We start from the raw sequence: 60948 nt of genomic DNA, 5'->3' as shown, positions 1-60948 counted from the left end.
CATGTTGGAAAATTTGCCTATTTTTCAAGGCTTATCTCATGAGGATCTTAACATGCATATCACTGAATTTTTTTTATGGGATGCAAGAACATTTTGGTTAATGGATTTTCAGCCGAATCAATCAACATCATCTTTTTCGTTAAATTCTAAAGGAAAAGGCGAAGACATGGTTTTTCACACTTCCATTTGGTGACATTACTTCCTGGGAGCAGGTGAATGAAAAATTCTTAAGCAAGCTTTATCCGGCTTCCAAGACTCTTGCTATGAAGAGAGAAATTTTGTCATTTGCTCAGAAACCACATGAAGAGTTTCATAAGGCATGGGAGTGGTACAAGGAGTTATTCACAAAGTGTCCCCACATCGACACTGATGGAGACATACGAATGAATCTATTCTTTAATAGACTGAATTCAACTACCAAGAGTGATGTTAATGCATCATCTGGAGCGGCGTTTATATCCAAATAGGCTAGGGAACAATTTGACTTATTTGAGAATATGGCAGCTGAATCTCAATAATGGACAACTAAATTAACACTAAAGGGGTATTTTTGAGATGTTCATGGGATCTCCAAAGTGTCTGTATAGGTGGAGAAATTGGAAAAGAAATTTGACGAAAAAATTGAACATGATTTTCCAACAAATTACTACACTTATACAGCAGCCACCACATGCGACAATAACTTGTATAATCTGCAGCATGCCTACACATGATCTATTGGGTTGCATGCATAAGGATGTTTATCCGAGTTAGTGAAGGAAATGAATAATTATCAGCGACTGCAGAATGACCCATTCTCAAATTTCTATAACCAAGGATGGATAGATTGCCCAAATTTCAAGTGGGTTGGGAATAAGCAGGCAAAGCCATACCCTCAACAGCTAGTATAAAAACATGCCGCACTAGCCAAAGCTGCATGGGAGATTGGACTTAAAAAATTGGTTGAATCTATGAGGTGGTAAATTGATCACAATAAATAAGAAATGCAGAATACACACGCGTCCATAAAGAATTTAAAGAAATAGGTTGGGCAGTTGGTTAACTAGATGATTGAGAGGGAAAAAGGAAAATTTCATAGTTAAATTATCCTTAATTCTAGAGGGTTTGACAAATGTAGTGCAGTCAGGGCACTAGGTGATGAGAAAGGTATTGATGAGAGGAAAAAAATGAAGAAAAAACAGCATATAGCTTAAGAGCAACAGCTAAACAGACCCCAGCTAAACGTATTGTTGCTCTTGAACATGTTTACGTGTCCTTGATGTCATATCCTGAGCGTTTGAAGCATAAAGCTAAAGATTAGAAATTGAGGGATTTCATGCAGACATTAGCTAGAGTTCAGATAAATCTTCCATTGTTCGATGCAATAAAAGAACATGCCATCTTATGCAAATTCTTTAAAGGATATGTGCACTAACAAGAAAATGCTTGTGGATTTTAAGAAAGTGGTTCTCACTGAGCAATGCTGTGCAATTTTATTGTATAAATTGCCACTAAAGAAAAAGGATATGGGGAGTTTTACTATTTCTTGCACTTTTGGAAATTCTAATTTTAAACGTGCTTTAATTGATCTAGGTGCTAGCTTTAATTTATGCCGTATTTTGCTTTTCAAAGGCTAGGACAAGGAGAGCTCAAACCTACATCGATTATTCTTTGATTAGCAAATCATTCTGTCATTTATCCTAGATACATCATTGAAGATCTCATTATCAAAGTTGATAATATCTATCTTCCAATGAATTTTATGGTGTTGGACATTGACAAGGACATGGAGACTCCTATCATTTTGGGATGACCTTTCATGGCAATTACTTTCTTTAATTGATGTGGAAGCTGGGACCTTGACTTTTAGAGTTCAGAACTAGTTTGTGGTTTTCAGTTTATTTGAAGCAACCAAAAGGCTGGTCAATCAACAAGACTATATGAGAGTTGATGTTTTAGATGAGATTATTCATACTGATGCTGTGTCTCGTTTTTCCCTTGATCCACTGCTGAACATGTTACAAGGGTTCAAGACTAAAGAAACCAGAGATGAAGAAGCCTTGGAGTACGTGACTGCCATGGATAGCTTGCCAATTCAATTGTTTATATGGAGACATATTTATGAGAGTTTGGCGGCGTCTAAATAGCCATTGCAAATTGGAGCTGAAGCCACTACCTGAGCACTTGAAATATGCATATTTGGGAACTAAAACAACGTTACCAATAATCATAGCTTCAAAATTGTTGCGAATCTTGAGAAAGCACCAAGATGCAATAAGATGGACCATTGCCGACATCAAAGGAATTAGCCCAACTATTTGCATGCACCGAATCTTGTTGAAGGAGGGTGTCAATCTCACTATTGATACTCAACATCGATTAAAGCTGATAATGAAAAAGGTGGCATGGAATGAAGTTATGAAACTTTTGGATGGTGGTATTATCTATCCTGTATTTAATAGCAAGTGGGTTAGTCATACTCAGGTGGTGCCTAGGCGTACTGGTATATAATTGTGAAAAATGACAACAACGAACTTGTGCCTACATGTTTGGCAATTGGGTGGCGTATGTGAGTTGATTACAGAAAGCCCAACGCATGTACCAAAGCAGATCACTTTCCATTGATTTGGCTGGTGGTGCTTTCTACTCTTTCTTATATGGTTATTCAAGGTATAATCAGATTCCAATTGCACCTGAGGATTAAGAGAAGACAACCCTTACATGCCCCTTTGGTAAGCTTACATATAAGAGGATGCCATTTAGGTTATGTAATGCACTAATAACTTTCCAACGCTGCATGATGAACATATTTTTGGGCTTGGTCAAGCGAATTGTCGAGGTATTTATGGATGATTTTAGACTGTTTTTTAGAAGAACATGGATAGCGATGATGAAACTTGTGACCATGTTTGTAGTAAAATATCTTTTAGTTTCTTAGCGTAGCATTAGAAGCGCGGTGACACACCCCGACCGAGATCAGGGCGTGCTGGCCGTCACGTGGAGGTGACGTAGCCATGTGCACAGTGAGAAAGCTAATAAAGTAATAATATAAAAGTATGAATAAATAAAAACTAGCATACAAACGATAAAAGTAATGAGTGCTAGCGTAAGTGAGACGCTAAGTTCAGAGCAGTAAGTTTACAGTAGTCCAAATTAAAATAATACGACAATAGTGCACCCGAAGGTGACCCTACATTGGTGAGTGTCTGTCAGAAATGCCGGGAAGCCCTCTGGGAAACCACTGAACCAGCTAAGCAACTAGAACCTGGAGGGGCGCAAAACAAAAGCGTGAGTGGGCAAAAATAAAGCTTTTCAAAACCATTTCAAAATAAGTTCTAACCCCTCGCCGTAAAACCTGTATACTTCCTAGAAAATAAACATATGCACGTATATATAGATATGCCAATCATGCTCCATAATATGCCATGACGGAACCTCAGAATAAAATGCAAGTGCTCAGGTATAATCACATCAAAGTATATATAGTCTGGCAGCCGGAGTCACCTAAAGTGACTTGTACGGCTATATCTAGAGCTCAAATCTCAATCACTATATCTGAACCTGCCCACGAGTCGGAACCACCTATAGTGGTCTGTACGACAGGCCTGGGTGTAATACATATAAACGCTCTAGTGCTACGATCACGTGAAGGCTGTGCGAATAATCGTGGGTCACCTACGAGTCGGAACCACCTAAATTGGTCTGTACGATAGGACTGTGCACCTAACTTGGATCCAAGCTGAGCGTATGGTGCGGGAGGTGAACAACACGTGAAGGACTGTGCCCTACTCTGGGCGGGAGCACTAACACCGGGGGTGCAGGTTATGAGCTCTCTAAGCATCTCTAATCACTATTGAATGCAAATATGAAATAACGCTTACCTGGCACTTACTTGTGCATCCACAGCACCAATTATGCATACGTATATATATACGATTAATAAAGCCACTAATGATGCATAAAGAACGATAATATAACACATGGCATATAACTAATAACATTTATATCAATTTCTGGGAAAACAATAGTATATAGGTATATACGGAAAACCAAAAGCCCACTCACTGGTATGTGGAAGGGTCATAGCCCCCCTGCCTCGAGTGACCACGCTCGTCCTCGGGATACGTTTCACCTATATGCGAAAATACTATAAAAACGTTAATTTTAAAGCACATAACCTTCCTTTCGTAATAACTTCCCATACATTGCTCAAAATGGACAATTGAATATACCAACGTGCTCTACACAACCTCAGGATCACACCCATATTTTTAGAAAATTTTTCCACCGCCGCACGCGCCCCCACGCGCCGGCCACGCGCAGGCACGTGCCTGGCACGCTGACGGCGTCAACTGACGCCGTTAGGAATATTCCGTCAGTTTTGACAGATTCCGTTAACGGCGTCAGGAATATTCCGTCAGAATTGACGGAATATTCCGTCACCTTCTCCCACGAGCCTCCGGCACCGTCGCCGGCGTCGGAAAATCGGGAAATTTTCAAACTTCGATTTCTCTTTCGTTTTTCAACCATTTTTCGTGATTTTTGCACCAAAACGAAGCCTAAGACTAGGAGAACCTAAATATACAACTTTTAAGGCCTAAAAACCATGGAATCTCACCTGTCCAAACCACCCAACTCCGGCCAACTTCTAAACCAACGATCCCGACGTCCAAACTCTTCAAACGAGCTACACCGAGACTCCTTGGAACCTCACCAAGCTATCTACAAGCTTCAAATTCCCTAAAACGTGAGAAATCACGTGTGCATGAACAGTACCCCAAATCGGCCATTGTGAAATCGACGTGAAAACGTTGAAGTTCTTACCTGAAAATGGTATGGTTGGACTCGTACGAGCCTCACGAGCATGGATATGGGTTTAGTTTCTTCGATCTGTAAAGGTTTGAATGGTTTTGGGTGTGTGCCGTACGTTTATGGTGAATGGGAAGGGAGAGAGAGACACGGGACAGAGAGCAGGGAAAGGGACAGAGGGATAGGGAGGTGTGGGAGTGTGTGTGTGGCCCAAAGACATGCCAACACAACACAAAAATAACCAAAACACGAAAAGAAAACGCACTAGGGGCAATTTCGTCTTTTCATGCGTACATCTTTGATAATTTCGGGACGGGCTGTCACACGCGGTGATAACGTGTTGTGACCTATTTTAGTGGAAGAAAAGAGAAAGTATGGCAAGAGAGAAATTTTGTGTGTTTTATGCCTAGCGCCTTTAGTTATAATAATAAATTGGACATGATTTCTTGCTTTGTAGATAATACAATTATAAAAAAATAAAATATTCTAGTATCTAATTATAATATTATTATGAGAAAAAGAGACATTCATCGAACAGATATCGGTTTCCTTCCTTCCCGTCAGCCGTCGTAGAGGCGCAGAGAAAACAAAACGTTCCCTGACTGAAGCCGCTGAACTGCTCAACTCAAGGTCCGTCGCGAGATCTCTCCGTTTGGATCCAATCGGTGACGGAAGTCGTGTCGCCAAGACAGACGATCCAGATCGCGATTCCTCTCCGTTTGGGATCGTGCGATCCGGAATGCAGCCCCGCCCTGATCCATTAGCCGATAATATGCAGAATTTGAATCTTAATCGGCCGCCTTCCATGCCTAATTCTGCCCCTCCTAGACCATCCCCTTTCGGCCAACCGCCGCCTTTTCCTTCATCAGCCCCTCCTGCTGCTGCACCACCTCCTTTTTCACGGCCCGGCCCTCCCCCGGCTGCATTTGCAAGACCTACAGCACCAGCACCGCGATCGGGGGCCCCGCAACCAACATTATCCCCTGCCACCACCCCAGTAAGACCCTCCGGGCCGCCCGTTGGCCAGCCTTCATCTTTTCCGTCTCGACCGCCTCCTGGGTCGTTTCCTCCTGTGGGTGGGGTAGCTCCTGCTTCTGCGCCAACGCCAATTGGTCCAGTTTCGACGCCAGCGCCGGCATATCCTCGGCCAGGTCCTCAGAGCATGCCGCCTGCGACTGCACCAGGTAGAATGATGAGTAATGGGCCGCCAATGTTTGGTTCTGGGGCTATGCCGGGTGGGCCTCGTTTCCCTCCGAGTGGGAATGCACCTCAACCACCTGTTGGGCATCCACCAGCAATGGCACGGGCGCCACCAACGGGTCCTCCACGAACTCCAACCATGCACTCTGTGCTGGGTGGTCCAGCAGTTAGTGGCCCACCAGGTCCTACTGTTCAGCAGCCACCACCATTTTCAGCAGCACCGCCATTTTCAGCAGCACCGCCATTTCCAGCAGCACCGCCATTTCCAGCAGCACCTCAACCAATGCGGCCACCACCTCCAGGTTCTCCCTATGGCTCACAGACGTGGCAAGTTCAACAAGGACAGGTGAGTGATTTATATTACTGATAGAATTGGACACTTACTGTATAAAGCGAAGGTATATTGCATACCAAAAAAGCGCCAAGGCGTAGTGGCAATTATTATCTATTTTATGAGTAGTGATTGAAGGTTGAAACTTGTTTCCGTGCAAGAACAACATAAACCAATATAAGTTAACTGAAACTAGATAGATGTCTTTCCTCCTTCAGTACACATGATATATATTATCGCGTTGTAGCCGACCAAAGAAAAAAAGTGAACTTGCTAATAAGTGTGAGCAAATCAACACACACTAACCACTGTGGACGCTTATCTTCATTATCCTCCGCTTGGCCCTTGATTTAAGTAAAAGCACTCTTTCTAGTGGATGGTTTCAAGTTTTTTGTTGACAGCTTGTATATAACAAAAGTACAATCACAATCCTTTTAAAATGATTAGTTATTTTCCTGTATTGTTATTTCTAAAACATTTTGATTTAGTATGTTCAAGCATGGTGTTGTAATGTATAACCTTGTGTACTATTGTTTTCTTCTCTTTTGTTTTTCATTTAATTTATTAGGAAAATGCAATTATCAATTTCTTTTCTTTACACCAATGCTTATGCAAATATGGTGGAACTTAGCGTTTTGATGGAGGAAAAAAGGATGAATCCATGAATTCGTTTCTTCTTATTTTAATTTGATTTCTGAAATTTTCTGAATGTCGGTAGGTGCCTCCACCTTCACATTTTCCGGGTTCTGCTCAACCACCTAGAATGTTTGGAATGCCACCCCCACCATTACCAAATCAGTCCATGACTACTATCTCACCTCCTGGTCAAACTGGTACTCCTTTGGCTGGGTCATCCAAGATTGATCCCACTCAAATTCCTCGGCCTATACCAAGTTCGTCAGTGCTCATTCATGAAACTCGTCAGGGCAATCAGGCAAATCCACCTCCGGTATTTATATATCCATAAACTTAAAAGAGTTTGATTACAATATTTGCTTTAGCTGTGTATCCTTAATACGTTTTTACTTCTGTACTCTCTTCTCTTTCTGGGTATGTAATTTCACTTTATTTTCGTTGCACATATTTATGCTGCAAAGTATGTTTAAGCATGGTGAAAAAACTGGATATTGTTTATCCCTTGCGTTCTTCTGATTTCTTTATTATTTTGAAGCCTGCTACAACTGATTATATTGTCAGAGACACTGGGAATTGCAGTCCACGATACATGAGGTGCACCATCAATCAGGTTTGGGTTTAACTTTCATGAATTGGCTATTTGTTATTGTGTTTGTTTCTACTTTAATAAAAGTTTAGTAATGTTATTATGTTTTTGTCAATTTACCAGATACCATGCACTGGTGATCTTTTAACAACATCAGGGATGCTGTTAGCTTTGTTGGTTGAACCTTTTGCCCTTCCTCATCCAAATGAGGAACCAATCCAAGTACTTAATGATGTCTCTTTTCCATATATATATATATATATTTTTTTTTTTTTTTTGAGAAAGATATTATTTGGATGCAAACTAGGAAATAAAGCAACATAGAGCAACAGAAGTGGTCAAAAGAACCACTGGGAATAGAGAAGAAAATGAAACCATAAAAGCTTAAAAAATATTGTCACTCCCAAGCAGAAGTAGCACTGCACCTGCCGGTCTAGCCCAATATTAGTAAAAACAAGTATGTGTAAACTCTGGTCAACTCTAGCCTATATAATCGTCAAATTCCTTAACAACTCAATCCCACTCCAACAAATCTTCAAATACCCTATTTTCTTTACATCAGACCACCCGAGCACAGTAAGAACGATGCAGCCCCACACAATCTAGCCTTTTTTCCCTTGAAAAACAATCATATAGCTCTCGCATGGAAAGAGAAGCTGGCCTTGGAATAACCCAGATTAGATCAGCCTTCTTATACAGCTTGAACCAAAGACCCATCATCACAGGGCAGTTGAGGAAGGTGTGATCCACCAGCTCATAATTTTCCTTGCACAAAATGCACCAATGAGGGGATAAACAGATGATTGATCTCCTTTGAACCATATCATTAGCATTCATCTTAACCTGAGCTACTAGCCAGGACAGCAACTTCACCTCAGAGGAAGCTCTGGACTTCCAAATCAGACAATAGACAACTTAGTTGTTTCTTCTAACAATATGATAATTTATCAATCACTTTGTGAATCATGAATTCATTTCTGTTCTAATAAGAAACAGATTATGAGAATAGAATTAGTAAGATTCAATATCATTCTATGGAAATGAACAATTAGTCCACCAACAAAACAAAAAAGAGAAAAAAAGCTGTCGTATCCTTCTAATCACTGTCAATTACACAGAAAATGCAGCTCCCTTGTCTACAATGGAGAGTGAAATGGAATTTCCGTACATATTGAGACCCACCATTCCGTACAATTGAGACCCACGAAGAAACCCAAAATACTCTTCTCACAATAAATCTGCCTTGTTTCCCAATTTACTTTTGTAAATTCTAGTATTTCTTTCTACCTGAAAAAAAAGGGAGAATATTATTGCTCATAATCCACAAAGATGCCCAAAACACTCTTCTCACAATAAATCTGTCTTGTCTCCCAATTTACTTTTGTAAATTCTAGTATTTCTTTCTACCTGAAAAAGAGGATGAGCTAATGCACAAACCTTCCACAATTCTTTTTCCTCCACTAAAAGCACAATGTTCTCTATAATTATAAATGACCAAAACTTTGATCAATTAAACAATCAGAATTTTCATCGAGCTATAATTGTAGTAATGAATTTTTTTGTTTTAGGTTGTGGATTTTGGTGAAAGTGGTCCTGTTCGATGCTCTCGTTGCAAGGGCTACATAAATCCTTTTATGAAGTTCATTGACCAGGGCAGGAAATTCATCTGTAATCTTTGTGGTGAGGAAGATTTCTCTCTGTTTGGTGTTGTGTGTGATCTTTTCTTTCAGTTCATTTGGGATCTCAAAACTTTTTCAAAGCAATGCTTTTGTTTGTTTTTCTTCTTCAAAGTGGTCCTGTTATTTTTTCATGTTTTGTTTTTCTATTTCATCTTTTCAAGTTTCTGAATATTTTAGTAGGGCTGAGAGTATGTAATATACCATTCCTCTCTTGAAGGTCTCTACTGTGGTCTGTGGATTAAGGTGTAATCTATCTGCACAGTGTCTATTTATGCAAAAGCAGTGTTCCTACAATCTATGCTATTTCTTCTGCAGGATTTACCGATGAGACTCCCCGTGACTACCACTGCAATCTTGGTCCAGATGGTAGACGTAGAGATGCTGATGAGAGGCCCGAGCTATGTAGAGGAACAGTTGAATTTGTTGCTTCAAAAGAATACATGGTTAGTTGATTATGAGATCTGCAATTATAACTTCAGTAAGATCACCATGTTTGGAAATACCTCCTTTATTTTCTATTTTAACAAAAGCATGCAAGACCTTCCTGGCATGGTTGGCACTTGTTAATAATGGTTGTGTATATTTCCAACACATTCATGGACTTTTTGAAGTCCAAAAAAAATCCACTCTTTCACCCTCTCTCTCACACGTGCACGCACTGTTTTTCATCATTTATACAGGGTTTTGTTCATAACAGAAGTTTATCTCTATTGACTCCTCGTTGACAGTATCAGCTGTTTAAAATGTCTCTTTAACCCCAATAGAAGAGCTTGTTCCCATTTTTATTTTGGTAATGGATTTTAAACGACTGAACTAATTTTGCATTATTGACTAGAGTTCCCGACTAGAGTTGCGGTTCTTTAATTATTTGGCTTTGTAACACAGGTCCGTGATCCCATGCCAGCTGTGTACTTCTTCCTCATTGATGTATCCATGAATGCCATTCAAACTGGTGCAACTGCTGCAGCTTGCAGTGCAATCAGTCAAGTTATTGCTGATCTTCCGGTGAGTTATTTTGTCTATATGTATAATGTTCCTGTTTTACTTTCCTTACAGCATGTGGTTGTGCTGTGTTATTTAAATGATTTTTTTTTCTTTTTGAAAGAAGCGATACATGCAGTGAAGTTCATTGTATTTATGTCTAAGCATTATGAATAACAAATGCGAAGAAAGAGATGCATCGGGACGATATAAAATTTTCCTGATTTTGTGTGTCATACACGGATGATGTTTTAGATACGATCCATGATGCCAAACCCGACATCTAGGATTAAGGCTGAATTGAGCAAATACATTGAGGAGTCTGGTGGAAAACATGAATCATTTCTAACTTTAGAATGGGAAAACTTAAACTTTTCCTGCCTATTTGCTCTGCTCTCATTGTTCACCAGCTGCAATCACATAGTGCTTGTAACTTGTGAGAAGGTTTGCAGGATTTGCTGTTCTTGAACTTTCATGATTAAATCTAATAACTGGTTCTTGTTTTCTCCTAATCTCTTTGGAAATTCTGAAAGGATAAGACTAAACCTGTGTGGTAAAGTCATACAAGAGTTCACTGTGAGCACTGCATTTAAGTATCTCATGTCTGTTTTTGTTAGAAGCTCCAAAGAGATATCCTCCCTGTTAGCTTTTGTTGGCCTTGAGTTTGGAATCATATTGTTTCTTTGTTTACTTAAATAGCATTTTGATTGACAGGCTGTTGGACTAATAAGCAAAAATATGAGTTTACCTCAATAGCTATTTACTAATATGTTCCTAATATTGACGAGAATTCATGTGACCAACCAATCTCATTAGACTATGGAAAAGACAAAGGATATAATGGTGATGATTAAATATTAGCTAGAGTTCATTTGCGTCCTCATTTACTTGCACATTTTCATTCTTTATGACCTCAGTCCTGTTTTGACAAGATGTACGTATCTGTGTGCATGCATGCATGTTTTTATATTTTTATGGGAATGATTGTGTGCAAGTGAAATTGTGAATGCATGCTAGTTGCTCAATTCATTTTCCCAAGGCCTGCAGTAATTGGTTATACTTTCAATGAAACAATATTAGCCAGAATTTTGGATGAGTCGGGCGTTGATGTATTTATTATTGCAGGAAGGTCATCGGACAATGGTGGGAATTGCAACATTTGACTCAACGATCCATTTTTACAATTTGAAACGTGCATTGCAGCAGGTCAATATAATTTTTATTTCTCTTTTTGTTTTGGTAATGCATTTATTTTTTACATATATAAAATCAGTTATTAAAGCTGAAGAGCATAGAATGAACTCTGATACATATGCAGTCTACTGTGAAATCTACAAATTATTTGCATAAAAATCTGCGTGCTTCTTACTTCTGTGTATAAAATTAAATGTGACTTTTGATGCCTTTGTTTTCAACATGTTGCCTTTGTGATGAGTAAATGATTTTGTAACTTGGAATGTCCACATATGCTATGTACTATAGGTGATACTTGGAAATACTATGTACTATAGGTGATTCTTGGAAATAGAAATTTATACCAAAGAGGTGGAGGACCTTGATGTTGGTTTTATTCTTTTAGACAGGTTGGGTGAAAAGAGATTGTTGCATTCATGAGTAGACTATAGGAAATGATCCAAACGGTGTTTTTTTTCAATGAATGAATTTGATTATTTTGGGGATATATGTGTGTGTATATTCCTTCTTTGTTGAGTGAATATTATGCTTAATGCCAGTGTCATCTCAGAGTGCCGATATTTATAGGTGATAATAGTGAAAGAACCAGGATGTGTACAAAGTTACGAACTAATAGATTTTTAATCAAAGTGAACCATGCATCAACAGAAGCACATACTATAAAACCAAAGATTTGGTAGGATGAAAGGTGCTCAAGGAGCAAATTGAAACGTGGTGAAATTATAGGTAGTGAAATCAGAGTGGAAGAAGAGTGATGAGAAAACTATAGATTTGCCTTTCTTTACAATAAATGATGTGTTACTTTACACCTTTCATATTCTGCAGAGTTAGAATTCTTTCTATTAGAATCAGTTTTCCTTATACCTAGAGAAAGTTGATGACAAGTTCTAGGTATACAGATCTGGGAACATGCCCTTTAAAATTCCAGTGAGTAGATGAAACGGTGGGATAATTTTTGCTACTAGTAGCAGTTTCAATCATCACTCTAATTTTTCCATTTATGATTTGTAGCCAAATTGTTTTCCTTTTTTATTTTTATTTTTCTAACCATCTGAGTTTAATTGTATGAAATTATTTTCCTTTTGTTTTACAAGATTTGGCTAAATAACCATTAATTTTTATGGCCCTGGCTTCTATTTTTTCCCAAACAATTATTTTTAAAAGGTCTCACACTGTGGTCCAATATATGTTTGCAGCCTTTGATGCTTATTGTTCCTGATGTGCAAGATGTTTACACTCCTCTGGAGACTGATGTAGTTGTCCAGCTTTCTGAGGTCAGCAGCTGTTATTTTTTCTCTTTTGTGAAATGTATTGAGTAGTTGTGCAGTCTTTGAACTGCTGATTTAACAACAATCAGCCATATGTCAGTCTGGCATCTTAATTATTAAATTTCTACATGCCTCTTATTAAATTTAGATTTTCTTTTGTTGTGGATTCTTAGTGCCGCCAACATTTGGAGCAATTGTTGGAAAGTATTCCAACCATGTTTCAAAGCAGTAAAATTGCTGAATCAGCCTTTGGTGCAGCAATCAAGGTATGTTGTATCGTGTGACACTGTTGTGTGTACTGAACTTTTATGGTGGTTGCGGTTTGCTATTTCATTTTTAAATACAGAACTTCAGGTGCAAATGGATATGAAGTCATGAAACATGCGATGAATAGATGTGCTATGCATAATATGCTTGATGTTGATACTATGAAGCTCTATACCAACTACTATGAGTGGATTGTACATGTCAATTTTGTTCATCTAGTTCTTTGTAGGTTTCCTTGTCTGAAGCTGAGTATAATGAGAAAGGCAAGAAGATATTTGATGCTTTAATAGTTGAATATCCCAAGGCAAAGAATATACTTGTAAGAATTAATATGATGGGCTAAAATATTCCAGATAATTAATTTATACTCATTCTTTTGCATGCAAAGTCTAAGAGATTTTTGGAATAATATTTATTAAATACAAGTAATCAAATAACCTTTTGGTGTAGATGCTTCCGTGACCTAGCTGACTGGATCAAAGTTTTGTTCTTGCCAAATACTGATCAACTTTCTTATTGTTCCTCATTTTGTGGTGAACATGCCAATCTATAAGTGATAATGCATGTCGAGCTTTGAGGAGAGATTAATGGAGCTGGTGTCATATGTGGTATCCTGACTGGTTTGGCTATCAATTGCTTTACTTCCTGTCTAAACACCCTTAGATAGATATCAGTCAAAACTTAGATTGGAGTCTTTGGATTTCAATAGTTGTCAGACCAACACGCACAGTGAACCCATTATTTGAGCTGTTAAACCTGCCATTAGTGTTAAAAATGACAATTCTCTTTTCTGCTGGTCGTTGAACACTAGACCTAAGACATTAATCTGCCGTGCTGCATTCATCTTGATGGTCTAGTCGAGCAACAGAATAATTAATACTCTATGATTTGCACATATTTTTTTTATATACATATTGATGTTTAAATTCATTGCTTCACTGTTCATTTTTGTTTTCTTCCTTGCCTAGGCTGCTTTCTTGGCAATTAAGAGTACTGGGGGGAAACTTTTGGTGTTTCAGTCAGGCAAGCTCATATTCATATATCTACTTATGGTGCATCCTTTGTGGTTTCCTTTTCCTTTATAAACACGTTCATATATTATTGCAAGCAAAGAATGAAAAACAACATGCTTGAGGCTGCAGTTGCTTCATATCATAGACAAAACAAGGGACTGAGATCTGTTAAAGGATCTTAAGAGACAGTGGAGAATCGCATAAACATTAGTAGTTTCGCAAGAGAAATTTTGGAAAATGCATATTTGTTTCGTGTAGTTTCAGTCACTATTATTACCTTGTTCTTATTTTGTAAAGATAAACAACCTATCTAGTCAGGAATCAGAAAATTAATCCAGAACATATATTTCAAAGTTGTTGATGTTCCTAGTGATCATGTAAGCTTTTTCTTTGGGATAACTTGTTCATTTCATGCTATCAGTCAACTTGAATTCCAGCTAAATGACAAAGATATTTACTAGTATCATTATTTATCCTGTATACCTTTTTTTGGTTGGCATCCTGTATATCTTTTATAGACCTTTTTTGTGTGTGTGTGAAATCTACTACAGAACTTGTATGCATGTCCATTTTCGCATTTGCATCTGCTTTTTCTTTTACAGGATATACCTGATTTATTGGCATCTGAGTGTAGTAATGTTTATGTTGTCTGCAGTGTTGGCATCAACTGGAATTGGAGCGCTCTCTGCTAGAGAAGCTGAAGGAAGAGCTAATATATCTTCAGCTGATAAGGTACAAATACCCTCTAGATTTGTTATTGTACGCCATTTGGGTGGTTTAGATCAGTGGTCCTGTGACCCAGTTACTATTAAGAAAAAAGCTCATTACATCCTTGAGGTCACAAAATGAAATTATTAAGGAATTGAACTCATGGTTATGAAAAGCCCAATAACCAAATGCCTATTTCCTTATGAATGTCCGTGCTGGTATTTTCTTTTAGGACAAAGTTATTTCTTTAGTGAAATCTGAAATGCTCATTTACAGCTATAAGGCAAAGCCCACTCTACAGAAAGGACAAAGAAAACCACAATTCTTGCTCCATTATCTCTCATTCGAAATATATGTTACATTAATCTGAATAGGAAAAGATAATTCATAGTTATGTATCTCAAAAGATGAGAAAATACTAAATGATTATTACAAAAATTATTTTTGTAATTCATGTTGACATATTAAATCAGGAAGCCCTCATGTATAGGTCTTACTTTCATTGGATTTTGTTCCCGCCTATAAGATCTTGCTTTTCGAGTACAGATATTCAATGAATATGAAATACAGCTTTTCTCGAATTTTTGAACCCCAAGATTTGGAAAATTAGGTGGACATGCAGATGCACTTGGATAATTATTACAAATGAAATTGACATATGAGGTCTTTGTATACTTTGTTAAAGATGATTTGCATAATGCTATGTGGCCATAACTATCATCCATTGAATTATACTCTCTGTTGAGCAGTCGATTCTTTTAATTGTCTTGGTAGTCTTGGTATTATGTTTTGTTTGTTTAAACTTTAACTGCATTTCAGGAGCCCCATAAATTACTCCAACCAGCTGACAAAACTTTAAAGACAATGGCAATTGAATTTGCTGAATATCAGGTAAGTCTTTTACTAATTATTTCCCCTTAATGGTCAGTTAATATATTGATGACACTTCTATACTGACTGAGATTATTAGTGGTAATTAACAAGTTGTTAAGCATAATTTATTTGGGTGATTATTTTTTTTATTTTTATTTTTGCAAAAAATGTTCCAGGTTTGTGTCGACTTATTTATCACTACCCAGTCATACATAGACATTGCTTCTATCTCTGTCATCCCAAGAACAACTGGAGGGCAGGTACTAATGAATTTGCTTCTATCACTTCCCATACATATGGCATGAAATTTCGACTTCTTGTCATTTTGGTTGAGGGTTTTCTCTTATGAAATTTTGTCATTTTTTCTTATTTCTAATCTACATATCCACCATCTAAAATAAATCTGTGTTGTCAGATTTGAGAAGCATCTGCCACTTGTAACTATAGATCATTTACACATGGTAGTCTAACTATTTGGGTTATCATTTCAGGTTTACTATTATTATCCCTTCTCAGCTCTCTCTGATCCTGCAAAGCTCTACAACGATCTTAGATGGAATGTCACAAGGCCTCAAGGTTTTGAGGCGGTGATGCGTGTAAGATGCAGCCAGGTAAGTTTCATTGAACGGCCTCATTCTCCTGTTTTAGCTGATGACTGGTTATCGTTGTCTCAATAGATTATTCTAGCAGGATAAGTTTGTTTTCATCATTTTCAGGGTATCCAAGTTCAAGAGTACCATGGAAGCTTTTGCAAACGTATTCCTACAGATGTTGACCTACCTGGGGTTTGTACATATTCTACAAAATCCCTTACTACCAACACGTCAGACTGTTTTTTTCTTACTTATCATATATTTTCCATGGAAGTTAAAATCCCCCAACCCCTGGTTGTGTTGACCGACAATGGTAGTAAAATCAAGATTTTTTCAATCTGAAAGAAAATTAGTCTTGATGCTCAATCATAGCTCCTTTGTCTAGTTTTCAGTTTTCTGGTTTTCTGGTTTTCATTTTCCTCGGCCTCTCTCTACATATCTCCTGTCTTTTCCTTTTTCATTATGCCTTGAAAAGAGTGACAGTGGCTCTTATATGAATCATGACCAATCCCTTCTGTCATGCAGATTGACTGTGACAAAACTATTATGGTGACCTTAAAACATGATGATAAATTACAGGATGGCTCAGAATGTGGTTTCCAGGTAAATTTTAATTTTTCTGCTTTCCCCTACCAAATGCACTAGCTGTGAATATATCTTTTGATCTTTTTCTTGAATCTTTACTACTAATCTGATGACGACACCTATCTCTGCAGCTGCATGTTTCATTGTTTAGTCATATATATATATATATATATATATATATTTTATATGCTTCATTATAAATTAATTATAGTATTTTTGTTATCCAGTGTGCCGTTTTATACACAACTGTGTATGGCCAACGGAGAATTCGAGTTGCAACTTTATCTCTGCCATGCACAAGTATGCTAAGTAATCTGTTCCGTGCTGCTGATTTGGACGCTCAGTTTACATGTTTCATGAAGCAAGGTATTAAATTATATGCTGTTCTTCTTTGTTGCTTTCTTTCTTTATGGTCATTTTCCCTGTTGTAATTATTGTTTTCTCAATTAAGCCCAGGCACTTAAATTTGGCAATTTTATTATGAAAACATTGTCTTTAACTTATCTTTAATTATTCACATCTGGTAGTTTGAAATGCAGATGTATAATTCTCATTCTTTGCGTTCCTTTTCACTTTCTGCATCCTGCCAACATATTATTTATTACGATTGCAGTTTGTTAGTACATTCTGTCTAATTGAATTTGGATGAATTCTGACAATAAGTCCTGTTTAAATATTGTGTATAGCGGCAAACGAAATCCCTTCAAGTCCCCTCTTGCGTGTACGGGAACAAGTGACAAATCTGTGCATCAGTAGTCTGCTTTCATATCGTAAATTTTGTGCTACTGTATCATCTTCTGGACAGCTTATTCTTCCGGAGGCACTGAAGCTCCTGCCTCTATACACCCTTGGTATATTATTTCTGCTTATTTAATAATAGATATGATAAAGGCTCTGTTCTGATTGATAAAATCCCAAGGGAAAGGCATGCCTCTTCCATTGTGGAAATATATTGCACAGAATCATCACTTAGGTTCTTAGAGATTTTGTACATATATTGATACATTTGATGCTCGTGTTTGTTTTTCAGCATTAATCAAAAGTACGGGGCTACGAACTGATGGAAAAATAGATGAGCGGTCCTTCTGGATCAATCATGTTTCTTCCCTTTCTGTTCCTTTGGCAGTTCCATTGGTGTACCCCAGAATGGTGGCTGTTCATGACTTAGAATCAAAAAAGGTGCGTCATTTAGCTTCTTGTTCAACTCTTTGCGGTTTGCATTTCATAATCAATGGTAGCTTCCATCAATGAACAGGAGGGTGATGAGTCTCTAATTCCTCCGGTGATTCCGCTTTCTAGCGAACATGTGAGTGACGAGGGAATTTATCTTCTCGAGAATGGCGAGGACTGTTTAATATATATTGGGAACTTGGTAGATTCTAGAATTTTGCAACAACTGTTTCGAATCGCCTCTGCTGATGAACTTCCTACTCAGGTAGCCTTATCATTTATCTTTTTGGTTTCTTATCTTCTGCCTGACATAATTGTAAATTACAATTGCCAACTTTTTTCTCTTGGGACCTGTTTTGGTTCACTAGAATGAGAGGGCTGGATGCTTATTTCACCTTTTTTTAACGAAGCTTAATTCATTATTCATCACTATTTATTGTCTTCATATTTAAAATGTAAATGGTATATGATCTTTGAGATTTTGATAAACGAGGGTGCATGAGTTGACTTCATTATCTTGGACTCTTTCGCGCAGTTTGTGCTACAGTGGTATGATAATCCATTATCGAAGAAGCTGAATGATGTGGTAAATGAAATACGGCGCCAGAGATGTTCCTACCTTCGGTACGACTGATTATTTTTCGTTAGTGATTCCTTGTTTGTGATGAAGAAATAAGTTGCAGCGTTTGAATTCAGGTTTTGATGTTTTCATCTAAAATACTAATGATTTCTAATTTGTCTTATTTTTGTGCAGCTTAAAATTATGCAAGAAAGGAGATCCATCAGGTAATGAACGAGACAACTACTATCCCTACAACTTGTCTCTTACAAAGTAGATGGTTTATATATTATTTATAGTTTTTCATTAGGTATTGAATTATCTTTCCCCGCAGGAACATTGTTTTTCTCATATATGGTCGAAGACCAGAGTCCGAATGGCCCCTCCTATGTTGAGTTTCTGGTACACGTCCATCGGCAAATACAGATAAAAATGGCATCATAACTGCTTACGCTTCTTTGGTTTGAATTACGAGTTTTGAGCCAGCTTCTTGATAGAGTACACATGGATTCAACGGATAGAAGAAAAATTAGACGCTTGCTATGCACACATACTCGGGGATCATCCCGCAAGGTATGTATCCGTGAAGAGCAAGCAGAGCTGAGTTTTGCTATGATAGGTCCGTAGGAAGACACTACTGTTAATAAATACAAAGCGTATTTCTGTATTTAAGTTGCCCCGACTCGAATTCTTTTTTCGACATCTCCCTTTTCCATTTATTTATGTAGTATGAAAATAATCCTTGTAAGGTTTATGGTGGGAGAAAGAAAAATGTACAAACAGGATGGTTGTTCTACAGAATGTTTGAACTACTTTTTATTGTTTTTATATTTTATTTTTTGGAACAAAGATTCTACTTTTGTAGTCGAAGTGGTTACCTTTTTTGTTATAAGTCGTCCAAAAGCTAGTTACTTTCCATTTGTAACATGGTTGATCACTTTCCATTGTGGAATAACACTACAAGTTTTGAGGATTTTGTAAATTCTAAGCAAATGTATGCCAGTCGTTAGTAAAAAGAAAAAAATGAAAAAGAAAACCAATTCGAGTCTATAGGTAATTAAAACTAAACAAGATCCATATATAAATTCAAAGAGTGTCTGTCTTTCCGTCTAGATAACATACCTCGTGTTTAAAACTCAAATCCTCTTACTAGCATAGGTTTGAAAAGCACTTGTGCTTGCATCTTTATTGGTAACATTTTTTTCTAGGGCCCCTGTAAAAAGTATTTGATAAGTACTTTTTTCAAAAAAAAAAAAAAAAAAAAAAAACGATATTATTTACACGAAGAGCAACTCCACCTCTAAAAAGTGCACTGGCATCTAGCCCATTTAATCTACTCAATGAACAGTGATTGACCTCAATGAATAGTAATTGGCCAAATGCATCTCCACCTCTAAAAAATGCATTGGCACAAGTCTAAACATGAGCTGACATAAATGCATCTCCACCCTTACAAAATGCACTGGCACTCGGCCCATTTAAAATATTATTATTATTTTTTAATAAAATAATAAAAAATTAGTTTTAATTTCGGATATGATTTTTAACCAATCTTGTCACGCTAAGTGTTACTATCCGAAAGTACTATTTTGTGGATAGATTTCCGATAAGATTTTCAACCAATCCCGACAGGCCACGTGTCACTATCTGTTACAATAATTTAGCCAAGATTTCGATCAGATTTTCAACCAATCCCGACACTCTATGTGTCACTATTTGTTTACAATAATTTAGCCAAGATTTTCAACCAATCGCGTAGTACCACATGACATTGTACAGAACCTCATCCTTTTTTTTTTTGTCCATATAAACCATACGTCTATCCTCATTTATACACCAAACTCAATTCTTATTTTTTAGCTCAAAATCCTTCATCTTTTTTAGCTAGGAATGTGAACTTAGCCTAACAAAACATTATTATTATTAGAAAATTTTTATTAACACTCTAAAATCTTCATTTTACACTTTAAATTTTTTATATTTAAAAAAAAAAAGAAACAAGGTACAAAATTAAAATTTTAAAGTTCTAGTAACACTTTCTTATTATTATTATTATTATTATTATTATTATTATTATTATTATTATTATTTTGGTGGGTCAATTATCATTAGTTGTATTATTATTTTTTTTTTCGTCAAATCATAGTATTAGAAACTTTGCAAACTTGCTCTCGGTACGCGCCATCGCCATCTTCTTCCGTAATATTAGGGTTCACAGAGAGGGGGAAAACAACTGCAATCAGTCTATTAGGGTTCGGGTTTTGGAGCTATAACCAGAACTTTCGTACCCATTTGCCTCAATTTCATCACCATGTCTTTCCTTGAAGAATTCAACGCCAGTAATCTCTCTCTCTCTCTCTCTCTCTCTCTCTCTCTCATTTTACTGTCTCAACATAACTCTCTTTGAATTTCAGCTTCAATTTGATTTTATGCAATTGAGAACCAATCAATTATATTACTTTGTCAGATAATGATTTTCTGTATCAATTAAGTGAATTGGGCTTCGATTTTTGTGTGAGATAAAATGGTTTATTTTTGTTTAATTTCAAGGTTTTAATCTTTTGTGGGAAACAAAAACTTGGTTTGGAGGTTGAAGAAAATTTTCAGAAACCCAAATTAACGAAAACAAACCAACACATCAAATTAACGTGAAGAACAGTCTTAAACCGCACTCTTCCTCTATCTAAACATACAGCATCATGAAATTTCTTCCGAAAGTCTTGGAATCCGGAGGCAGTAATGAATCGAATAACACGACTGTTATCCAAGGAACTTCAAATCTCTGGTTCTCTTATACAATTCAAAGTAATGCTTTCACTGCACATCTTCATAAAATGTCTCATTCGTTGTTTTCCAAACCCTCTGAAATCTATGCTGAAAATATGAGTGAGTGCAAATTATCCGTACGGATAGGAGAGAAACTTTTCATAGATATATCTCCCTCATTTTCTGTTTTCACTTTCACAGATTTGGAATCTCTGCCTAATATTTTGGCTAAGAATTATTCGGTGATGCGCACTCTAGATCGAAGTTTACAAGGTATGCTCTGGCTTACTTTCTGGTTGATGATAACTTCTAAAAGAATTGTCTCCCGAATTTTTCATATTTTACTTTTATTGGTGTATTCTTTTCATTAATATAGAATATGGAAGCCTGTCAAAGTAAAATGCTTTGTGGGGGTTGTCAAGTAAAATGCTGTTTCTTTTATTGGTGCACTCAATTCGGCTCTCATCTGCTTTGTGGGGGTTGTCAAGTAAAATGCTGTTTCTTATGTATATGAACAGATAACCAGAGACAAAATGAACAACGCTGCGAACAAGAAATTGAGGACATAAAGCGTGAAATTAAGTCTGGGAATATTACACCTGATACTTCCCTTATTAGATTCTCAGATGAGGCTCTTGATGAGCAGAAGCACAGCGTTGGGATTGCAGACGAAAAGGTTCTTTTGGCTGTACGGGCATATGATCTGGTACATGGAGCTGCATCTTGCCCTATACATACTGCACTTGGTTGTTTTTCCAGGTTTTAGAGTTTTTTTTTTTTTTTTTTTTTTTTTAATATTTCGCTGAATATTTATTTGAAATTCTGTAATACTGTTCAGGTGGATACACACATACAACAACTTGATCAGTACTTGAAAAATTTTGAGGAAGAGCTGCGTGGTACTCTACTGTTATTATTTTTCCACCTTGTCGAGTCTTTGAATTTTGCAGTTTATACTATACGGTTCGTCTTTTATTTTACAGTTAAGATTGCCATATGAGGACATAATTATTTCTTCCTTAGGCATGTATTTTCCCTAATTTTGTTTGGTGAATTGGTTTATGGCAGAAAGAGATAGTGCTGCCGCGAGCGCCTTGCCTGCACCAAATCCGGATAGTGGTGCAAAATCTGGAAAGAGTAGTGAAGGTGGTAGAGGAGGGCGCAAGAAGTATCTACCTATTCTTAACATTTCATTTATTATATTCTTTTGAGTTGATTTTCTGATTTCATGCTTCTACCTTCCTCTTGGCTAAAATTAAGCACTTCTAGAAAGCATCCATGTTTGAGTTATAGATGCTCGACACTAGAGCTCTTTTTACTGTTAACTGCGGGGTTTTGAAACTACTTTCCTGCCTTCATGTTTTGGGAATGTTTCGTTGGCATGAAATGTGAAGTATATATGTTCTCATTGTGTTCTCTCTGGAACCTAGTGATGCTTTTTTTTTTTTCTTCCAGAACAAGACTAGCAACAGCCGCGGCAGCAGCAGCAACTGCATCTGTCAATCCTACTGCTATGGATTTAGATATACCAGTGGATCCAAATGAACCCACGTACTGTTTATGCAACCAAGTTAGCTACGGGGAGATGGTTGCATGCGAGAACCCCAATGTATGCAATTTTCCCCTTTTCTATATTTCTCTTGTTTAAAAGTCTTTTTCAACTTTATTACCTAATTTTAGTTTTTTCCACCAACAGTGCAAGATAGAGTGGTTCCATTTTGGGTGTGTTGGTCTGAAGGACAAACCAAGAGGAAAGTGGTATTGTACAGATTGTGCTGCATTGAAACCTCGCCGGAAAGGCAAATGATGATGCCGAGTACTTGTTACAGGAACCTTGTTGTAGTCAGTGCCCAGTGGTACTAATTGTTTTGATTTGAAATTACTGGTCTTGGAAACCATTTCTAATCACTCTCTAGTTTAGGAAGTCATAGTAATTATGGACCAATAAGAATAGAGTTTTTATTTACAGTATTGATAATTAATGATAGGAACTTCTTTCTGACTCCATAGTTTTAGGAGTACATAGAAGAATCCCTATCTTAAGAAGTACTAAAAAATTTTCTTAAGAAGTACTAAAAAATTTTGTCCGTGCGTTGTGCGAAATTGGAAATCGTATGAAAGAGTCATAAAAGATTGCTTCTCATTTTCTTTCTTTCCTTACTGAGGATCGTCCATGGATTTTCCCGAACACCCAAGATTTTCTTTCAGAAATTGAAATGACATGCCCCAGCCAACGTTCATGGTTATTTTTAAGGCGAGCGATCCCAACCGCCAAACATTCATGACCAGATGGAATATAAGCTTGCAATGGTAAATTTACATACTGGAACATCCAGAATAGCACCTTTCCTACAATAAGGGCCAGCCACAAGAGGATAGGATATTGTTTATCTGAAACCCAATTCATCAAAACATAGAAGGTTGATTCCATTCCAATGGAAATCATAATACCAGAACACACCTCCGCCCGCCACTACTGGCAACCAACCATTTGAGCACTGACTTGGTTTGATGCTCGACATGAATCGCTTTCAGCCAACTCCATTCCATTTGCCGGCACTGGTTGTCCCTGTTCTGGTAATTTAATTCACTAATTCTTTCTTTCGTTTTTTATTGTTGATAAAATTGGGGTTGTATTGATGGTTAATCCTTGTTTTAATCTTCAAAAGCGTTAATCTTTTGTTTCTTAAATTGGAAACAAAATTGATTCTTGCAGATGAGTGCCAAAGTAATTGCAGATCCCACCTTTCTCCTATCTCTCATGGCTTTGTATTTGGCCGTAAGCATTGATCCAAGGGCCATAGTGAAAATGGTGGGATAAATGCTTACGGCCAAATATAGAGCCATAAGAGATAGGAGAAAGGTGGGATCTACTATGACTCTGGCACTCATATGCAATAATCAATTTAAAGAAACAAAAGATTAAAACTTTTGAAGATTAAAACTAGGATTAACCATCAATACAACCCCAATTTTATCAGCAATAAAAAAACGAAAGAAAGAATTGGTGAATTAAATTACCTGAGCAGGGACGATTGGTGCCGGCAAATGGAATGGAGTTGGCTGAAAGCGATTCATGTCGGGCACCAAACCAAGGCAGTGCTCAAATGGTAGTGGTGGATAGAGTTGTGTTATGGAATTTTGATTTCCATTGGAATGGAATCAACATTCTATGTTTTGATGAATTGGGTTGCTGATAAACAATATCCTATCCTCTTGTGGCTGGCCCTTATTATAGGAAAGGTACTATTCTGGATGTCCTAGTACGGAAATTTACCATTGCACGCTTATATTCTGTTTGTAGTGTTCATGAATGTTTGCCTGGGATCGCTTGCCTTAAAAATAACCCTGAAAGTTGGCTGGGGAATGTGGCATTTCAATTTCTGAAAGAAAATCTTGGTGTTTTGAAAGGAAATGAAATTATGCACCCAAGAATTGACTGAAAAGTGGCAATGGGAAGAAAACCAAGCAACAAAAAGAAGCAACTCCTTTATGGTAAACAACGGGGTTCGATTAGCTAATGATAATGTAACGTAACAGTTAACTTGTAGAGAGCTGAAAACTACCTTTTGCCATATATTTGGTGTGACACTGTGAGGTTTTGAATGTTGACACTGTCCAGTGCTCAGCAAGAATGGTGTGCCATGCCACGTATCCCTCCTATACCGGGAAAGAAGGCTAATAAGTACTATTCACATAAATAATACTAGTATCTGGGCACACACAAAGTGTGAGAAATTATTTTATTTTTGTTTTTGAAATAGGAAGAGAGTGATAGAGAATGTTGGAGTTAGAAGTTTATTTATTTATTTATTTATTTATTTTTATAATTAGAGATATGTTAGGATTACATGTAGGTGAGGCTTTGAAAAAGAAACAACAAAAATTGATTGTGTGACATTACATTTCTACCTCATATTTCTTATTCACGTTCTGTTTTAATTAGAAGGTTAAACTCGTAATTTCATAGGATGTTGGTTGACAATGAGTATTTTATTAATTAGTAGAGATAAATATTTTTCTCTTTTTATTTGAGCGATATTCAACCTAAATACGGGTAGGAGGGTAGCACACTGCTTTACCTAAAAACGAGTATATTGCTCTAGTGAAATCAGATATGTGAATGTCTAAGTTTGCACATAGTGAGATTCTATCGTGTAAACGATCTGTATCATCTGATATGTCATATGATGGGAGAAATAGTCATAAGATGTACAAACAGTTAGACCCAAGATTTTTTTGGATTATGGTTTATCGAAATTCAAAAGGGGTCACTAGAAGAAAGCTCTGTCATATTAATTTGCTAGATAGGACATAGTCACATAGCCGCTGATCCCGTAAACCCCCTTGTTAATGTCCTTTTATGTGATGTCAAGACGCTTTCTCCAAACATTATAGAACAACCCTTAAACGAGGCCTGATAATTTCTGACACGATCTGATAATTCAACACGACACGATACGAAATTAACAAGTGTTTAAGTTGAGACAATATCGAATCGGGTTGTTATCGGGTACCTGTTAAGATAACAGGTTGGTTCGGGTATACACGTGGATAACACAATACAACGATAAACAAAATATTAATTTTATAATTTTATAACCCTAAAAAAATACTATAATAATTATATATATTAATTTAACAATTTTATATATCATTGAACTTGATGGGATACGAATTCTACGAAACTAATTTCAACGATCAACCGTCAAACTTGTTTGTATATGCTTCTATATCGCATCAACAAAAAATCGCAAAAAACAAACATTCAGAGATCAAGTAACAGGACAAAACTTTTCGACGGTTATTAACGAAAAACACGATTTAATGGTTATTTTAACTCCAATTTTGATGATTTTTTTACAGCTACACTCCTTGACCCTATATGAATACAATGAATGAATTCGATCTTCAATTTAAAATATTTACACTAGTGGATACCACAAAATCTTATGTTATGATGGTCGATGAAAATTGAGGATTTTGTAAAAGGAGTACCATGCAAGCTTTGAGTTTCATTGGCAAGGTTTAAACTTTTAAGAAAGGTTTCACAACCTTGAAAACAAAAACTCTTTCATTTTGCATATCCTTGCACATTTAATATTTTTTAATAGACTAGTAATGTATGGATGTTTGTTTATTAAGCTCTTATTTTCGAGCGTAGATGTAGTACTTAAACGAAAAATATGTTTTAATGTTTTGAAGTAATATTTATGTGGCAATGTGTGGTATGTGCAAATTTAAGGAAAAAAAAATATTTTTCATAACCGGTGTGACACGACACGATCTGTTAAGATAACAGGTGTTACACGAAAATGACACGAACACGACAAACATGATCCGTTTGCCAGACCTACTTACACGAATGAATCTGCACAGAATTCAACATATAATATAATTTTGGCATTTCACAGGACAGTTTGGTTCAGTTTTTTTAATTTTGTTGTGCCTTTTTGTCTGCTTGCTTTTTGACTTGGAATCCGGAGGCAGTAATGGATCGAATAAAACGACCGTTATCCAAGTGTCACGGGCCATATGTTACAAACAAAGAAAACGCCCAAGACATCATATATCTAAGCCCATAAAGCCTTGTCTTCATGGAAGCTTCTGGAACATCCCGGAAAAATCAATGGCGGAGCGTTCAAGATAATCTAGGGCATTCCGGAACAATCCACACAAGTGTACAAATTCAAGCCTCACCTAGGACAATCTAGATTAGGCAAGTTGTATCTAGAACTATACTAGATATTTTTGGATGTAAGTAGGGAATTCTAGAACCCTCCATTGAGGAGGTTACTTAGGCCTATAAATAGGAGGCAAGGCCATTTGGCCAAGGCATCCAAGAATTGTAAGCAATTGTAAAGTTCTCCTAAGTTTCAATACAAAGCTTCCTTTCTCCCATCTTCTAAGTGATTTTAGCATTCTCCAAGCTAACTTAGCTTTCTTTGTGATTCAATCCGGGGAAGCGAGGCTTCGAAGGCTTACTTAGCTTGTTCATCGAGGTATTCAAGTCTAAGTGCCGCACGGGCGGAAGGCTTAAAGAGTCATCCCGTGACAGCTGGTATCAAAGCCTAGTTCGTGAATCACTTGAAGGAAAGTAGGATATGGCAAGTGGAGAGATGGTGTCCGGAGTCTCCGATCTAAGGGAGCGTACTGCCGAGGTCCAAGACGTTGCCAAGAGCAAGCCAAAGTTAAAGGACTTGCAAGCATCGATGGAGACCATGGAGGAGCGACTCGAGAAGGTGGAACGAACCATACTCGAGTTCGATACTCGACTTGATGAGGACGTTGTCGACAAGGAGGAAATCCAAACCATGGTGGACAATGGTAAGGATGAACTGCGTGGCTTGGTGGAAGGGCTATGAGATGAGCTCCTTGGCGCCCTCAACACCATGGCAGACAAGATGCGGAGGGAAGTCCAGGTTCACCTTGACAACATAGAGGCAAGGGTTGTGGCGCTTCAAGAAGAGATAAAAGACACAAGGGAACTTAAGGGAGATGTGGCATTTTGTAAAGAAGCAGTCGTGAAGCAATTCGTGCAAGGGCCGAGGGAAATCAAGGCGTTGGACTCCAAGGTAATCGACTCCTTTAAACCCAAATCCTATAATGGGAAAAGGGAAGCAAAGGAGCTCGACACATTCGTGTGGAACGTGGAGCGATACTTCAAGTACCTGAAGCTTGAAGATGACGAGTCCAAAATCTCAACGGCAACCATGTTCTTAGCTGATAATGCCCTTATGTGGTGGCGTCGTCGGAGCATGGAGATTGAGCAAGGTACGTTCTCCCTCACCACTTGGGATGAATTTAAGAAAGATCTTATGTTGCACTTCTATCCCCAAAATGCCAAGTACGAAGCCAAGGAGAAACTAAGGTGGCTCAAGCAAACGGGGAGCGTCAAAGACTATGTCAACACCTTCGTGAGTTTGTTATTCGAGGTGCCCAACATGTTAGAGGAAGACAAGCTCATGTACTTCATGAGTGGACTGCAAAATTGGGCAAAACTCGAACTGCAAAGGAGACATGTGCAAACATTGTCTGATGCCATTACCGCCGCCAAATCCTTGATTGAGTTTAAATCAAGCCACCAAGGTGATTCCAAGTCCACGGGGAAGAGGGGTAACCATGAGAAAAGTGGGGGAGAACATAAGCCGAAGGATAAGGCTGAGACAAGCAAACCGAAGGAGAAGAAAGCCGATAAGCATGACAAAAGCAAGGGTAAGTCTTGGCAACCCACTTGTCACTTATGCGACGGCCCTCACATGATGCGAGATTGCCCACAAAAGAAGGCCCTTAAGGCCATGGCTTTCAAGGAGGACAAGGCCGAGGAGAGTAACGATGCAAGGATGGGATGCATCCGTCTATTGAATGTCATCCAAACAACCCTCCCACAACCTAAGGCTCAAGTTGAGGGAGGATCATTGTTCGTCGACGTCAAGACTGGTGACAAGACAACGCGTGTGTTGGTGGACACGGGAGCAACCCACAACTTCATGACGTCGGAGGAAGCCACAAGGCTTGGCCTCCGAGTCACAAAGGAGCCCGGTAGCGTGAAGACGGTAAATTTCGCTGCCACCCCCATTGTCGGAATTGCGCGCAATGTACAAGTAGACATTGGCGTATGGAAGGGAAAGATCGACTTCACCATAGTCAAGATGGACGACTATGGCGTAGTCATTGGGTTAGAGTTCATGGACAAGGTACGAGCCTTTCCTATTCCCTTCTACAATATTTTCTGTATCTTGGACGACGGAAGACAACCTTGCCTGGTGCCATTGGAGAGGCAAGCCAAGAAGTGTACCCAGCACTTTGCGGACGTGATGCCTAAGGAATTGCCAAAGAAGTTGACACCAAGGAGAGAGGTTGACCATGCGATTGAGTTGGAGCCTGGTGCTAAGCCTCCCTCCAAATCACCTTATAGGATGTCGCCACCCGAGTTGGAGGAATTGAGGAAGCAACTCAACGAGCTACTTGATGCTGGCTACATCCAACCCTCCAAATCCCCATATGGTGCACCCATCTTGTTCCAACGCAAGAAAGAAGGTAGCCTAAGGTTGTGCATCGACTATAGAGCATTGAACAAGATTACCATCAAGAACAAGTACCCACTTTCGTTGATCGCCGACTTATTCGATCAACTTGGTAAAGCAAGATACTTCACAAAGTTAGATCTTCGATCGGGATACTACCAAGTGAGGATAGCCCCTGGAGACGAATCGAAGACGGCGATGGTGACCAGATATGGATTGTTCGAGTATAAAGTCATGCCATTTGGTCTGACCAATGCCCCTGCAACATTCTGCACATTGATGAACAAGGTATTCCATCCTTATCTTGACAAGTTTGCCGTGGTTTACATTGATGATATCGTTATCTATAGCAAGACATTGGAGGAGCACGTTAAGCACTTGCGCATAGTGTTCAAGACCCTTCGGGAGCATGAACTCTATGTCAAGAAGGAGAAATGCTCCTTTGCCACAAAAGAAGTAGAATTTCTTGGCCACAAGATAAAGGAGGGGAAACTTATGATGGAAAAGGGCAAGATCAAGGCCATTCAAGAGTGGGAACCGCCGACCAAGGTACCAACACTACGATCCTTTCTGAGGCTAGCCAACTACTATCGGAGATTCATTAAAGGGTATTCAGCCATAGCGGCACCCTTAACAGACCTTCTTAAGAAGAACAAGGCATGGGAATGGACGGACCGGTGTCAAGAGGCCTTTGAGAGGTTGAAGAAGGCCCTAATGGAGGAGCCTGTACTAAGGTTGCCCGACCTTAGTAAGCCATTCGAGTTGCACACCGATGCTTCCGACTTTGCCATAGGAGGAGTGTTGATGCAAGAGGAACATCCGATAGCCTATGAAAGTCGCAAGCTAAACAATGCCGAGAAGAGGTACACGACCCATGAAAAGGAGATGACCGCCATCGTCCATTGCCTTAGAGTTTGGAGGCATTACTTGCTTGGTACTCTATTCATCATCAAGACAGACAACGTTGCCACTAGCTACTTTCAAACCCAACAAAAGCTCACACCTAAGCAAGCAAGGTGGCAAGAGTTCTTAGCGGAGTTTGATTACAAGCTAGAGTACAAGCAAGGAAAGGAGAACGTGGTGGTCGATGCTCTAAGTAGACGAGTAGAGTTAATGGCTACGGTACTCAAGCCGCAAAGCCATCTCTTGGGCTGGGTCCGAGAAGGTTTATCACATGACGTCCAAGCCAAGAACATTGTGGAGTTTGTCAAGGATGGGAAGACAAGAAGGTTTTGGCTTGAGGACGGCTTGCTATACACCAAGGGCAAGCGGATCTACGTCCCAAAGTGGGGAAGCTTAAGGAAAGAAATCCTGAAGAAGTGCCATGACTCAATGTGGGCAGGACATCCTGGCACTCACCGCACGTTGGCTTTGGTGAGCGATGCTTATTATTGGCCATAAATGCGGGATGATGTAGATTCATACGTGAAGACTTGTCTTGTGTGCCAACAAGACAAAGTGGAACAAAGGCAACCGGGAGGACTGTTGGAACCACTTCCCACCCCATCAAGACCATGGGAGTGTTTAACCATGGATTTCATCACACATTTGCCCAAGTCTGATGGATGTGGATCTATCTTCATCGTGGTCGATAGATTCACCAAGTATGCCACTTTCATACCCGCACCTGTGGAGTGCACAGCCGAAGTAGCTGCACGCTTGTTTCTAAAGCACGTGGTGAAGTATTGGGGTGTTCCGAGGAGCATAGTCAGTGATCGAGATGCTCGCTTCACGGGTAGATTTTGGAAGGAGCTCTTCAAGCTACTTGGCTCAAAATTAGACTTTTCCACCGCTTTTCATCCCCAAACTGATGGACAAACGGAGCGGGTTAATGCATTGTTAGAGACTTATTTGCGGCACTATGTTAGTGCCAATCAACGAGATTGGGCTAAGCTACTTGATGTTGCCCAATTCTCTTATAACTTGCAACGTTCGGAGTCGACGGGGAAAAGTCCGTTCGAGTTGGCTATAGGGCAACAACCCTTGACCCCGAACACGGTCGTGACTGGCTACACAGGGAATAGTCCAGCCGCTTTCAAAACCGCTAAGGAGTGGCAATTAGCCCACGAACTTGCTCGAGCTCATTTGGAGAAGGCTTCAAAGAAGATGAAGAAATGGGCGGATCGTAAGCGAAGGAATGTGGAGTTCCAAACCGGCGACCAAGTCTTTGTGAAGCTTAATGCGTCTCAGCACAAGAGTACTCGTGGCTTGCACAAGAGCTTGTTGCGGAAATATGAGGGACCGTTCCCTATCATCAAGAAGGTTGGCAAAGCCGCTTATGTCGTGGAACTCCCACCCCGTCTCAAGTTTCACCCGGTGTTCCATGTGAGCAACTTGAAGCCTTATCATGCAGACAATGAGGAACCAAGCCGAGGTGAGTCTCATCGAGCACCCCTTTTGATGACAGAGGCATTTGACAAAGAAGTGGAGAGCATCGAAGCCAAGCGTGTCGTGGTACGACCAAGACAACCAAAGCATGTGGAGTACTTTGTCAAATGGAAGGGGCTACCATACTCCGAAGCAACATGGGAGAAGGAGACGTCCTTATGGCAATATAAGGACCTGATTAATACATTCGAGAGGCAAGAGTCGACGAGGACGTCGACGGCTTAAGTGGGGGAGGATGTCACGGGCCATATGTTACAAACAAAGAAAACGCCCAAGACATCATATATCTAAGCCCATAAAGCCTTGTCTTCATGGAAGCTTCTGGAACATCCCGGAAAAATCAATGGCGGAGCGTTCAAGATAATCTAGGGCATTCCGGAACAATCCACACAAGTGTACAAATTCAAGCCTCACCTAGAACAATCTAGATTAGGCAAGTTGTATCTAGAACTATACTAGATATTTTTGGATGTAAGTAGGGAATTCTAGAACCCTCCATTGAGGAGGTTACTTAGGCCTATAAATAGGAGGCAAGGCCATTTGGCCAAGGCATCCAAGAATTGTAAGCAATTGTAAAGTTCTCCTAAGTTTCAATACAAAGCTTCCTTTCTCCCATCTTCTAAGTGATTTTAGCATTCTCCAAGCTATCTTAGCTTTCTTTATGATTCAATCCGGGGAAGCGAGGCTTCGAAGGCTTACTTAGCTTGTTCATCGAGGTATTCAAGTCTAAGTGCCGCACGGGCGGAAGGCTTAAAGAGTCATCCCGTGACACAAGGAACTTCAAATCTCTGATTCTCTTTTACAATTCAAAGCAATGCTTTCACGGTTTCACTGCACATCTTTTGCAAAATGTCACATTCGTTGTTTTCCAAACCTTCCGGAATCTATGCTGAAAATACGAGTGAGTGCAAATTATCCGTACGGATAGGAGAGAAACTTTTCACAGATTTGGAATCTCTGCCTAATATTTTGGCTAAGAATTATTCGGTGATGCGCACTCTAGATCGAAGTTTACAAGATCAGCTCTCTTTGCATTAACATAGAACATAAAACCTGTAAAAGTTATGCATGCAGAAACCCATCTGCTTTGTGGGGGTTGCCAAGTAAAATGTTGTTTCTTATCTATACGAACAGATATCCAGGACAAAATGAACAATCTTGTTTCTGATTTCATGCTTCTACCTTCCTCTTAGCTGAGCCAGCTGACGACAGAATTCTAACTTCGCTCCCATGAAGAGAAGCCACTGCAGTGGTCACTATTGTATTGACGCGCAAGACCCTCCTGTTTGCCAACGCCATTCCGGCTTGTGACAGACTGAAGCATTCTTTTTGGTTCCGAGGGAAGGAAATCAAACCCTTGACCTAACCTAATCCTAAGAAAAAATATACTAAATTGCATAGGAAAGTAATACAGTTTTATTTGAAAACATGGCTGGATACAATGGGATTCTTGTTGCAACGCCAACTCTGTATCCTCAACTTGTTGATCTCTCAGTAACTAAGCAATGCCTCATGACCAAACCTAATGAAATCTAAAATGGCTATAACACCCTGCTGCTCATCTTGCAAGTGGATTTTGTGAAGTCAAAGGGTGGGTTGTGAAGTGAGTGGGAAAGGGAGGCCCTCAGTAATCCATTCCACCCATGCCACCACCCATACCGCCACCCATTGCCGGGGTCTCCTTTTCACTGGGAAGCTCAACTACAACAGCTTCAGTAGTCGTGAGCAAAGACGACACACTGCGCACAAAGGGCAACAAAAATCAATGGATGAGGAATCGTAGCTAAGCTAATAAGATTAAAACACAGGTCTACTAGGGCTTTACCTTGCAGCATCCACTAAAGCAGTTCTAATTACTTTCAATGGATCAATTATTCCAGCTTTAATCATATCAACATATTCACCTGGTTAAGCAATGGAAAAAGCAAAACCAACCAAAATGAGTAACAGTGAAGATAAAATAGTTTCTGCAATTGATTGGCGAAAAAGTATTCTCGAAGGATTTCTTACCTTTGGCTGCATCATAGCCAAGATCAGCGTTATCTTGCTCCAATAGCTTACCAACAACAACAGCTCCCTCAACTCCCGCGTTAGAAGCAATTGTATGAACAGGTGCCTACACAACCAACACGACTTAGAACAACAAACAAAATGCAGCAATGGGTTTTAAGTAGAACTCAAAAACTAAATTCCATTACTTAATAAGATGGCGATCATCGAGGCCAAACTTCAAAAACTAGCAGAATATACAAACCTTTAGAGCATTCTGAATAATCTGAACTCCAACCTTCTGATCAAAATTAACAGTTCGGAGCTTTTCCAACTCTTTAGATGCATAAAGAAGAGCAACACCACCACCTATAAAAGGAAGATAGTTATAAGATTGTCGACACAAATAGGCAACATCAAACAAAAGCAGCCAAAATGACAAAATAAATTACCTGGTACTATACCCTCTTCAACGGCAGCCTTAGTGGCATTTAAGGCATCGGTAACCCTATCCTTCTTCTCACTAACTTCCGCTTCACTAGCTCCTCCAATCTGCAATATAAGCAAATCTCACTACTGTTTCCCACCGATTTTATCTACAGTATCATTTACTAACACATACAACTAATACAAGGAAACTCGGCCATAGACGTTTGTCGATTCACTTTTTTCGTTATTATGATTGTTAACAACAACTATAATTAATTTACAATGGGGTAAAATGAGGAAGAAATTATAAGAACACCCAAAAATTGATGGCTACAACCCTAGAGGGATGAAGAAATACAGAGTTTACGAAGCTTACTAAACACATACCTTCAAAACGGCAACACCACCAGAAAGCTTTGCGAGTCTCTCCTGTAACTTTTCCTTGTCATAGTCGGAAGTGCTTAATTCAATTGCCGACCTAATCTGTCACCGAAATAGAAGGGAATGAAGGTTAAGTACATATCTGAAAGCATAGTTGTAGATGACTCTATTTAAAAAGACAAAAAGGATTATCTACATCTTTTGTTACATAACTAAAATGCAAACCATTTATGTCAACAGTTCCAAAATTGGACTAAAACTAATCCCAAGGAAGTAACACAAACCTGTTCAGATCTTTCGTCAATGGCCTTCTTGTCACCAGCACCATCAAGAATTACAGTGTCGTCTTTTGAAACTGTGACCTGAAGCATTAGCCCACATATTACCAGACATTAGGACAGTGAAGGAAAAATTGGACACAACAAAAAGTAGTTTAAAATTGATCAGGAAATTCCATTAATCCAAATTCAAATAGATATAAACCAAATGTAGAACATCTTCTCAATGAAGTACACGCCATGGTTAGGCTGCCAAAGCAGATAAGGCACAAGTGTACCAAAGTTGACCTTTTTGCAACTTCCGAGCATATCCAATTCCACTTTGTCAAGATTCAGACCAAGCTCTTCAGTAATAACCTAAAATACAAAAGCGATTTTCATTAACTAGTCACAATAAAAATACAAAAGAGATGAAATTGATAGGGTCACACCATAGTGATACAAAACTAACGATTAAAAGAAAACTTACAGAACCCCCAGTGAGAACGGCAAGATCCTGGAGACCGGCTTTCCTATTTTCACCAAAACCAGGGGCTTTGATTGCACAGACCTGTAGCAAATTACATTAGATTAACAAATGCTGCCATCCCTACATGAAGAATCAAACTAGGAAAGGAAAAAGAAGCACAAACAGGAGAGAAAAAGGACTAAAAGCAAACCTTGATACCAGCACGAAGCTTATTTAGAATAAGAGTTGCCAGCGCATCGCTCTCTACATCTTCTGCGACAATCAGCAAAGGCCTTTGCTTCTGAACAGAGCATCAAAATTTATTCAACCCATTCATATTAAAAAAAACAAATAAAAATGAATGAAAACTGGTGAGCTAAACCAGATAAATGCTCACCTTCACAGCCAACTCCAATACTTTGACCACGGCATTAATATTTGAGATTTTCTTCTCATGGATTAGAATTAGAGGATCTTCCAATTCCTGTAAGCACATACACATGATATGATAAGTTATTGCTAATAAGTATCCAGAAAAAAGAGATTTGAGGTGTGGATTAACTTGAACAAGCAGCCTCCGACAATTTCAAGACACGGTGATTGCTGAGTCAAACATAAACTTACACATTTCTGATTTTTCTGGTTGGTGATGAAATAAGGGGATATGTAGCCTCTGTCCAGCTTCATCCCCTCGACAACTTCCAACTCATTGTACAATGTTTTCCCATCCTGCAAACATTAACACAACCTAACGCTTACATGTCTTGGGTATCATTAGGGACTAAAATATAAGATATAAGCATCATCGGCTTTTACTTATAACTCAATCTAAGCATGACTTAGACTATATAACTGGGACAACAAACCAGCCAGAGAATAACCACGAGAGTTAAAGTTAACTTACAGAGATTGTGATTACTCCCTCTTTTCCAACCTTCTCCATGGCCTTTGCAATCAACTCACCAATTTCTCTCTCTCCATTCGCTGATATTGTTCCAACCTATCAAAGTTACAATACATTACCTTCAAATCCTTGAAAACCAAAGGAACTTAAACGGAAGAGAAAACAAGGCTGTATAAGAAAGTCCAAAATACCTGTGCTATCTCTTCAGAAGTGCTGATCATTCGTGCTCTGCTCTTCAAGTTTGTTACCACAGAATCAACTGCCGAAGTAATACCACGTCGCAGGTCCATTGCGTTCATCCCAGCAGCAACTGACTTGCATCCTTCAGTATAAATAGCCTTGGTCAAGATTGTAGCAAGTGTTGTACCTGCAAGAATAATTAAAAATTGTAATTACCAAGCCAGACAGAAATTTAAGCAATATCAATCCATTAAGTAATATTTAATTCAACCAAAAGAAAGAGAAAAAAAAAAAAATGAACCGTCCACCCTGATTTTCAGTTATGGAAACTAGTCCAAATGCAAAAGAAAAACATCGATAGACGATGATGATTGAATGATATATTCAAGCATAGGACTTACCATCACCCGCTACATCATTGGTAGCATTAGCAACCTGTTTCACTAGGCTAGCACCAACATTCTTGACTTTATCCTTGAACTCTATACTTTTTGCAACTGTTACACCATCTTTTGTCACTTTGGGTGCCCCAAAGCTTTGTTCAATTACCACATTACGCCCCTTTAGCAGCATATAGCAACCATGTCAGTTTTTTTTCAAAGAAAAGAGAAAATACAAGAACTCAACATACAAGTTCATTTTCACTATAAATAATAGCAAGACAATTAAACGAAGCAAATGTATAATCTATATCTTACTGACTACGAAAACAAAGACAAGCAACTATCGAAAAGCCTTTTAGCACTTAGGTTCTCAATGTGCGATTTCCATTTATTTGATTGTAGTTTACCAACAAGATTTAATCCAAACATCTGGCTATTACAGTTCTTTCAATGAGTCCTGTGAAATAGCTTCCTTAATAACAGCAATAAAAATGTCAAAGCCTCCAATCGCAGTCTTAACATTGACACACACATTTACAAAGACCAGAACATAATGAAAATTCCCCTACTTTCATAACCATATTTATTATACTAAGGAGTTACAGTTTCAGTTTAACAAAATTTGAGTAAAGCACACCAGTAGATATAATTGTATGGTCAAGTTGAAGGAAACTACAAATAAATAAATAAATCTTTTGATTCAAATATAACGCAAATGTATAAAATTATCGGATTACACCTAATGCACATAGAGCACACTTATACAAAGTCAATGTGAAAGTTTTGTATAAGGTGAAAGGTAAATGGCCGACTAGAATGAGTTGTAGTGGAATCAGGTAGATAACCTTAGGTCCCATGGTGACTTTGACAGCATCCGCAAGCTCTTCGACACCACTGAGCATGAGGGCTCGGGCCTCCACCCCGAATTTAATGTCTTTGGCTGCATAGTTTCTGCTCCAACTTAGCCTACCACCAATCTGAAACACAAACCAAACACACAAAAACACATCAAACAGAGTTCTTTGTGAGGGAGAAAGCTTAGCATTTCTTTAACCGATAGACCCTTTTAAGCAAGCAACCAAAACGCACCTGCTTGGTACAGTTCCTGGCAACCCTGCAAACACAAAAAGAATAGATCAACGTTAGCATTAAAAGGGCACAAAATATGACTCTTACAGAGAAAAATTGCATGGTAAAACTTGAATTTTGGGCAATTTTTCATTAAAAAAATGAGAGTGAAATATCTTTTAATATTTATGTGGAACCGAACGGGTCAATTGAGAAAACGAAGAGAACCCAGAAGAAAGAAAGGGCAGAGATTGCAGAAAACGGTGGAAAGTACCGAGCTTTAGAAGCCAGGCTTGACGCAAAGCGGTACATACTGAGAAGTCCGAGGTTGCAGAGTTAGAGAGATTGTTAGAAAGAGATTGTGAGGGTAGTGTAGTGTATGTACTTTTATCACTTGGGCGAGGAAGAGTCCAGAATCAGCTTGTCAATTGTAGGGTTTCAGGGTATTAGGGTCTTCCCAAGTCACAACTCAGTCTCACAGTTGTATCTAATTACATATACGCCCCTCAAGCTCAATATGAAACTCGTTTTCTACTTTTGAAATTGAAATTGTCACTTTAACACCTTGACATTTGAGTTGTCTCATTTTAACCAAGTCTTTTTGTGATTCCTCCTAACTTTTTGTGATCCATTTTTTCATTACTATGTTTAAATGCGTTGAAATGTTCCTCACCCAAATATACCTATTAAGGAATTCCCTCCAGCAAGTTGCAATCTAAGTCAGTGGTACAACTATTAAGAGAGCAGAATGGTCCGTTCTGAATATATATATATATATATATATATATATATATATATATATATTATTTTTTTAATAATGAAAACTACGTTTAGTTAAGCAACATGTATATCAATTTGGACATCTTTAATTTTTTATTTGTTGGATATATCATATATGTACTTATGCATTTAGCTAGATTAGAGCATCTCAAGTCATGCTCTCAAATTTTTAATTAAATTTTAGCTAAAAAGACTAAAAATTACTTTAAGAGCTCCTAAATAAATTATATTCCAATCATACTCTCTAGTTTAGAAAATCATAATAATTGTGGACCAATAAGAATAGAGTTTTTATTTAAAATATTGATAATTAACGCTAGGAACTTCTTTCTCACTCCATTGATTTAACATATTGTGTGAAAGAGGTATAAATTGCTTCCTCTTTTTTCCCTTATTTTCTTTGTTTTATCTTTTTTCAATTTCGTTTCCCGGGAGATTATCTCTATCTTCACAAGTTGCAGCTTCCTCATGGTAATACAAATCCTCACTGTCACAACCAAGCATGCACTAAACAACTTCTACCCATTTTTGAACACCCCGACTTTGTATATTCGAATCCACAACAAACATCAAACGACTACTTGATGTCTTTCTCTTTGCCAAAAATGCAAAATTGATACTTGTTCTCCTGAAAAAATATGGTGCGCACATCGGGGAAAAGAGGTTTAGGATTTAGTATTTTTATGTTAAATTTTGGTTATAATTATTAAAAAAAATTAATTGGCTAAAATTCTATTTATGGGCCAAAATTTGGCTAGTTTTCCAAATTCCTCGTGTTGGGTGGGTGGAAGAGGGAGCTCTGGAGACGGTTATTGGTATTTAATTTACTTCTTTATGTTTATGATTTAATTATAGTTTTTCTAATCCTTTTTATTTAAAATAGCATTTAATAGTCATTTAGTACTACGGTCTTGTGGTATTTCTCTTCATTTAGAAGTAAAATGGCTTAGATTTGATTCTCACCATGGGCGAATTTGAACCACAATATGGCTAGCGCATTGTAAGGTTTAGCCCACTTCTTCACCCCTTAGCGTAGATAATATCGGTTGTTCGCCATTGAATACTATAGTCTGGTTGTAAGTGAGAGGTCTTAGGTTTCAAATCTAGGTGGTGAGCAAAAATGCTCCATTTATCCTTTGTATCAATGTCTCAATCATAAGAATCAATTAGAGGATTCTTTTCTATAAATACGTATAAGTTTACACACACACACACAAACATATATCTACACTTAACAAACGATATTATCTACACTAAGGGGGTGGTGGGTTTAGTCTCACAATGGGCTAGCAACAATGTGGTTCAATTTCTCTTTTGGCGAAAATCGAACCTAAGACATCTCATTTACAAGTGAATAAGAATACCACTAAACCGTAGTTCTAAATAGCAAATACTTATATATTTTAATTTTAAAAATTATCAATCAAAGAAATATTGAGCCATATTAGATTTGATTAATAGAGTCAAAGTGCTTGTTAAGAATGGGGTTGCATTGTAGCCGAGAAGAGAGGAAAATTAATAGGATAATTCAATCCATTCTTTCTTTAATTGATGAGATTTTTTTTTTTTTTTCTTTTGAGGTGAAACAGTAGCGATTTGATTACGCAACGTTAATGTAACATATAATTTTTGAGGAGGGTATCCTTGATCAACAAGAATCAAAATCTGAATACAAAGTCATTCAGTACTACAGTTTAGTAGTATTCATCTTCACTTGTAATGTGAGATGTATTAGGTTCGATTCTCACTAAAGGGGAATTTGAACCATATTATTGCTAGTCATTGTGAGGCTTAGCCCACTCTTTCACCCTCTAATGTAGATAATATCCTTTATTAAAGAAAAATTTGAATATAAAGCCAACTTGACAAATATATGTGACACAATATTAGCATTTCTACGAATATACCGCAAAATTGCTTTGATATCCTCTACTAAACCAGTTAAATGTTTAATTTTATTTTTTAGTTCATTTAATTTTTTTTTCATAATATAACCGCAATTAATTAAATAAACACGTGTAACCATACAAGGGGTGGAGGGTAAGAAAAATCGGACTCCACAAAATCAATTGAAATCTCATTGGATTTCAATTTCTATAAATGATTTACGCGGCCTAAAACTGTAACCGAAAAATAAATCACCCGTAAATTAATTTTAAAAATAACGAGACATGTATCCACATGAATTGCTCTTCTAACCCTAGCTATCCGGCCACAGAACAATACTTGTAATATTCACAATATTCCTAATAATTCACAACATTCCTATCTTTTTATTACATTATGTACCGATAAATTTTTATGTGATTGTAATATTTTTTGTTCATATTATGTACCCATGTGTTTGTTGTCATAGAAGGAATCCATATTCATTTTTGGGTACATTACCATAAATGTTATTTACAATTATTTTGAACATTATGGATAAATTCCTTTGACATTTATAGTTACAAACTTATATTGTTACATTGCTTCTTATCCATTTATTCAATAGAAAAAATTTGAAATTTTTATTTCTTTTATTGGCTAGCCGTTTCTAATTTATGTGCCATAAAATTAAAATTTTTATTTTCAAAAAGTTGTCAAATACATGGAAATACATATTAATAGGAATATGGTGAGGTTTACAAAGTTAAGGGACTTTGATAAAAAAAAAATCAAAACTATTTGGTTTCAGCCAAAGAATGTTAATTAGCGTCAAGGGACCAAATCCAAAGTCTTCTTATTCCTAATATTTCACAAATCACCAGATTCACAATATTCCTAATGTTAAAATATTTCTAATATTCACAATATTTCTAATTATTTACAGTATTCACAATGTTCCTATGAAAATCAATTAAATCTCATTGAATTTCAATTTCTATAAATGGTTTACGCAGCCTAAAACTGTACTCGTAAATTAACTATAAAAATGTTGAGACATGTAACCACATGAATTGCATCCCCTCTTCCAACCCTAGCAATCCGGCCCCCAAACAAAACAAAAACGTTGGCGTACCCTGCTTGAAAAACATGAGCCATTTTCTGAGAAAGGTTCTTGTTCCGCATATGTTGTTAATGGTTATTCTCCTCAACACAAATACAATTAAGGCTGCAATATTTGATGCTCCAAAAGAAGTATCCGTCAAGATCACCAATGTTCTGGAAAGCAACGAGAACCTGACAGTCCACTGTAAGTCGGGTGACAATGACCTCGATGTACAGGTACTCAAGCCTAATGTCGTCTATGAGTTTAATTTCAAAACCAATGTTTGGGGATCGACATTATTCTTCTGCGGCTTTAGTTGGTCGAACGAGTTTCATTGGTTCGACATTTTTAAGGCCAAAAGGGATGATTGCAGCAAGTGCACTTGGTCGATATTTCAAGCTGGCCCTTGTTTGTATGGTCCTAAAGGTATTTGCTATCAGTGGAACAGACAGTGATGCGGGGAGAATTGTATAAGGGGACGTTTATGATACTTTCATTACGTTTAAGTGCTTGCTCATGAAACGTTTAGAATAAGCGACAAGTTCACATTTGAATAATTTGTTCAGTCTATCAACATGGCTCCCATTTATATTGTTCTTCGGTGCTTACGCTCATCATATTATATAAGAATTATAGTTTAAATCTGAAGTAATTCTATAGATTCATCCATGACTCTTAGGATTGTGAAACTGTAGTCTTCTATCGCAATGACAAGAAAAACAGACAATAGTTGGGGTTTTTAGTCAATGGCCTTTTACCCACATGTTAAACTATCAATGGCCATTGTCATGTTTTCTTGTTACTTCCAGCGTGCATATAAGCGAGGGCAATTGGTTTAAACGATCTAAAATCAAATTTCAGTTTGGCACAAAATCAAATATCAACAACATATCAATCAAGTAGATGAGACATGTCGATCCAATATTGACAGATATTGATTAAATAACAACAACATATCAATCAAATATTGACGACACATCGGTGAAATATCAAGGACACACTACAAATTGATCATTTCAACAATTTGAAATTGAATCGTTTCTGTAACCACATTTTGACCTCTTTAGTCTTCATTAATTAAAATTGGTTTCTATATACCCCACCTTATGAAGTATAGGCGACACATCAATGAATCGAGGACATACTAAAAATTGATCATTTCAACAACTTGAAATTGGATCGTTTATGTAACCACATTTTGACCTCTTTAGTCTTCAGCCATCGAAAATTGGTTTCTAAATATCCCAACTTCTAAACTATAAGAGACACATCGATGAAATCAAAGATATAATAAAAATCGATCATTTCAACAATTTGAACTGGGATCGTTTCTGTCATTTTGACCTCTTTAGTCTTCAGTCGTTGCAAATTGGTTTCTAAATACCCCAACTTCTAAAGTATAGATGACTCTTGATTGATCATTGAAATGCATTACGAAATAGCCTTAGAAGGATATCTATGGATGCAATACGAAATATATGTCATTTAAAAATTTCATTAAATGGACACTGATAATCATGCTTTGAAAAAAAAAAAAAACTTTTTTTTAGAAGCGTGGTAGACCCTGCTTCTGCTTTCTATGCTTTTCTATTGTCATTTTTTTTAATACAAAAATCAATAAAATTATAAGGAATGTCCACGCGTACAACCAGTCTGCATACGATAAAAAAGAAGAGCTCTATAAGCACCACTAGGGATTGTTTTATCCCACACATGAAGGTTTTGAAATCTAAAACCCGCATCCGTGATCGTGTCCACCATAAAAATTTACCTCTCTAAAGATATAGCTCCAAGAGATGTCCTCAAGAGCTTGCCAAGAGTTTAATGTCTGCAATAATGTTTTTTAATCTCCAAGGAATTGAGCACCATCCAAGTATAAAGCAAGAGAAATTTTATTTAAACCCATGTAACGTCTTTCTACACCCAATTTAAATTATAAATATCAATTATTTTTGGTACCCTATTGCATAATAGTACAAAGTGAAATTAATAATAATACTAAAATTTATCAACAAACCTACACATTATAATTAAGGGGTTTTTTGAAATAGGTCCAAAGTAACTAAAAATTAGACCTATTTCAAAAGTCAAAAGTCACTAAAAATTGGAGCTATTTCCAAAGGTAGTCTATAAAATTGGAACTATTTCAAATTTTCCCTATAATTAAATCCTACCACCACTCCTTGTTTATCTTTTGTTCACTCGTGTTTCATCTTAACCCTTCTCTATCATCATTCACTCTCTCTCCTCAACTCCACAACCGCAACATCTTTCTTCATCACCGTCACTTTCCTTACCTCCAACACTATTCTTGCTTTCATGTTCACCACGACACAATCTTTTCGAATGCGACCGATTTAGCATGACGAATTACCCGAAAACCTGAAAAATGGTTGTACAAGAATTGGATGTTCCTGCATTGGACATGTTCATATATGTGCACTGCCGATCCGTACAAGGAGCCACCAATGAACGTGGTCAACACGGCTCGAGTCTCTTTGTCATGAAAACAATTGAAGAATTTGGAAATGGATTGGTGTGACCGGTTAGCTAAAGAGCTCACTGTGGGAAGGGGGGGACAAAGGACCTAGAATATGCTTTTTGACGAATATCTTTGAAGGCAAAACTATTTAATTAAAGATTTTATTTTATAGATAGGTGTAAAGTTAACTTTACATTTTGAATTGGGTTTGGAAGGGTAGTTTTAGACTTTTAGGTAAAATATTTGGGTCTAAAGAGATACTAATTCTTTAGTTAAAAATAATTTGCATGTAGACAATAAGTTGGAGGTAGAAAGATGTTAGATGAGTTCAAATAAAATTTCCATAAAGTCAATCACAAGTTTCAAGTCTCCTTCAATCTGAATCCTCGTAAAACCCCGGCATCTGGCCATCCAAAGAGCATCTCCCAGCGCAACACATTCTGCAACATTGTTAGAATTTTCTCCCAAGTTCCTTGCCCCAGCAAGAATAGGCCTGCCATTTTCATCCCTTACAACAAAACCAGCAGCAACATGGCTATTAATTACTGAACCATCAAAGTTTATTTTAAGGTTCCCCCTACTTGGAAGAATCCATTTGATAAATTGCTTCCCTTTACTGACTTTTGTACTATTCTTATTTCCATTCAAGTATTCTTCACCAAGTTTAGTGGCAAGAAAAATAATCCTACTTGGGTTAATAGTATTATTTTGAAACACAACACTATTCATTTCCCTCCAGATTTGCCAGCAAGTAAGAAGGACAAGACTCAAGCATGAGATTTTATCATTCTTCTTAGAATCTAAGGAGTTCAACCACTCCAATGAAGTGTTGTTACTATTGTTCCTCTTAGGATTAATATAGCTAACATTGGACCAGACTTGTTGGCTACATTACAATGTATGAACAAGTGATTAATACTCTCAACATCTTCATTGCAAACAGGGCAGCAGGGATTGAGAGAGTGAATATATTTTGAGAGTCTGTTTTCTAGCCGGCAATCTTCCCAGAGTCAATAACCAACTAAATAACTTAACTTGTTTGGGATATTGAGTTTCCACATTTGTTTGAGTAATTTAGATTTAGCCCACAAGTAGTATTATTATTGGTATCCACATTGCTGATTTAACACTGAACCTTACATTGGCATTGAAGCCCCCATAACATAGAATCTTCTTACTGGGCTATAGGCAACGGTATACTACAAATTTTGTTAACAATATCTTGATCAGCGAGGTTTGAAAGTGCTATCTATGCAAGCAGTTAGTGTTAATGAAATTACCAACTTTCAGATTTTTATCTATGTTATTGATTTGTCTATCCTGCAGATGATTAATTAGTAGGAAAGGAAAAACTTAATTATGGGTCCAAAAGAGAATACTCTTGCCATTTCCCACTAACCATCTGCATCCTTTTTCATTAATATGCCTAGCATTTAAATTCCTCTTGAGAATGTTTTTGTCTGGTTTTACAATTTAGGAAAACATCATTTCTTATGTACTTTCTTTTGACAATATGAACCCACCAATTCTCATCCTCAATTAACACCTTTCAGCCCAGTCTTGCTAGCTAGGCAAGCGTTATTAAAATGATTACTCTTCCTAACACCTAAGCCTCCCATACTTTTAGGGAGACAAAACTTATCCCAAGCTATTGAATGGTTGACGTGAATTTGGAGTCGAATCATGACGAGGGTAATTGGGGTCGAAATTTAGGTTTTGATTAGTTGGAAAATTGGGATCTGACTTCGTTTATTTGCACGATTACCCTGAAATTCTTGAACCATTTCCATTTTGCGCGAGCTAGGCCTAAAGTTGTTCAAGAATCGCGTCTTGGGTTGCTTTGAAATCGGTTTGCGTGGCCTTGAATTTTTTCAGAAAATCCGTCAAGCACCAAATTGGAAACACGATACTCCATGGATCTTTGAGACACTTGACAAGTCATACACTGAAAAAGGATTCGAGAGAATCGAAGTACCAGCTCGATGCCATTGTTAAAATCCCTCACTTACCAGTAAAAAGGAATACTCCTAGACCGAAATACTAAATGACATAAATAACCTTTTTATTGACTGAACAACTTTTACAAAAATATACCCTTCATCACTTAGAATTCCTATTTTAGACAAAAAGTAACTGACTCACTAACTAAACAGCCACCCAAAATTGAATTTAATTACAATTTCTATTGATATGATGCTGACACGTGGCATCAAATAAGTGACAATGACCTTGATGCACAAAGCTAGGGCTCCAGCCACTCAATACCACGGTCTGATGGTATTCCTATTTGCTAAAAAGTGAGAGGTCTTAAGTTCGAATCTTGTAAATGGCAAATTCAATACCAAATTAAATTGTCCATTGTGTGGCTTAACCAAACTCCTTCTCCCCTTAGAGTAAAAATATCGATGTACTAAAAAAAAAACCCAATCGAACAACCAAAATAAAACCACTTCGCACAAATAGGTTGATAGTTTGAATTAGGGTATCCTTGGATAGGAAGGTGCGGCAGTAATTACCAAACGAGTTTTTCAATTTTTGAAAGCTAAAAGTATTTAACAAACAAAATTTTCATTTAAAAAAATGATCATCAAACGAATCTCCAGCTTCATGATTTTTCGTTTTGCCTCTCGGTCTTTGATACTAAATGATTCAACTTCACACATATTAGCTTCGAAGAAGGGTGAACAGTGGAAAGATCGAGGATGCGGAAATTTGTAGCACTATAATTTGCGTAGATTCTATCCCTTAGCGTTCAGTTCCATCCGCTGTAACACAATGCACAACGGTTTGAGTTAAACCACCAGGTTCGACTCCTTTACCTGCTGCTTGACAATGAACATTCACATATTCGACCCACATCATTTAAATAGTCACACGGAAACCGGCCATTAACCCGAAATTGAAAATGCAACCTAATCACTACCAGCCAGGCCAACTAGTTGAGAAATTTCATCTTCAAGGCGAGAAAAGCTCGTCAAGAACTTGTCGTGAAGTTCATTGGAGCAAAATTGTGTTTGCTGCCACTGCGACAGACCATCAACAATTACCTTCATACCACTCTCTAGCAATTCCATTCCCTTCCTAATTCCATCCGGAAGTTTCCTTTTCTTATTGGTTTGCTTCCCGCCATTGATCTCCGTTTGCTTTTCACAGTCGATTTCCATGTTGTCACGTTCTGAAGTATCCACAATGGTATCTGAAATCTTCTGAAACATTTCTTTCAGAGTTAGACCCTCCCTTGCAAGCAGACCAAGCTGGTCAGAACAAGGTGTCGTTGTAAGAAGCGCTGTTTCCTTCTCAAGGTATATCTTAAACTCAGACATGAATCTCTCCACAGTTGCCTCATTTCCAGATTCTAAATCATATGAAAGCGCTGCAGTCTCCGGCACAAATCTCCAAAGCTCATTGCAACCAGTCCGAGCAGAAAAGTATCCAAATGCTGTAATAGCCAAGTGAATAAATGCCCAATGCCGTTCACTCAACAACATGTGATACAACTCCCAGAGAGTAGAGATCTTGGCACTTTCATTAGTTTCATTGATTTCCATATGAGCAAGGCCTGCCATGAAAAGAGCCAGATTTGGTTTGCATTCATACAATTGTGTATCAGAAGCTGCAGCAGATCCTGAAATAAACAGGTTTTCGAGCTCAAAGATTACTTTCTCCATTTCGTCAGATGCATATAGGTGCTTCATTTTTGAGATGATTACCAATGTTTCACTCAAAAGCTTACGGTAGTGGTCCTTCATTAGTTTGTCTGAAGACACTATGTAGTTATGAATGATGGAAACTAAAAGCTTCAGAGTCTTCACATCGATATCAGATGTACTGATCCGGCTACAGGAGAAGGAAAAGCTTCATTAAATATACTGGTTAATGAATGCAAATACAAAAGGTATACAATAAAGTGAAGAAAAAGATTTAGCCGCAGTTTCGGAAATGGATAGAGAAAAGGAAAGCACCCAAAAAAGAATATATAAGAAAGCAATTATGAATAGTGATGTTGTCACACTGAAATTATTCAAGCAGTGGATGCACCAAAGAATAATGTTATTGAACTAAGAGTAGAGTTATTCAAGAATGCATAAAAAGGTTTCTTGTTACTTACAGAGACTCCAATGAAGCAGACAAAGCAAACACTGGGACACCAAAAACACCGGAACCAGAAGATCTCATAGATTTGTCATCAAACTTTTCAATGAAGACATAGTAATCAGTAAGGATTCTTTGAGTTGCAATACTTTTCAACTTGTCAGAGAGTAAATTCAGTGGAAATCCTTCCATGAATAAGGCTAGACGTATAACTGGTGACGACTGAGTTCCCTCATCACTAACAATGGACATGTAAACCTGGTCTACGATAGATGGTGAGCCAAAAGTAAGAAGCATGCTGATTGATCTTGCCAATTTTCGCAGAGCAGAACCAGGTACAAGAACTGATTCAGAATATGCCACTAACTTCAGTAATGAGCAGAGTTTACCGATAATGCCGCTCACCGTCCCTGGCTCAGCATACCGCAGCATAAAGCACCAAAGTTCCATCACAACCTCCCAGCAAAGGAAGTGAGGATGAAATATATTCTCAAGAAGGAAAGCCTCCAACTCCCTCCAAACAGGAGTTGAAGAGACCACAAGCATGAAGATTTCCAATGCATTCAAAAGCGAAGAAAACATAGGCTGCCAGGCAACTACCAAAGTTTCTCCAGAACCATATAACACGGGAACTTGCAAAAGCAAAATGGAAGAATATACCTCTTCATCAATTAATATATCCAAGAACCAACCAAGCTTCCTAGTAATCCCAAGTTTTACATCTTCTTCAAGATCAACAGAAAATTTCAACAAACTAAGAAATAACGAAACACAACCAAGCAACAAGGCTCTTTCTCCAGGCATTGCTTCCCCAAATAAAGAAATGATTTCATCCAACGAACTTATCTTATTAAATTTACTCATATCTCCAGAGCTAGTATCTGTGTAGCTTCCTTTACCGAACAGAGAATCTAGAATCTCAACCTTGAACTCCTGCTTCACTTGAGATGAATTCAGTAACGAAAATAGTAAATCCAAGGATGCTTTCTCCAAGAGTTCTACGAAAACTTCAGCGGCAGTTTTTAACAGTTTTTCATTGCTCAATGAAATTTTGAAGGTTGAGATCATCAGGATGCAATTTGTTATCTCCCTTCGTACCAGATGTGCTTGACATGGATACAGGGTAGATATTTTTATTGCATTAATCAGATAAAACTTTATTGGAAGAAATGTCTTCCTGGCTTCTGTCACTGAAATGGAGTCATTCAAAGATGATGACCAAGCCTCAGCTGCACATTTTAAGGATTCATTGACCAATGAGATTAGATTTGAAACTATATCAGCTACATTCACCTTCGTTGCGCATACCCCCTCACCAAGCTGAAGTAGATTGACTACACCTTTCCATGTAAAATTGAGAACCTTTACCAGACTGCCTCCATTATTAGCAGCAGCAACGCCTATCTCACACAATTTTTCTATTGTATACTTTATAACAGTAATAACGTGATTCATGTTACTGACCCCTTCAATGTGTGTTCCACTTTTGTCCCTCTCAAGCTTTTCTTCCCAAGACTCCCAATTTACAACTCGAGCATATGTTCCACATAGTCTTATTACAGCATCAATGACCTCCAACGTGACCTTTCCTACAGATTCAAATGGCTCAATTCTCTGCATTTAGATGTTAGAAAGGCTCATGTGAGACGTGAGCAGTGTTCTAAAATATATAATAATTAGGTTCAATAAAACGTAAATATATATTACACCAACATGTGAGTCACATGTCAGTGAAGGAAATTAAGGCAGCCAAGAAGGATTCTCCTCCCTCATATCAGAAGTTCAAAGACGAACATCAAACTCACTCACAACATATGTACAAGTTTTCCATAAATAACAATATACGAGCACAACTTTTTTGAGCTTGAATTGTTTAGTCATGAAACTTTGGTCCCACATTTGTCAAATTGCCATTTAAACAGTTACTGAAAGCGTGCCCTAGACTTGATATGCATCAGTCGTGCACAAGTGCTCAACGTGCCTCCAATTTGCACAAGTTAGTGAGAAACCATAAGACTGGGTCAGATATGAGTGGGGGATGAATTATAAACAGATCCAAAGATAACAAAATACTGTATGGCCCATTTTAAAAGCACAGGGTCCATTTGAATAAATATAACAGGTTTCTCTGTCTGTTATGGAGAGCGGATAATTCAAGGTAAGTTTAAGTAGTTTAGGAACTTAAAGGACAAGATATTTCTAAAACAAACAAATAGCTATGTAAAATTATTTATGGAATCACTAGGTATATTTGAGCCGAACTCACAAGCTATAAGATATATTCAACACTCTAATACCCAGTCAAAATTCCCAGGCACTTCATTGTTGTCTTAATGTTAATCTTAGCTTCTTTCCTTGTATTAAACATCAGAAATTCTCTAGTCCTGACTCCTGACTCACGAAGTACTTAGCAGTATTGGATTTGGCAAACCATTTCTTAGGCTATTACGAAAATTCATTCCACAAAGAAAATATTTATCAAGTAATATCCAATTCAAAAATGTCAAAAAGAAAAATTTGAAGACATCCTTTTCATTAATCGTTTTGTAGCGTCACGAAGTCGTGACCTCTTTGAAAACAAATTAGTACATAACATATTTCTAGTAGATAAACTAAGGTACTTATATTAGAATAAATTATCATAAAGATTAGCACAGGAAACACAGTGCAATTAATAAGTACCTTAATCTCTGTTATTGAATCTTTAATCAAGTTTAACTGTTCCACTAAGAATTTCTCAACAATATCCATTGACAGCTTGTCAGTAGAAACAGGCAATCTTGCCAAAGCTGAGAAACTAACACCAGAGAAGCTCAGAAGATCCAGAAGCAGCTGCAAAATAAGTACAAGAAGAAGAAAACTGAAGTTTTACAGGACAGTTGGTGCGCCATGCAGCAGACAGATGATGTAAGCAGGTCATGCATGTGCTACTTAATTTTCTTGTGTATATACTAACATCTGTCATGGGAAATACCAGCAACAAAAAGAGTGAAAAGTTGCACACTACAACGCGTCAATGAACTTCAGAACTAAGCCCATTAAAGAAATAAACACCGTATGCAGCCTCGAATAAAAGGTATGGCTTGGTTCAAGAGCAAAATGGAAGCTACTTGTAGACATTCCAAGACAAAATTTTCCAATCATTTTTAACTAGGGAGAAGTCTCCAAGTATAGAAATCTGTCAAATTAGTATTCAGGTTAAGACAAAGGATGTTTTTCTTTCTGCAAGCACAAAGAAAATTGACAGTCTCTACTATTCTATACCTCAAAGAACAGATTGTCGTGCTCTTCCTCTTGAGACTCCACACTCGACATAAGAGTCATTTTTAGGTGTTTACCACACCATATGGTAGCCTGACAGATAAATAATCCTCAAAAAGTTAGAATTTTAGATACCCTGGTCCCATTGAGGAATAAGAATAGTACACCCTTGCTTTTAATACAAGCACACTGCATGAAAAGGCATATTACCTTGGTCCCAAGGGCAAGGAAATGTGCTAGAGCATTGGATATGTCAGATTCTAGGTGTTTTACAGCCACGTGTAATATAGCCTTGTTTAACATGCACTGGCTTACATCCAAGCAAGTATACTCCTCCCAAAATGTCAAGCTTGTTGTTAAGAATAACAACGAACAAATACAAAATATGGCGAACTGGTCATCAGAAGATTGCAAATCGAACTATGACCATTTGTATCTCTTAGCAATTTCATGTCCTACAACATTGCATGAAACAAAACATACAGGCCATCATAGACGCATTGAAAAAGTAATCGATCACATGCCAAAGCTCTTGTCATAAACCCATAACAATGTTTATGCAGCAATATCGATAACAAAAACCTCCAGCGGACATTATAAAAATCATTCCTCAGATTCTCTCTGAATTTGGGTCAACAAATGAGAATGCAATGTGCCTGAAAAGTAAAGGTCCTTTAAAACGAAATTTACATCTCCATCGCAATCATTTCATAATTGTTAAACATCAAACGAAATATGATATAAATTAAACGAAACATATTATTAATAAAATGTAAAGAGCATTGAATTGGATACTGTGAGACATTTCGCAAGGGATGCCAATTCAGATTTCTCTGTAATGTTCAACTCACCAAGCTTCCCGAGTAGTTCAATACGATTCTCCACTACCTGCAGAACGCAAAATTTTCAATCCACGTTAAATAAATAGTAAAAACGTGAACTCAAAACATAAAAACAAAAGTAACCTCATCAAATTCTTAAATTAATGCACACAAAATAATAACTATTCAATATTTCCCAAAGAAATTGAAAATATTTAACGATTTTATAAAAATCGAGTTCAAATTTTCGTCACGCTACTATGAAAACCCTAGATGAACAGTGCAGGACCAAAAGCTGAGAGTGAGAGAAACGAGAACGAACTAGAAAACGGAAACCCTAAGGTTAAAATTGAATTCAGTGAAATTGGGAAATGGAAAACTGGAATTGCTTACATCCGAGGATCTAATGGCGTCTTCTATGCTCTGCAATTCGCTGCTTGAGCTCCCTCCTTCCATCTCTCTCTCTCTCTCTCTCTCTGCTACTGAATTTTGGTTTCCCGCCCTTTTGAAAAGAAAAGCCAAACAGCTAGCGCAGAGGACTGTATTTATCAGTTATTTTAAATATAAAAAAATATTGAGACTATGGGCCTTTTGGTGTATGGACTAAAGCTAAATAATTGGGCTTTGCTTATGGACTTTATCGTATATGGGTCCATTCTTAAAGGGGCCGAGTTGAAGAAGGGGCAGCTCATTCCACTCATAATCAATGAGTTTGTTGTTAATTGTTTAGGGTAAAATTGGATTAACGGTCTTGTTTGGAAGATAGTTCATATGGTAAACAAATTAAGATTTAAAACCCTCGTTGTAAAAATTATTAGCAAATTTAATTCAAAAGCGAGGTTTTCGTTAACTTTCCGTTAGACGTCAAGATAAAATGTCCAGCACATTTCCCTCCTTGTATATATTCTTAAAGCCAACTTTCTCTCTTCTCCAACTCGCTGCTAGCAAACCAGCATTCAAGGTCGTTCCCATGTCTTTTCTCCCAACGAGCCAGCCTTCTCTCACACTCTCAAGGCCGATTCCTCAGTTACGTTGTCTGCAATCTCTAATTCCATTTCACATTGTGGCATCTTTGGCAAACCCATGAGTTTGATTTCGACAGTATTTTTTGTTTATTATCTAGCTAGGTCTCAGCATACTTCGATAAAAGATTGAAGAAGTTGGAAGATGGAGGCCAATGGATCAATCTCATCACCTCTACTACCAGCAAGTCCTTTTCACCATCCATTGGAGTTAAATTTTAAACGGTTTTGTATAGCCCAGTAGCTGCAAAAATAGGGCTAGACACAATTGCTATGATTGTTTATATTCTCCCTAGAAAAATGGTTGAAGAGAGAGTAGAGGAGAAGGTGAAGCTACAATTAGAGAGTGAGGAGAGGCGAATAGAGAAGAAGGTAAATAGAAGAAAGAGTGGGGCTGGACAATTTTATCCCCGCACATAATGGTAGGATATAAAATATATGATTGTCATTATAAGTATATCTCATTTAATAATACGTTTTTTTGAGAGATATCACAGTAGCTATATAAGCACTGTCTATGCTTTCACAATACGCGCACTATTTCAATGCTAAACCCCTTTTCACTAACAAGGTATTTAAGATCGTAGAGAGTAGAAGACAATTATGAGTTCTCCGACACCAACCTTTCTTTGTATTCTACAGATAAGTTACATCTCTATTATATTGATTTCATTCATTATATATTTGTGATCTTAATATCTTGTTGTGTTTTTTAGAATATGTCTTATATAACAATGCTGAAACGCGATTTCTTCGTGTCATTATTCAAAATTGATTGTTTTTAGGGAGAAAAAGATGTTTAATAGTGATGTTTATAATAAAGGAATTCTCTAATCGAGAAACACAAATTCATAAATAAAGTACACACATGAAATCAACTTGGAAAATTAGTAACACAAATAGAGTGATTACATATATGGAAAAAGCAGCATATATAGTTGGAATAACTTTATTCACTATGGCATATATAGGAGCCTAACTAGAAACAGCGGTACACCCACACAGTACTTTCAAGTAGCTAGAACTTTAGAAGCAAACACATAACATCGCAATAGCCTAGTGAACTCTTCCTGTCTAATTAATTTCCTAGGACTGCCACCACCAAAACCAGCTCCACCTCCAAAGCCAGAGCCAGTACCACCGGCTGTGCCAGCTCTACCACCTCCGCCAGCACCTCCTCCACCACCATTGGTTCCATGGCCATACCCGCTGCCATAACCATAACCTGAGCCTTCACTTCCTCGACCAACACAGCTCCCACCACCACCACCCTGTCCTCCACCGCTGCCAATGGAAGGAGACAGCGTAGGAGTTGGTATATTAGGAGGCAGTGGAGGGCCGTCAGAGAAGGACAAGCCTATGAAAAGAAAAGAGGTCACATAGATCATTAGTATACGAGCCATGTCCATTAGTCTCAACCCGATCTAATTAAAAGTTGGGTCGTTGCCTGCATGGTACGCATGAGCTCTCTATATAGGAGGAAGCAGTATGGAAACCGAAGTCATGACTCACCATATGCGGCAAATTTAAAATAACATAATATTCTTTAGACATACAAAATTGATCACGTTACCAACACAAGTTTTTTAACTTTGGTTTTTATCATTATATGTCGAACTCATTTGTTTCAAAAAGTGTTAGCAATATGGTTGATTTTGTATATTTAAATAGTATGTACGTTTGTCATGCAGTGCTACGTTTCACTTGTAAGTGAAAGTTTTTAAGTTCGAATCTCATAAATGACAAATTCGATACCAATTTATCTCCACGACTTAGTGTAATTGTATTATCATATAAATATAGAAAAACAGACTGTCGAAGGTTTGTTTATATAGAAAATGAAACTGGTCATTGAGAATTGTGACACCCTGTTTATTGAATTTTTGAGGTGGCAGGCGTTACAGTCAATCACTACCAATGACCATGATCTGCTAGCATGGCTAATACCATGCAATATGCAGGAAATCTGCTCATAGCACGTTACAACCTACAGGACCATTGTCATTTTTCCTAGAAAAAGAACATTCAAGGCAAGTGCGTACTTGAATATTGACAATAGAGCAGAAAAACGGGGTTTTGATTAGCTTAGTTAACCGAAAGGTTCTAAGAAAAGTATCATATATTTATTAGACGGGTGGTGCTTTTCATACACTTTTTTTTTATTTTTCATACACACTTCAATTTTTGGTCATCCAATCAGATGAATTGAAGATGATCAAATGACAAAAATTAATATGGAATGTGTGGAAAATAAAAAGAAATATGTGAATAACACTATTCTATTTCTTCATATTTTGCCATATGTATGAAATTTGGTTTAAATAACTGATACATAGTTGGGGAAGAAATTTGGCACTCTGGCATATGACATCATCTGAACTCGTATGGTTGTCGTAAAGCGCATACTCCCCCATTCTATGTATGTATGACAATATCAGGTAGAACTTGAAGTAATTGAACTTTCTACCACCCGATTCAAAGTAACTAACTTGGAGAGAAGTTACTTAGTACTACGGTTTAGTGATATTCCTCTTCATTTGAAAGTGAGGTCTTAGATTGGAATCTCATGGATGAAAAATTTGATACCAAATTAGGATGCCCATTGTATGGTTTAGCCGAACTCTCATTCCGCTTAGTGTAAAAATATTGATGTATTAAAAAAATAAAAATAAAAACTTTGAGAGAAGATGTTAGTAATTGAAGTTTTTTCCACCCGATCAAGGTAATTGGCTTTGAGTGAGATGTTCGCATATAGAAAAATCCGAACATCCGATCCCAAAAATGGTATCCAACATTTTCCATTTTTCAGGTTTTAATAAGCAGCCAAGCGAAAAATCAATCAAATTGTAACTTTCTTTCACATGATTAATTATCAGTTCCTTTCTAATGATCACCAAACATTCATACATAGTTGATTTTTTTTCTTTTTCATGAATGACACTTGAAGAATGATCTATAATATAGTTTAGGAAGAATGTTTACATTATTTTTAACTAATTATGACACCCTCACTTGGAAATTATTCAATGTAAATAACAACCTAACTACAGCTATACATAGAGTTGCCTTGAGCTTATTTTAAAAAATGAAAAAAATAATGCTAGATAGACTATATTTTGAGAGACTACATTGTACTTTTGTTTTATTAGAGTTAAGGTCCAAAAATGGTCCGATTTCATTTTGAATAAGTGGTACAAAGTGACTCCCCTAGCATTTTTTAAAAGAAAATACAACTTTTTTTAACAAATAATATTATCTACACTAAAGAGATGGGCTAAGCCTCACAATGAGTTACCAATAATGTGGTTCAAATTCGTCTTTAGCGATAATCGAATCTAAGACTTTTTTCAAATGTTTTTTCTCTATTATAATTCTACATATTTGAATTACTTTGTACTTTTTTAGGTATTTTTCTCTATTGTACTTTAAATTACTGTTTAAACGTTTTTAAAGGGAAAAGTACCATCAATCATTAATTATCAATGTTTAAACTATTTGATAGAGAAATGTAAAGGGATTAGGATTATCTTCTATCCTCACCTCTTACATTTTCAAATTTTGTCCTTCTATTTTTATAAAAAATTAATATAAGATGTTGACGTAGTTTAACCGTGACCGTTCAAATAAGAAGAAAGAAAAGAGAAGGAAGAAAAAAAGAAAAAAAGAGAAGAGAATCCTACTCCAATGTAAAGTGGTCTGATCTTGTTAGTTTACACTAACACAGACACACAGACTGCTGCATGGCAAGTACAAGCCGTACAGGTGGATCCATGCAAATGGAAGCTCAGTATAGGTCCATAAATATTAATGGCGGCAGCACTGCCAAGATGAAGTGACCTAGACAAATGAGTTGAGACCAATTAATTTCAGATCTTCTTTTTCACAAATGATATTAATATATCCTAAATTCCTCTAAAGTATGGAGAGGTGGGAAAATTTAAATCCGAACAAATAATAAATAATTTACATTAAATTTATCTGAACTATGAGAAGATGCGAGTCTTTGAACCTAGAACACGAACACAGGAAAATCATAGTTCAGATGTGAGCCTTTGGACCTAGAACTCGAACCTAGAAAAATCTCTATCATCCTTCTTCAGTAATCCAGATCAATTAAACTTGTTTCAAATCATAATTTCCTCCACAAATTAATTAATTAATGTAAATCTAGCAAAAATTATTTAATGTAAAGCCAACAAGACATGAGATGACATTGAAGTGTACAACTGCTTAACTTGAATATTTTGACTCATATTTAATAATGTTATTCTTACCATAATTTTATATCACATTTCTTTACTATCTTAAGTAGTAGATGAGTTGGACAGCCACATCATCTAAATTAATTAGCATTTAATCAAAATGTTAATCAATAATTAATAAAAAGATTGTTAATTAAATGATGATTGTAGTATACGATTAGCATTTAATCAAAATGTTAATCAATAATTAATAAAAAAAATTATTAATTAAATGATAATTGTAGTATACGAGGAATTTCATTCTTTCACCTAAGATTATTGAAGTGTTTTAATTAATAAAAAGATTGAAATTAAATGATGTACCTTGTTCAATTCAAATGCCACTAAGATGGTATGAAAATGTGGTACAAAAACATGGTATGAATAGCATTACTCTTTGATATTTTGAGAATAATGATCACTTGCCTGGCATTTAGCTCATGACAAAAATAAAAAAAACCGTTTTGAAGTATTATATTGGAGTTGGTACCATGATTTCCTTTTAAAATTAATGGACTAGATTCTAGATAATATATAATTTCAAGGAAAAAGATTAATTTCATTAACCATAACTAGAAAACACTAGAATGAAAAGCAGATACAACCATAAGATTGGTGCATGTCATAGAGACAAACCAACAATCACCACTACTAGCTAGAAACCGATAATATAACAAAAAGTCGAAACTTGAAACAAAGACCAACCACTAATTTAGAAAAAAAGACCATTCTACTAATTGGATAGCTACTAGCCATGCATGTATGCATGCATGCAAAGTCATGAAACCCTAAACCAAAAATGATCAAGGATGTGGAAAAAGGCCACCAACTCCACCACCAAAGCCACCGCCAGCAGCACCACCAACGCCACCGCCAGCAGCATCACCAAGACCACCAGAGCCATCAGCACTGCCTAATCCGCCAACTCCACTGAGACCACCAACACTACCACCAATACCTCCTACTCTTATTCCACCAACTTTCCCAATCCCTCCACTAATTCCACCTAGAATCGGCATCACCCCGCCAACTCCAGCAAAACCTCTCATCCCTGCAAACCTACCAACGCTGCCAAAGATGCACTTCTTGTCACGAAGACCAGTAGCCATTGGTACACTTGCATGCACAACCATTGTATGCTGATCGGTTGTGCTTCTATGACCATCATCACCAGGCACCTTGCGTGCAGTAGAGCTGATGAAAAAGCAAGCACCAAAATGACACGCCACATCTCTATCTTTTGTAACTCTCTCTCTCTCTCTTGGTGGTTTTGCTTTCTGTGAACGAAACCCTGAATGGGTTGTGCATGGTTTAAATAGGGCAGTCCGCCGAGTGCTGAAAAGGTGTGCAGGTAGGAGGCGGTTGAAGGTAATAATGAAAGGTTAGGGTTTGTAGTAAATGATGAATTGGGGGAAGAGTTTAGACCTCTTAGATCGTTAATTGTCCCGAGAAAGAAAAAGGAAAAAAAAAAAAATTGAATGAGGGCTTGAAATTTTCAGATAAGAAGAATGGATAGTTAGGTGGAATGAAAAGAAGAGAAAATTTAAGGAAGTGAGTTAATATCATGGCATTCTTGTTATGTACTACCAAATCTGTTTGTGTTTTGTGACTCGTGTGCTCCTACATGAATTCCTTTTCTCTGAGCTGGTATACTAGGATGCTTTGGAATATATGAAACTATACAAGGTCCATATTGAGCAAGACAAGCTGGTTGAGAGATTGCTGACCTGGCAATTAGTTAATACTGATGTGACAGTTAGTTAAGAACTGTTGCAACAGTTAGTTAGAATTGTTAAAAGTTGTTAGAATGGATAAAACTATTTTCTTCCAGTGCAAGATAGGTTCTCTAGGCCTATACAACAAGTGTAAATCATTCATTATAATCACTTGAGCAATATATAATCTTTCATTTCATTCTCTCTCTTCATTTCTTTCTCAATTCATAGTTTTCTGGTTTACTTTTGCTTCTCTACAAACCTCTGCACTTATGTTATGATGGTATCTAAGCCGATCGATCCTCGATGCCAATTTCGCTATGTAATTGCTTGCTGATGGTATGATAATTGCTGGTTTTTCTTAGTTTGGGCAAGATTTGTTGTTGCTTCAGGTTCTTGATCTTAACTTTCCATAAGTGCACATAAACTGTTTGATTGAATGTGTCTGTAAGGAAATGGGTAGTAATATGTCAAAGTTTGAGGCTGATAACCATGGTTTGTGATGGTTTTAAGGACGATAGCCATTCCTTCGTTGAAGAAATTTGATAGTATACTCAGATAGGCCGATTACCATTAAGTAATTTGATTTTCTTGTTAGAAAGACTGATAGCCAATCAGTGATTTATTAATCTTTCGGTGGGATAAACTATTCTTGATTTCACAAGATTGTTCATTGGGATAAGTAGTTTCTTGATCAAATTTTGCATCTGGGATATTAATACAATGGCCGAATCTTTTGTTAGAATAAAGGGTTTGCTAGGAATGCTTACAGAAAGATAATTTTGTCAAGTAGAGTTACCAATTTCAATCAGTGCTTAGGGGCTATGATCTTTTTGATTTCTTCATTGGTGAATCTCATTGTCTTCCTAAGTTTGTTATCAATACAGACACTGGTGTTTATAAAGATTGGGTGAAGAAAGATTTGGCCTTCCTTAGTCTTCTTACAGCTACTTTGTCAGATGATGCCATAGATCTTATGGTTGGTTGCAAAACATCTTAAGAGGCCTGGAGTTGCTTACAAGACATATTTGCTTCAGTATTTAGGGTAAGGATTAATCAGTTGAAAACAGAATTCTATACTACACAGAAAGGTGGGGAATCAGTGGATAAATTTCTTTTAAGACTTAATGGCATAAAAGATCAACTTGTATCTGCTGGTGAAAAAGTTACAGATAATGATTTCATTATTGTTACCTTATCTGGTTTACCTACTGAGTTTGAGGTGATTCACATTGTTATTCTTGCAAAAGACTCATCTATGTCTTTAAAAGATTTCAAGGCTCAACTTCTTGGAGTTGAAGCAAGCATTGAATCAAGATTGACATCTCTTAATACCTCAATGGCAGCAGTATATGTTAATGGAGAAGGGTCTAATTCCCAAAGATTTCAAGGAGGATATCAAGGGTATGAGCATGGAGAGAGCTCAAATTCACAAAGAAATCAAGGAGGCTATGAAGGGGATCTTACTAGATTTCAAGGTGGTTCAGGTTATATGGAGAATAGAAATAGATCTTTTCAATCACAACACAGAGGCAATTACAATGGGGGAAATTATAATAACTCAAGATCCTTTTCTGGTAATTTTGGAAATAAGACAAGCAATGGAAGTAATGGTAATTTCTCTGGTAATGGAAAAAGTTCTCAAACTTCTTATGACAATAGCTTCTCAGGTAATAATACTCAGTAGTTCTCTAGAAATGGTTCTCATAAGGAAAATAATTGGAATGAGAATACAAACTACAATTCTGCAGTTTCACCAGAATGTCATATTTGTTCAAGAAGAAGACACACTACACCCAATTGTTTTCACATGACAGATAATGGTTCTATTCCTATAGCAGGCGTTGTTGTTTGTCAGATATGTGGAAAAAGAGGTCACATAACACTTGAG

General features: G+C 37.3%; 4 protein-coding genes, 1 non-coding gene and 1 pseudogene across 12 annotated transcripts; 2 read left to right on the top strand and 4 right to left on the bottom strand.

Moving 5' to 3' along the window:
• Positions 1 to 260: 260 nt before the first annotated feature.
• Positions 261 to 366, bottom strand: LOC148691823 (small nucleolar RNA R71). The gene has a single exon (XR_015955385.1). It is a non-coding gene; the product is annotated as a small nucleolar RNA R71 (small nucleolar RNA).
• A 4747-nt stretch (positions 367 to 5113) lies between these two features.
• LOC137737419 (protein transport protein SEC24 C) lies at positions 5114 to 19356 on the top strand. 4 transcript variants are annotated; one of them, XR_015955037.1, is made up of 25 exons: positions 5114 to 6334; positions 7038 to 7268; positions 7491 to 7565; positions 7665 to 7763; positions 9110 to 9221; positions 9536 to 9663; positions 10106 to 10225; positions 11327 to 11407; positions 12592 to 12669; positions 12837 to 12929; positions 13899 to 13953; positions 14599 to 14675; positions 15471 to 15542; positions 15701 to 15784; positions 16016 to 16135; positions 16241 to 16309; positions 16643 to 16720; positions 16930 to 17068; positions 17389 to 17553; positions 17733 to 17881; positions 17958 to 18137; positions 18408 to 18496; positions 18627 to 18658; positions 18766 to 19095; positions 19160 to 19356. XR_015955037.1 is itself a non-coding variant. In XM_088683091.1 (25 exons), exons 1-25 carry the CDS (start codon positions 5528 to 5530, stop codon positions 18873 to 18875), a joined length of 3207 nt encoding a protein of 1068 aa, XP_088539217.1. In that variant the 5' UTR covers positions 5380 to 5527; the 3' UTR covers positions 18876 to 19356. The 4 variants fall into 4 exon arrangements, 3 of the variants coding, with proteins under 3 accessions (XP_068332981.2, XP_088539217.1, XP_088539216.1); XM_088683091.1 differs by having other exon boundaries at positions 5380 to 6217; positions 6254 to 6334; positions 18766 to 19356; XM_088683090.1 differs by having other exon boundaries at positions 5380 to 6228; positions 6265 to 6334; positions 18766 to 19356.
• A 910-nt stretch (positions 19357 to 20266) lies between these two features.
• On the top strand, positions 20267 to 23199 carry ING1 (RING/FYVE/PHD zinc finger superfamily protein). Of its 3 annotated transcripts, none has more exons than XM_068477362.2 (7): positions 20267 to 20770; positions 21399 to 21470; positions 21716 to 21903; positions 22036 to 22096; positions 22266 to 22365; positions 22653 to 22806; positions 22894 to 23199. In XM_068477362.2, exons 1-7 carry the CDS (start codon positions 20743 to 20745, stop codon positions 23002 to 23004), a joined length of 714 nt encoding a protein of 237 aa, XP_068333463.2. In that variant the 5' UTR covers positions 20267 to 20742; the 3' UTR covers positions 23005 to 23199. The 3 variants fall into 3 exon arrangements, with proteins under 3 accessions (XP_068333463.2, XP_068333465.2, XP_068333464.2); XM_068477363.2 differs by lacking the exon at positions 20267 to 20770 and adding an exon at positions 21130 to 21236; XM_068477364.2 differs by lacking the exon at positions 21399 to 21470 and having other exon boundaries at positions 20557 to 20770.
• Positions 23200 to 32622: 9423 nt separating this feature from the next.
• Positions 32623 to 38161, bottom strand: LOC137737201 (chaperonin CPN60-2, mitochondrial). 2 transcript variants are annotated; one of them, XM_068476611.2, is made up of 18 exons: positions 37947 to 38161; positions 37694 to 37718; positions 37450 to 37581; positions 36623 to 36782; positions 36233 to 36408; positions 36042 to 36137; positions 35762 to 35866; positions 35535 to 35621; positions 35349 to 35438; positions 35159 to 35239; positions 34978 to 35046; positions 34696 to 34773; positions 34418 to 34513; positions 34054 to 34153; positions 33867 to 33970; positions 33623 to 33728; positions 33438 to 33516; positions 32623 to 33351 (listed from the first exon to the last, which is right to left on the bottom strand). In XM_068476611.2, exons 1-18 carry the CDS (start codon positions 37982 to 37984, stop codon positions 33237 to 33239), a joined length of 1737 nt encoding a protein of 578 aa, XP_068332712.2. In that variant the 5' UTR covers positions 37985 to 38161; the 3' UTR covers positions 32623 to 33236. The 2 variants fall into 2 exon arrangements, with proteins under 2 accessions (XP_068332712.2, XP_088538808.1); XM_088682682.1 differs by having other exon boundaries at positions 33867 to 33937.
• Positions 38162 to 46608: 8447 nt separating this feature from the next.
• On the bottom strand, positions 46609 to 52612 carry LOC137736083 (holliday junction resolvase). Of its 2 annotated transcripts, none has more exons than XM_088683557.1 (7): positions 52473 to 52612; positions 52054 to 52146; positions 51469 to 51607; positions 51262 to 51351; positions 50680 to 50829; positions 48014 to 49611; positions 46609 to 47742 (listed from the first exon to the last, which is right to left on the bottom strand). In XM_088683557.1, the coding sequence occupies exons 3-7, from the start codon at positions 51559 to 51561 to the stop codon at positions 46818 to 46820; spliced, it is 2856 nt and encodes a 951-aa protein (XP_088539683.1). In that variant the 5' UTR covers positions 51562 to 51607; positions 52054 to 52146; positions 52473 to 52612; the 3' UTR covers positions 46609 to 46817. The 2 variants fall into 2 exon arrangements, with proteins under 2 accessions (XP_088539683.1, XP_088539682.1); XM_088683556.1 differs by having other exon boundaries at positions 51469 to 51603; positions 52473 to 52589.
• A 5533-nt stretch (positions 52613 to 58145) lies between these two features.
• Positions 58146 to 58573, bottom strand: LOC137736081 (uncharacterized; annotated as a pseudogene).
• Positions 58574 to 60948: the final 2375 nt, after the last annotated feature.

Source organism: Pyrus communis, chromosome 13 (assembly GCF_041283825.1).
Source record: "Pyrus communis isolate YQ-2024b chromosome 13, ASM4128382v1, whole genome shotgun sequence".
Classification (NCBI taxonomy): Eukaryota; Viridiplantae; Streptophyta; class Magnoliopsida; order Rosales; family Rosaceae; genus Pyrus; species Pyrus communis.
Note: the sequence above shows the minus strand (reverse complement) of the source record. Positions and strands in the feature narration are given on the sequence as shown.

Coding starts and splice junctions, on each gene's coding strand:
- LOC137737419 (XM_068476880.2), top strand. CDS start 5,528: ATGCAGCCCCGCCCTGATCCATTAGCCGATAATATGCAGAATTTGAAT. Junction 16,310..16,642: donor CAGATGTTGACCTACCTGGG/GTTTGTACATAT, acceptor TCTGTCATGCAG/ATTGACTGTGACAAAACTAT. Junction 18,138..18,407: donor CTGATGAACTTCCTACTCAG/GTAGCCTTATCA, acceptor TCTTTCGCGCAG/TTTGTGCTACAGTGGTATGA.
- LOC137737201 (XM_068476611.2), bottom strand. CDS start 37,984: ATGTACCGCTTTGCGTCAAGCCTGGCTTCTAAAGCTCG. Junction 34,154..34,417: donor GTGGTGTTGCCGTTTTGAAG/GTATGTGTTTAG, acceptor CTTATATTGCAG/ATTGGAGGAGCTAGTGAAGC. Junction 33,352..33,437: donor GCTTTAGTGGATGCTGCAAG/GTAAAGCCCTAG, acceptor CTTTGTGCGCAG/TGTGTCGTCTTTGCTCACGA.
- LOC137736083 (XM_088683556.1), bottom strand. CDS start 52,535: ATGGAAGGAGGGAGCTCAAGCAGCGAATTGCAGAGCATAGAAGACGCC. Junction 51,604..52,053: donor CCCTTGCGAAATGTCTCACA/GTATCCAATTCA, acceptor ACAACAAGCTTG/ACATTTTGGGAGGAGTATAC. Junction 50,830..51,261: donor ACGACAATCTGTTCTTTGAG/GTATAGAATAGT, acceptor CTTATTTTGCAG/CTGCTTCTGGATCTTCTGAG.
- ING1 (XM_068477363.2), top strand. CDS start 21,131: ATGAAATTTCTTCCGAAAGTCTTGGAATCCGGAGGCAGTAATGAATCG. Junction 22,366..22,652: donor GGTAGAGGAGGGCGCAAGAA/GTATCTACCTAT, acceptor TTTTTCTTCCAG/AACAAGACTAGCAACAGCCG. Junction 22,807..22,893: donor TTGCATGCGAGAACCCCAAT/GTATGCAATTTT, acceptor TTCCACCAACAG/TGCAAGATAGAGTGGTTCCA.